Here is a 67710-nt window from a genome sequence, read left to right on the forward strand (position 1 = left end):
CCTCTGCAGGCTTTGCCCACCATCAGAACGGGTGCTCTACGAATCGAGAGAGACCTGTGGCATCAAAAGCGCCCCACCTCACAGGCTCACAGTCACACCCACCAGTTAGCTCCATGGCTCCGTGGCCGCCCAGTTTAACTCGAACATCTTACCATCCTATTGGCTTTCGTCCCATTCATCGGAGAGCCGAGCGGAAGAAGTGCGCATAAGACTATAAGAGTATACATAACCGTTGAGGTAACTCGTATCAAGATGTCTGTAACATGTTCGCAATATATATATATATATATATATATATATATATATATATATATATATATATATATATATATATATATATATAAGCAGCTTAAAACACGACCCGTACATCCGGTGGCGGAGCTAGGATTTTTGTACGGGGCATGTCAAATCAAAATGTTCATATGCAAACCGGTAAAATCTATTTAGCAATTCGGTAAAGTTTTATAAAATTACCCAACAATTTGGTACACAACTACTAAATGGCATAATAAGTCTTAAATTACAATCCAGATAGTCTAAAACACCACACTAATAGCTTGGAATATAAAGCACACAAGTTTAAATAGCAAATAGGATTACAACACTATTATTTAGGTCAACGCTTTCTAATGGCCATGAAAGTCTTAACTACATCATCTTTATTCACATCTTCCAAAATATCTCTATCAATAAAGGTGACAAGGTAAACATCCAGGAGACTATCACTCATCTTATTTCTCTGCTTGGTTTTGATAAAATCCATATTAGAAAATACCCTCTCAACACTTGGGATTTGGGGGAATATAAAAAAAATGCAGGGGAGAGCAGAGGGGATCGAGTTCTCACCGGCTGGGGGCTAGGGCACGGCCGCAAGGGCACCGGTGCAACCTGGCTAGGGACACTGGGCCGGCTGGAGGTAGATTCCTAGGGTGGGGCTGCCCATTTGGGGCCGGCTGCCGGGGGACGAGGCGCAGGGGTGGAGCCGGGGCACGCCGACTGCCGCCGAGGAAAAGGGAGGGAGCCGCGCGCCGCCGCCTGGAGATGGAGCGGAGGGCAAGCTGGCGGGGGAGTTGGCGCAGTATCGGGCAGACGAGCATCGACGCTCGCAAGTCGCACGTCGATCGCGCGAGGGCCGAGCAGCCACGGGATGGAAGGGAAATTGGGGTTTTTTTACAGACTATATGCTTATTGGACTGGACTTAGGGTATGCCGCACCATACCCGTGTAGCCCACTGGATCCACCAGTGTGTACATCTATTGTTTGTTATCATTATCATGCAAGACATTTTGTCTTGCTTCACGTGCTACCTATTCTATTCCTCAATAATACTGTCTCTTGCTCAATAAATAATAATGTTTAGAACAAGCTAAAAAATATTGTATATTTGAAAATAGAAAGAGCACCCTCTATTATTTCTTTGTAAAAACTCCTCAATGTACTTGTTTAGAAATTGTAGATGCAAGCTTGGTCGTGGCCAAAATTCTCAACATAGATATGTGCTCACAGGGAAAAACCATTTCATAAGTTCTCAAACGTGTAAGTTATTGAGAATTTCTAAATGGCCAGGTTAACACATGATGGATCCAGCAGAAGCAAAGCATCCGGCCTGCACACATCATCTTCCTCCTCTGATTCAATCCACCATGTTATGTCATCATTCTCCTTCTTGCATCGCCACCAAAGCCGCACGACACACGTCCTGCGACGCAGGCTTGATCCCAAACCTCTATGGCTCTATGTCCAACAAGGAACAAAGCAATTCACCACCAGAAAATCCTCAAACACCCCTAGCCTGAAACCCACTGCTGTCGTTGGCGCTTATGATAGAGGTGGTAATGGACCATGACCCTAATACTCTCTTCACAATCCAACTTGATCCGTAATATTTTTAGCTTAAAATTATATAAGATTAGAATTCGATCCTTTTAGAGTCCGGCCCTTAGATTATCTAGGCTTAAAATTAAGACCCTTTACCACCCCTACGCCTATCACGTGGAAGCTATTAGACATGCTTTACTATTAAGATGGTACCATTAGCCCAGTATGACAACCCATTTCATGGATATCATAATTTGACGAGAAATTGGCAACTATAACATTTCGGAAAGCGACGGTGCTACCGCTAAGGGGATCAAATACTTTACAAATGACATGTCAGCGATTTGGTCACAATAGGTGGCGTACAAGCTAGAAACTTTCTGATTAGGATCAGTCCACTCGGCAGAAATAATAGCCATTTTGAGCTACCAAATTCTACACCCCTCATCAATTTTCTCAAAGCCGCATCCATCTAAAAGTCCGTCGTCGTACGGGCGCTTATTCACTCCATGTCACGTGGGGCTTTCGATCAGCATCCGGACAGTTAGAGTTAGAGGAGAGTCCCGTTCTGAGGCACTGGTGGATCGTGCAGAGCTTCTTCGTAATCGGAGTAGCAGGACCATCAAAAATTAAATCATTGGCTTGCGCCGCATCGCATGGCGTGGCCACTTCCGCTACCACTTGCTGGAAAACTGATACCCGTATCTACGTGGCCTTCGCTGTCCAAGGCTTCATGAGTTCATGGCATTCGGTTTCTGGGCTCGCTGCTTGCATCAGTCTCTCCAGCACAACAGTACAATCTGGCACCAAGTAGAAGAAGAAATCGGGATCCAATCTGCAGCCCTTATCATCCGAAGTGGAATAAACAAATGAATGCTGAACCGTCGGACAGGAACGGCCGAGCAATCCCCGCCACCCAGCGCAACTACCCCCCGCGTTCCGTGAGCCCCGGCCGGGCCCTCCTCCGCTCTCGTTCACCACCAGCCTGAGTGCCTGGCCGCCTGAGAAAACACAGCAAGCCTCGGCCGTGCCGGGCCGAGCGGAAGAGCAGAGGCGAGCGAGCAGTCCACGGTTCAGCGGCTGACCACGCGGGCCGCGGCCGGCCGCAGCGCACACAAGCCTACCTACCCAAATCCTTCCCCCCGCGCGCGACAAGAGCTCAGCGAGAGCGAGTGCCCTCATCCATCGCCCTATTTATCCACCACGCCCCCCCACCCTGCGCTGCGCGCACCCACCCCACCTGCGAAAACGCTCGCGAACCACTCCACCAACGCCAAGGCAGGGTCCGAGGCGGATCGGCAGGCCCCGCGGATACGCGCGCGCGCGAGCATGGGCGTCCTGCGGAGCACGCAGGGCCTGCAGGCGGAGGTGGACGCGCTGCGCGCCGCGCTCCTGGCCGGCGGCGGGCACGGCGCCGCGGCCGGGTGGCGCCGCTCGGCGGGCGCCAAGCGCGCCCCGGGCGCCGCCGGCGGGGCGGAGGCGCGCGCCGTGTGCGTCACGGGCGGCATCTCCTTCGTCGGCTTCGCCGTGGTCGACCGCCTCCTCCGCCACGGCTACACCGTCCGCCTCGCGCTCGAGACGCAAGGTCAGCACTTCGCCTCCCTCGCCCCGCCACCTACCTACCCCCGGCCGCCGTTTTCCTTCCCCTTCGTCGCGCGCTCGGCCTGCCTTCGGCCGGGCCGCTGCCGCGCGGGTCCCGCCCCCGGCCACTGGTCGTGGGTTGCTCGCTCGCGCACCTCGGCGTTTGAAAAATCGGGGGGAATGCCCGTCGCTTTCGCCGCCCTGAAAGCGATCGCGCGCGAGAAAGAGCCTCGAGCGCCCGTCCATTGGTGGATGCGATGGATCCACGCGCGCGCGATTGACAGGATTAGCAGCAGTGTCATTTACCCCGCGGTCAATAGGTACGGTAAACGCGATGCGGGGATGTAGGATGTTCCTTCACTTCACGCGGCGGCGCCGGGATCCAAACATCACGTGCTTCGCCGTGCCAGGGGCAGGTGAATTATTCTCCGTTTCCTATTATCCCGCGTTTGATAAAGACCTCGCCGCCACGATTTGTGGCAGGCGGACAGGGACAGCGGCTTCTTGCGACGGCCTCTTCCGCCTCTTTTTTCCTTCTTCTTTCTGCACGATGCTTGGCCACCAACTGCCGCGAGCGGGTTGTTCACTTTGATGTGGCTCATGATACCCCCAGCACTAGCCTATATCGAAGCCTAAATGGAGTTACTGTTCACTGGCTCCCGCTACTCTTGCTCAGTATCTACTGTCTAGATAGAACAGACGTGCCTTTTCCTTCCTTCCTTATCTGTTTAGTAAAAACACTGATGGTTGTTATGATGGCCACTTCCAGGCATAGTACGGCTCTGTGGCGCATGGTCTTCGCAGTAGTTGTTCCCATTGGTCACCTCAACTGGACGATCTGATCAACTCGCCTACTGGAACGACCGAAAGAAACACGACGAATGACGATCGAGGAGCAGTTCAGCATCGATCTGACTTGCCCCCTAATTCAAAATGGACACGGCCTCCAGCCACGCTAGAATCTAGTATAGGATATTGCAACTTGAACCGTTGCACGGCAAGCACGGAGCCTTGGACTTTGACCCCTTAGAAACGGTCGGCGATACTACAGCATAATAGGCCCAATTTATGCAGAGTTCTTCGCAGGTTAGTTAATCTGCACGTTTTTGAGATCGTCTCGCCATCGTTGGAAGCCAGCATGTAGCTACCGTCCGCAGTGTCGTGTGTGGCTGATGCCGTTCCATAGACCGTTTATTTCCCCGCGCCTTGCCTTTCTGGCCAATCAGCTGCTTTGGAATCGATGGACGCGGGTCGTCTGAATCTCCTGTGATTCTTGCGGTTGGTGCCCGTGGCTGAGTAACTGCTCGCAGTCCACAAATCAAACACAAGCAGACCAACTAGACTGCTGTATTTTCCACGGCTGCCCATGTTTGTTTCCTCACGGAGACTTGACCGTAGAATCCTCTGGGGGTCAACCGCATCACGTTTAGTATTCCCCACCTCCTGATAGCCATGACGAATTGCTAGTTTTTTTTTACTGGTGCTCCTTTTGGCAAGACACCACCACCCAATTTAACAACTCGTTAGTGGAGAAATCGGTCCCCTCCACGTCTCCCCGCCGGAGCAAATCTCTCTCGTGCGTAGGCTGGGTGCGTCACGCCGGCTTGCAGTGCAACAGATTGCTGGCCAAGTAAAGCTGGAGCAGACTGAACCTTGGTGCGAGAAAAGCAGACAACCATTTGACAATGAAAAGGAGGGATCGAACTTAGAGAAGTGGTGCCATGGTGAACGGGTTTAGGTTACCGAAAGCCCCACCTCAACCTACAACTTTTCTTCGACGGGCCACCTGGAAAACTCAATCGATGTAGAGTCTTTCGATGTAGTAGTGTCTTTCTGACGCCTGATGCGTTCGTCGGCTAGCGGTTTGGTATCTCAGGTTCCCTTCTTCTTCTTTTTTTGAGCATCCAGGTTCCTCGTGGATACGACCCCAAAGATTAGGATAGGCGAGCCAAAAATAAAAAATAAATTATTCCTAACAGATCGTGGTTGATATTTATCTCTGCTTGCTACTACTTACTACAGTTATCACAGCCAAGCTGATTGAGATTTCCATTATTCGGTTTGTGACTGACATGGACCGGTGGTGCCGTGCTTGTGCTGTGTTGGCAGAGGACATGGACAAGCTGCGGGAGATGGAGATGTTCGGCGAGGACGGCAGGGACGGGGTGTGGACGGTGATGGCCAACGTCATGGACCCGGAGAGCCTCCGCTGCGCCTTCGACGGGTGCGCCGGCGTGTTCCACACCTCCGCCTTCGTGGACCCAGGGGGCATCTCCGGCTACACGGTCAGTAGCACGGCCAACCTCTACTAGCAGTCAAAATACGAATGGGGTAGCTCCTCACATCACTTTAGAAAAAAAAAAAAGAAGCACCATGTGTGACACTTCACGTAAGTTTTTGCATCTGCGCGTGACACGTAAGTCTCACAAACCAAGATGGTTACGTGTGTTCTTTTTTTTTTGCTTCATGAAAATGAAGAGCGCTAAGGGCCTTTTAGCAGTAGGATAGAATAGGAAGTTTCTGAACTCGGAAGTCGTTAGATAAAGTAAAGTAAAAAAATTGACAAAAAGCGGGACACTGGGCTAGGGCAAGAAAGTACGATGATGGAGGTAAGACCAAGTCGCGATTCGAGATTTGGAGGGTGGTGCCGTGATCGAGCTGGAAGAGAGGTTACGATTGGCCCCTCGGCAGAACAGAGCAAGCACAAGTCAAGTGCCACTGCCGGTAACAACTACCGTACTATTAAATAAACCGGTTAAACCAGACAGTGATTTTGACAGCAAACAACCTTTCTAGAACGAGAGAGATGATTGCGGGGCAACAGAGACAGGTTGCTCTCATCATTGAGGGGCCTTTTAGGGACGCTAGGACCACCCAAGTGTTGACGGAGGAGGAGTGAAGGACGAAGCTGAAACACGAGGGCACTGCATTGCGCCGCGCCCCCCATGTTCATTTGCTCAGTGAAAGTGAGGCAACTAGACGTGGGTGGAGGCACGCACGCCTCAGGAATCAGGATCGGCCTTGCTGCGTGGTCCGGCCCGGCCCGCTGGGTTCGTGACAACACGTGTGTCAGCGAGAAGGGAGCCTGCATCGCAGGGTAGCCTGACCCGGACACATGATGCTGCAAATCTGCTGCGCCACAAACATTTAAACTAAGGGTGTGTTCGTTTCACCACTTTAAAACCCGAAACATCTAAACTTTAAAGGTCCGGCACCGAACACCTCTCTAATTCGGCCTCTAATAAGACTGCGATTGTTTAGAGTAAGGGAACACTCTAAAATTTTTAGAGGGCTCTAATCGGAAACGAACACACCCTAAGGCCCTGTTCGTTTCCTCCTATCTAAACTTTAGACCCATCACATCAAAGAGAATCTTGCTATTTAGAAGTACTAAATAAAATCTGTTTATAAAACTTTTTGCACAGCTAGATGCTAATTCGCGAGACAAATTTAATGAGCCTAATTAATCCATAATTTACCACAGTGATGCTACAGTAATTGTTCGCTAATCATGGACTAATATACCTCATTAGATTCGTCTCGCGAATTAGCACTAGGGTTCTGCAATTAGTTTTGTAATTAGACTTTATTTAATACTTCTAAATGATAAGATTCTCTTTGATGTGACCCCTCTAAAATTTAGGTACCCGGAAACGAACACCCCCTAAGACCTGATGCCTCTTTTTACATATAGTTTAGCCTTTGAGTGTGAAGAGATGGATTCCCTGCACCCACCTAGCCTACCACTGTAATAGCATGTGCCGAGCTGGCTGACCAGAAAAAAAAAAAGAAAATCAGTACCTTCAGTAACCAACCCGTGACTTTGGAAGTACAGCTTCTGTTGAGGGTGCAAAAGCAAGGATTGGTAGAATAGGATTGTCGGAATAGGCTACACGAAAGAGTTCCTGATGATTCGGATCTTCTCTGGCTGTAGTGGTGCAGCGTCCTGAACCCTTTGACATTTTGGCGTTCGAACTGACCTGAAGGCAACACAGCCGACTAATGAGGGATCTCAAGTCCTACAGTGTAGCAGCTGGGATGTACTAAGCATCTAGAAGTGGTGTCTTATTCCTGTCTTAGATTCTTGAATCTTGAATTGCGCCTACCTAATCCAACAGACGAAGAACGTATAGCTTGTCCAACACTAACGACACTGGTGGCAGGTCCATGCCTTCCAACTCGTTCACCTAATCTAGCTAGCGCCTGAGATCTCCTGCCCTTTGACACCTCCCAGGGCACAAGGTTTATCTTCAGATCTTTGATTTCACATTGCAACAAAAAGAGTTTGACAATGCAACCACCATCAGACCACACCACTCAGCAGCTTCGTACGCTGGGACCGTCATGACGTCAATGTATCCTGCAACCACTCGCGGATGGGTTTATAGCACCGGAAAGTGATCAGAAAACTCAAAAGTCGTAGGAGCCTCCCTCGCTGAATGGGCTACTGCTGCGTGAAGTCGTTAGCCAGTTAGGAGTTTGGAGCAGCAGGTGCAGGTCCCTTATCAGTTATCACCCCAACTCCCCAACTATCCAGATTCCAGTCTGAAAGTGAGGACCCTATGTGGCTATGTTGATTGGAGGCAACAAATTCGGGATTTCGGGAGGCGATTCAGTGCTCACCTGCTCACCAGTACAGCAGCCTACAGTGAACAGACAGCCAAAGCATCGCCGTCATATGTTGGGGTAGCTAGCTAACGGACCTCTACCAAACGGACCTCTACCATTAGCACTCATCGGATCGTGGATTCGACTCCTTGTAGGAGCGAATTTCAAACTGAGGTCAAAAAATCCCCCTCGCTGGTGCGGTCATGGTTCAGAGGATTTTCTCAACCACGAAGCGGTTGCTTCCTTTTTAATGAAAAATGGTTGGGCCGTCATACTCCACCCGGTCGAGTTTTTCTTTTTTTACTAAAATTGACCTGGACAGCCTTTGACTTGCATGCTCGTAGTAAGTTCGGTAAAGATCTTGATTAGGTTGCTAAGCCACAGTCTTAGTCCTTTCTGTCAATTGCCTAACGCACCTAGACCTCATTTACGATTTATCTATTGCGGACAAAGGCACTTGTTTCTTGAATTTTAGCGGTGAAACTTTCTTCTTCTGTTAGCAAGATATATTGAATCAAATTTTAGTAGTTACTGGAACATTTAAATGACATACAGGCTGAAGTGATTTGTTGTTAACATGTGGAAATGCCTGATTTTGACAGAAACACATGGCAAGGTTAGAGGCCCAAGCAGCGGAGCGGGTGATCGAAGCGTGCGTGAGGACAGAGTCCGTCAGGAAATGCGTCTTCACCTCTTCACTGCTGGCATGCGTGTGGAGGCAGAACTACCCCCATGACCGGCGGTTCCCCACCATCATCGATGAGAACTGCTGGAGCGACGAGAGCTTCTGCCGCGACAACAAGGTGAGGCGTGAGGGGTTGCAAGAAATCTTTGTACTAGAAGTCTCAGCTGGTGCCAGTTCCTCCAGGGTTGGGTGCTACTGAACTGCTGAAAGGCCCTCGCAACCTTGGAAACCTTTACCACCGAGGCACCGACCAATAAATAGTACTCTTGTTTTTTCTGTTGAAAAAATGAACAAACTGACGATGTGATCCATCGTTTCAGCTGTGGTTCGCACTTGGCAAGACGGCAGCGGAGAAGGCGGCGTGGAGGGCAGCCCGGGGGCGAGACCTGAAGCTGGTCACCATCTGCCCCGGGCTCGTCACCGGCCCGGGGTTCCGCCGCCGCAACTCCACTGCGTCCATCGCCTACCTCAAAGGTCCGTATTGTGAAACGCACTAACTCGTAAGTATGATGCGTTGTTCACCAGTCATCATTCTGACCGACTCGCTTGACATCTGGGCCGCAGGCGCTCGTGCCATGCTCTCCGACGGCCTGCTCGCCACGGCGAACGTGGAGACGGTGGCGGAGGCGCACGTCCGCGCGTACGAGGCGATGGGCGACAACACCGCGGGCGGGCGGTACATCTGCTACGACCACGTGGTCCAGCGGCCCGAGGAGTTCGACGAGCTGGAGCGCCAGCTGGGGCTGCCGGGCGGCGCCGCGGCCGCGGCCGCGCGGGGCGCCGGCGACGACCGGCCGGCCAGGTTCGAGCTCTGCAAGCGGAAGCTGGCCAGGCTCATGTCCTCCAGGAGGAGGTGCACGTACGACACCTACTACTCCGTCGCGTTTGATTAGCCAAGGCTCTGTCTGCAAGCAGGGCTAGGCTGGCTGCTGATGCAAAGTATCAAGGCAGATTTCCTGGGTTTGCCCTGACTGACGGGCGATACCGCTGGTGCTACTGATGAGCAACGATCGCAGCAAGGGTTGGCTGCACCGACCTGCATTCGGTGGTCCGTTTTGCTTGACGAGGGGAGCAATAGCTAGATTGCTAGAGCTCGTTGCTCTCAACTTTTCCTTGTGGATAGGAAGGAGCAGAGAGCTCGGATGAGAGTGTGTGCAATGATGTACTACTAGTGAGGCCAGGTGCAATCTTGTACTGCGGCTATCTTTCACCCACACGACCGCACAGCAAACTTTGTACAGGTCACTCACTGCCAAAAAAAACAGATTGCACAACCATGTACAGAGTGCGATCTTGTGCAGAGTTCTGCTGCAGCAACGAAGGTGGGTCACCAGCGAGCCACACCAGGCAGCGCGCATCCCAGCACCGTGCCCAGCCCATGACCCGCACCATCACAAAATCCACACGCCGCGTCACGTCCTGCAATCAAAGCTTGTGCAGGCCATTGCCAAAAGAAAAACAGTTTGTACAGGAAGACATTAGACATGGCCAGCGCACGTGTCACTCAGGAGCAGCATCGCCGTCCTTCTCGGGATCGCCTCCTCCCCCGCCCACCACCGGCGCCGAGAAGGACAGCCGGCCGAACCCCCAGAGCCCGACCTGGTACATGTCCGCCCACACCTCGTCCGACGCGTCCATCCTGGAGCTCACCTTCGCCCTGGCCTCGGCGCCGCCAACCGCGTCCGCGCGGGCCAGCTCGCCCCACTCCTTGCTCCGCCGCGGGCCCTGCTGCTGCTTCTGCTGCTCGTCGTCGCCCAGGTCACGGACGCGCCACGCCCTCGCCTTCCGCAGGCGCCTGCGGGCGAGCCTGGCCGCGCACCGCCGGCCCGCCGCGTAGGGCGCCCTGACGAGCGCCAGCGTGAGGCAGCTGAGCACGGCGCACGGGCAGAGGCACAGCGCCACGCAGCTCGCCACCGCCGACGCGCTGCACGTCCCGCACGACTGCCTGCTGCACCGCGTCGCCACCCGGTCGTCCTCCTCCTGCTCGGCCGCCTCCGGCAGCGCGGGGAAGCGGTACGGGCGCGGCGGCGTCGCCATTGCCCGCCTCCCGATGAGCTACCGCGAGTAGGCTCGAAAGCTCGACCGCCGCTGGCTCCAAAGCTCTGGTGCCTGAGAATAATAATCATCATCAATAAGCCGGGTTGTGGGTGATCATCAGCGACCAAATGGTTTTGTGGATGATACCGGACAACTTCGGGTCTCTGTTGCGTAGTAGGCAGTATAGCCAAAGTTAAGGTGCGCACGTCAGGTCTTGTGGCACATTCCAAACGGTGATCAGACGGCTGCGAACCTCATCGTCACCCGAGGCCTACTTTGAACACTACTGCAAAACGGACGCTTGACCTTACCACTAGTTCCTTCTATAGGAAATTTATGGAAATGGAATTAGCTAGTGTTCAAAATAGCAGTCCACTGTCTAACTGTACATTTATGTACTACGGCAGCAGGATGGATTCCTTGCTAGGATGTAGTACTGGTACTGCTACAGAGCGGAGCAATGGAAACGGTCTTGGAACATCATTGCCCCAAACTTTGATCCCGTAAATAGAACGTCAGCCGCGGCATTGCATTTTGTTGTGCAGACCTGCTGGATCCGCTTACGAGTCTACGACGGCTGGCTCCAGCCTATAAACACCACAATGTCGATGTCGCCAAAAATAAAAAGAGAGGCAGGGAGACGACGCTAATCCCCTAAATCCGAAGTCAAACAGGCAAAAATGAGTACGCTGAAGACTTGGATTCACGATACATTTCCGAAGATCGAACATGGCGAGCATGCCGTGTTTTTTTGCTGTTTCTTCTCTTTTCTTTTAATGGTGAAATAATAATCTGTCTCCTGGGCCTGGGAAAGGACGGGGGGCAACGGATCGATTGAAACGACGGCACCGCGGCCATTTGGAAACGGCACGGGCGCTCTGAGAGCCTCTCTAGCGTTGCGGTTACCGAAGAAGAAACGCCATAGTTAGGGTAAGCACGCACGATCAGAGAAGCGCAGAAGAAGAAACGGACAGCGCGTACCCGGGGTTAAGGAAGGGGAAGCCGCTGATCGGAAACGCCCTCGCTTCGCCGGCCGCGGCTCTCGCGATCACGTCGGGCGTCGTAGAGGACGGCGCTGATCGAGAGATCCTGGAGGAACCACCGTGCCCGCCTGACGGCCACCAGCGGCCGGACGGTCCACACCGGAAGAGAGGGAGAGTGCAGTGTTGGTTGGATGATTGGCGCAAGGGGATGAGGATCGGATGGGGGCGCCGCGGACGAGTAGGCCGTGTGGAAACTGGGGAGATAAACAGGGGTTCTATGGATGATCCGGGGGCGCCACTACTTCTGTTCCTCTCGCTGCCACCGTCGCCATGTTTATAGGGAGGTTGGACTCTTTCGTGTCAACTGAACAACTGTTCCCTCTTTTTTCTTCCCCCTTCTGAGCGGAACTGAACAGCTGCTGCTACTCCGGGTGTCCGGTATAGCCTGGCCGGGCCGCTGTGCAAGTATTGATCGGTACCTCTCGTTCTTGCCCAGTCCGTCATCTTAAGTTGGGTCAGGCCCAAAAACGGGGAAGTGATGGGCTAAGGATTGGGCTTGAGTTCTTTTGCAAGGAGAGCACCAATCCTATCGGCCCAACGTCAATATGCATATTTCGCGCAGCATTCCACTAAACAATTAGTACTGGCATATTTCGACAGCATTCTTTTCTAAGACAGGTTGAACCTTTATGTGTTCTACCACAAAAAAAACTTCATGTGTTATAAGGTCATAACGGAAATTTTTAGATCGAAGCCACTCCCAGTCATGGACCGACAAACCACCAGGCAATATCACATAAGGGGATCCACACAACCTAAACACAACATTGATTTTTGTTCTTGCACTTTGTCATTGTCAATATATGTAGCAAACTCTAAGTATTATGAGCATCTTAAAAAGATTGGGAGAATATATTTTAAGATTGATAAGTTATAGACACCTTACTATTACGGGGCATATCATCTCTTCTAAACAATGTGTTGGTAATTTCTCAAATAGATTGGGAAAAATTCGAGCACTCATAATGAATCGAGATCTCAGACTCAACGAACTAGTTCCAAATAAATCTAACCAGCTTAAGGCTTATTTAGGAAGGCTTATTGCGGCTGTTGGGATGCGCTCTAGGCCATCACCTAAGTCTAGTGACCCCTTCGTGTAAAAAAGTCTAAGTTAGGTGTCTAAAGGCATTTTTGTAAGATCTAGGGACTTAGTTGCAGCATTCAAGGACCGGTTTGTAAGTGATAGGGACTTTTTTGTAAATCCTGAGGATCTACTTATAATATTTGACCCCACCAATGGAATAAATATAAACAACCGCCTCCTCCTCCCTGTACTGTAAATAGAGCCCTAGGGCTTGGAGGAGAGAACTTTTACCCATTTACTTACTTGCTCAGTTGGCTTGCTCTACCTCTCACTCTATCTCATCTCTCATTTGTTTGGGGTGCAACCCCAACAGAGGCGTCCACTATGGTCTCAGCTCGAGTAAATCGATGGCACCACAGAGAACAAGTTGGCACATTCTATTTTTTTAGAGAGGTGATATTGAGATAAAAAAAGGAACACTACTAAAAAAGAAAGGGTTTTTAGGGGCGGGTAAAAACGTATTTTTAAGAGCCGGTGCGATACTCGTCCCTGTTTCTCACAGCTAAAAATAGCTACTAAAAATAGCTATTTGTAGGGGCAGGTTAGGGCGTGACCCGCCCCTACAAATCAATGTCCAGAATATAAAAAATCAGAAAAAATTAAAAATAGCAAAAGAAAAAAGAAAAAATATCACCACCAACCAGCCACCACCCCTTATTATGGAGGTACAATTTTTTGACAAAATATGCACACTTGCATAAACTGGGGTTCGAACCGCTTACCTCAAGCCTCGCGCGTACCCTACTCTCCACCACACTGCACATTTACTTGTGATTCTATAGGGTATGCTATTCTTTTCTATTAACTCTGAAATCGATTTCTAGGGACGGGTCATACCATCACCCGCCTCTAAAAATATTTTTATATTTTATTCCTAAAATTCATTTAAATCTTTACATATAGCAAAATAAATAAAAAATTAAAACTTCTACACCATGGTTATTATGAACTATGGATATAAGAAAATATACCATGTATATTTCAGTGTATACAAAGATTAAGACTATAGAAATCTTAAAGTATGACTTGAGTTGTATGAGATACTATATAGTTATATACGAACTTATAATAATTTTTTGACTATTAAATGATCTAAATAAAAATGTTATCAACTACAAAGTTTTAGATCACGTTAACCTCTATAATTTTGATATAAAGTTCAATTTCATCCGAGATCATATGAAAAAATTATAATTTTTTTCTAAGTTCATCTGTAGAGGCGGGTCATACCATCACCTATCCCTAAAAATAATTTTAGGGACGGGTGACGCCATAACCCGTCCCTAGAATTGGCCACCATTTTAGGGGTGGGTGACACCATCACCCGTCCCTGAAAATGGTGACATTTTTAGGGGCGGGTAACGCCATCAGATTAGATGCTACAATAACCGCGCTCTATTTATAGGAGTGGGTTACGTTTTGACCCGTCTCTGGAAAAAAGAGCATTCCTACGCATCGTTTTTTATAGTGGAATGTATCACTTGCTGGAACTTGGATAGATAAGCAGAATGGAAAAAGGAAAAAGAAAGTTCGGTCGATGGTTACTAGCCAGTTGCAAAAGTTTAAACTCCACAGCAGGGCACCTTCGATAGGAAAAGTGCAATCGATGGTTAAATGCCGTAACCACACATGAGCAGCATACATGCAAAGCCTCCATGCAGCTTGTTGGCTTCGTACGTGACCTCCGCTGGCGCCGACGCAGCGGGCGCAGCTACAGTAGTACAGCAGCAGACTAGTAGCTTCGGCAGCTCACTCACGGAAGACATCAAGCAGGCGGGCTAATTGAAAGAACAGTAAAAACTCATGATGAAATATGCATATTGATGGTCCTCAAATAGTCCCGAAAGCTCAAAATATATAGCTGAGCACCTTCGATCAAAAAGAAAGAAGAAAAAGCACAGGCAAAAGAACACATGCAACTTCAACAGACAAGCGCATGGGTAACAAGCAAGAAAGACACATCTCTCCCCCTAGCCAGCAGTTCCGGTAACATGCATGCGAAGCATCCTAGAATTAAGACATCACCGTCCGTCACTCATCAAAAGAAGCTCTCGAAGCTGAAACAGCTGCCTCGTCACCTTGCCGGTGCCGCGAAGTCACCGTATCGCCGTGACGCACGCCAAATTTACACCTTTGTTCATACATTTTCAAGGGCGGGCGGCCAATAACCAATCAAATCATCCATGCGGAGCTCAGCTGCGAAGCTCACCTCGTTAGCAAAAGGACAGGCAATAACGCCAAGGCTGAAGGTGCCGGGCCTTTCAAAAAAAAAATAGAAAGAAGAAGATCGAAGGTGCTAGGAAAGTTGGTAACCATCATTGTAATCCCAGCGTCACCTCCGCTCAATAGCACATATTTCCTCTTAGTGATGCCTAGTAGAACATAGCACGGGAAGCTGCAGCTTAGTGCAGTCTAAACACCAATCGAAGGTAATGCTCCACATCTCCATACAAAATATTTAAATCTTGTCACCTCCGTTGTTCTTGCAAAGAATGCAAAGCACAAAAGTTTATAGAAGCAGTGGTCCAAGACATGAAGCTATTGTAATCACCTCCGAGTGCATGCATCCACCTCCGGACGACACCGAGGCTAGCTGTCAGGCGACGCAGCAACAAGAGGCAGCCTCGCTCGTCACCTTCGGCCGGGCGGCGAAGCCGCATGCAGCGAGGAGCCGCTCCGACGGTCCGGCATCAATGAACGCTCGGCATTGAAGCTGTTGGGCAATAATAGCTCACCGTGGTTTTCGCACAAAAGAAAAATCTCATGACACCACCAAAAAAAATGAGATCGAAGCTTACAGCACTAAGCATCCCAATACTTATAAGCAACCAGCACCTTCGTGTTGCCATGTTCCAACCAATCGATGCTGCGGAATGAGATTATTTACCTGGCCATCAGCCCATCACCATCAAACCAAAGCTTCCCGCATGTGTCATCCGACAGCAACAACCAGAGCCCAGCAGCTTCGGCCCAAGTGGTTCGCCGAGGAGGCAAGGTCGCGGGGAGGCACGACCATCTTTTTCATGAGTGACCGATGCTCATCTCAACATGCGCAGAGCAAGAACCATCGCTTGCCATTTTGCTCCTCTCACAAGAACCTTCGGTAAAAGAAAGTAGGTACAAGCAAAGCTGCTGCAACTTCGCATTGCCACCTTCGCATGTGGCACGCCAGCTGCTCGTCACCTTCGCTCGAAGCAGACCACAAGCTTTTCATTGCAATCTTCGATCATTCATTTCGAAGCGATGCAAGAAGCCACGGCCACAAAAGCTAAAGTAAAAGCAAAATCAAGGTAAGAGTACAAGCACCATCGAGGCTTATTTCACCACCCGGAGTCGAGCAATACTAGCTACAGAGGTCATTGCCTTTTTGGTATTATTGACCTCTGGAGAAGGTTATAATTTTCGGGGGCCATGACGAAGGTTATTGGCTTGCTGACTCTTTATCACTAATGATGATTTTAAAAAAGCCATGATTCATTGAGAAGGTCATGACAAGGTTTGGATTTAGTTTTCTACCTTGCTTACAAGACAATTATTCAAAGTAAATATTCATCTTATTTATTGAAATTTTCTCTCACTAACCTCTATTTTGCAGGGTGTATCTTTAAAGAACTTCGCTTATTATTTATCTGTATTTGCATATTAAAAGCTCTCTAAGCTTATAATTCTCCAACTAAGTTTGTTCTACATAGTGAAATATACTCACTAACCCCTCTCTTGAGGATAATTTGTCTTCCAAAAATACAGAATTATCATACTTGCTTTTGGGAGAAAGTTATCACCTTATGGGCTTTCTACCCTTATTGACTTCTAGAGAAGGTCAGAGCATTTGGAGAAGGTTAAAACGAGGGTTATCACCTTTTTAGTTTTCTACCTTCATTGATCCAGAGAAGGTCAGAGCTTTTGGAGAAAATTATAACGAAGAGAAGGTCGCGGCTTTTGTAGAAGGTTATAACGAAGACAAGGTTGGTACGAAGGTCCCTTACTTAATTGGCTTTTCTTAGTTATGGATGCGGGCTCTCTTCGAATAAAGAACCTTCAAAAGAAAAGAATATATTTCAAAAATTGAGGTTAGAATATATTTCGGAAATTGAGGTTAGAAGGTCCTTGAGGGACCAAGTCATTTAAAAGCATTGCTCACTAATCTTAGATCGTTGTTTCTTCAAATTAAGAACCTCTGCAAGCAAAGAATATGCTAGAGAACTCTAAGCAAAACATCCCGAAGGTACCACATCTAGAGATAGTTATCTACCTTGCGATGCTTAACTGCTTTTGTCTAAGTGTTTCAGCTTATCTCGGGTCGAAACAACAAAGAGTTGCAAACATCGACCATAGCATCTTGAATGCTCCAATTGTGTAAGTTAGCAAAGTTCGTATGCCTCGCAAACTTTGCATACTTATCTAAAGGTGCAAAAGCACTTGAATGGCGAGGGGCTTCCAGATCTAAGGGTCTTGAAGCCAAAATAACTTATGACCTCTAATCCAGACTTCACCCAAAACACCCAAAACACTCGGACAGAGAAGCTATTTTTGAAAGTTATACATTTCTTATATAATGAAATTTTCCTTCACTAACATGCAGGTTTTCTTCAAGGTAAGCACTCCTTCTCCACCTTAGGATAACCTCTTTATGCTAGACCTTCATATTTATTTCACAGGAATGTTGGTTTTCATCCAAAACCTAAGTGCTCGATACATTGGTTTCCACAGTATATGGGTTTTCATCGAGAGATATCTCTTATTGACCTCCGGCTCTTACTGGCTATTGGATTGGTTTCTTTTCGTGGTTATCTGTCATTGACTTCCATTATAATGATATTCATAAACAGTTAGATTCCACCTTAACAATGGCAATTCATCCGCTCTAGTATTCAAGAGCACTGTCTTAACCTTCGGTCCTTCGGTCCTTATCAGCTTCAAGAATCTGGAATTGGCAAACCTTACCATATCCTTGCAAATGCATCCATCTCCATTCATATGCATCAAAAGCATACGTCAAATCATCTCATCGCATGAACACATCATCATGCATGGCAAAAAGGAATAGCTCCGAGGAGCTAAGAAGCTTCCGACCTCAAAAGAAAGCCAAGGAGCTATCAATCCTAAGGGATGCGAAGCCAAAATACCTTCGGCTAAGAAAAAGAAAAGTGCAACAAGCACAAAAAAGTTAAGGCGCTATCGATCCTAAGGGATACGAAGCCGAAACACCTTCGGCTAAGAAAAAGAAAAGTGCAATAAGCACAAAGAAAAGGGCAAGGGGCTATCGATCCTAAGGGATATGAAGCCAAAACACTATCGACCAACAAAAAGAAAAGTGCAAAAAGCACTTGTGTTTATGGATAACTTCAAGAAATGGTCACCCGAACCATTCTACACCCGTTGCAAACATATCACCTTTTTCAGGTACAAATTGTCGAATCAACTTCACCTAAGTTGTAGATTTGACAAAGCCTGGCACTCAAAGTTTCATCCCCGCCACTACTTCGGTTCGAGGGGCTCACTGTCACCCTCAGCATCGTCAACGATTACGCCTCGACCGATACTCCGGCTCGAGGGGCTCGCCATCACCTTCGGCATCATCAACGACTCCGCCTCGGCCGATACTCCGGCTCGAGGGGCTCGCCGTCACCTTCGGCATCATCAACGACTCCGCCTCGGCCGATACTCCGGCTCGAGGGGCTCGCCGTCACCTTCAGCATCGTCAACGACTCCGCCTTGGCCGATACTCCAGCTTGAGGGGCTCGCCGTCACCTTCGTCATCATCAACGACTCTGCATCGGCCGATACTCTGGCTCGAGGAGCTCGCCGTCACCTTCGGCTTCAACTCTGACGTCGCCTCGCCGCTACTACGGCTTGTGGGTCTTGCCGGGACCTTCGGCTTCGCCTCCGACATCGCCCTCGCCACTACTTCGGCTTGAGAGGCTCACCGGGACCTTCGGCTTCAACTCCGACGTCTCTCTCACTCGCTGTTACTTTGGCTCAAAGGGCTCGCCAACTCATCATCACCTTCAACTGCTCGGGTGCATGACAACTGCAACACCTTCGACCACTACTACAACTACTTCAACTTTTATGTTATCTGCGTCGACTACTTCCATTACATGCAAAGCTCATCTCACAAACACTAGCCAAGAGGGGCTGGAGGTGCACCGGAGGACCAACCCTTCCTAGATGACGGAGTCTTGTCCGGTGCTTGTGAGAAAAGACTTGAAGACGTTGCGGCTACCTTCGGCCATGAGTTCTCCGACTACATCACTGGTTGCGGCTACCTTCGACCACGACTACTCCGACTACATCGGAAGACGAGCCACTCACTGATAGAAGCTCAAGGGCGAAGCTGCCTGCAAAATCGAAGTTCTTTAGGATCTAAAGTTGGCATTTGTGCGTGTAAATCAAAATATGTGCGTGCTCTTTTCTCCATGCCCTTTTTCGCACTGGGTTTTTAGGATGGAATTTTTAGTGTGGCGCACATATCTAGGTTGCACAGGACATTCCTTGCAACCGGGGTCCGGATTGTGGATATGCGTCTTTTAACAGGGTCAGCTACTCGGTCTCGTTGTACCAGCCAAGACCGAATAGCTGAGGGGCTACTGTTGGGGATGCGCCTTATGCCACCTTAGGTACCTAAGGCTACGGACCCTCTTCGTGTAAAAGAGGCTAAGTTAGGGGTCTAAGGGCAGGTTCGTAAGGTCCAGAGACTTAGTTGCAGCATCCAGGGGCCGGTTTGTAAGTTATAGGGACTCCTTGGTAAATTCTGGGGACTTATTTATAATATTTGACCCCACCAATAGAATAAATATAAACAACCGTCTGCTCCTCACTATAAATAAAGCCCTAGGGTTTGGAGAAGAGTACTTTTGCCCATTTGCTTATTTGCCCATTTGGCTTGCTCTTCCTCTCACTCTATCTCATCTCTTGTCTGTTCAGTCTGTTCAGGGTGCAACCCTGACAGCGGCTTCGGTTTCACTTATTTTGCGTAAATTGACATACCGTAGCGTGAAGCCGTTTCATAACGGGCTAAAATTGAACTAGGAGCTGAGTAAACCTAATTTTCTTTCCTTTACTTCACCGGCTTTAACTTCACTAGTAAAATCGTTAGAAAAAGTCCTTCCAAACGGCCTCTTAGTGAACCTCACTCTTCAAAAGAGAATGGATTGATTATAGTTTAATATTTTTGGACTACCCAGTGTTAGAATAGTATAAGGAAGAGATCAAGAGAGTTAGCCATCATGAACGTTGGATACAACCTAGGCAGCTGGCTCCAAACTCTCCAAACAACTCAACGAAATACTTTTCCTTTTCACACGATGGCACGAACTTTACGACTCTAGTCAGTGACTAGTAACCATATTCAGATTCGTATACGCCACTGAATCCCAACCTTCCACTTTCGACGTGCTTCCACCAATCAGACATTGGTGAGGCCCCTGCGAGCCATCAGCTCGTCCATCAGCCGCCCGACGTCATCGTACGAGGACCCGCCCTTCTCCACGGCGCGCCTGGCCTTCTCCCCGAGCACCCTGGCCCTCTCCCTTATCGCCTCCGCCTCCTCGCCGTCGCCCATCACCCTCCCGATGGCCTCGGCGACCACATCGCCGCCGATCACGCGCCGGGCCTCCAACTTCGATGCGTAGTCCGTGGACCCGACCCCGACCCCGACCTTGAGCAGCTCCACGACCAGCTTCTCGTTGTAGAACTGGTCGGCGTACCGCGGCCACGTCACCATCGGCACGCCGGCGCTCACGGCCTCCAGCGTCGAGTTCCACCCGCAGTGCGTCACGAAGCCGCCCACGGCGGCGTGGTTCAGGATCAGCATCTGCGGCGCCCAGCCCCGGATGACGAGCCCACGCTCGCCGCGCGCCAGCAGCTCCGCGAACCTGTCGGGCATCCATTCCGACTCCTCGGTGTCCGCGCCGCCGACGACCCAGACGAAGTTCTTGCCGGACAGGTCGAGGCCGCGCGCGAGCTCGCGCAGCTCGGGCGGCGAGAAACGGGACAGCGTGCCGAAAGACACGTACGCCACCGAGCCGGCCGGCTTCGTGTCGAGCCACCGCAGGCAGCCGTCCGCGTCGGGCGAGAGCGCGTCGTCGGTGCCCCTCGTCGCCACGTCCTTGCTGGCGAACGCGACCGGCCCGACGAGCCACGCGCGGCGGCCGAGCGTCGTGGTGTAGTGCTCCAGGTAGTCCGGCTCCAGCTCATGGAAGCTGTTGAACACCTCGCCGTAGCTCCTCTGGTCCGCGGCGTTCACGCGCTGGAGGAAGGCCCAGCGGTCCGGCATCTTCTTGGGCTCCATCATCTGGCTGCGCCTCATCTCGACGCGGTGCGGCAGCCCCGGGAGCAGCACGGGCGCTTCGGGGTCCTCGGGGGCGGCCTCCACGGGGTTGTGGCGCACCGTGCAGTCGCTGCAGGCCCGCGCGAACAAGCTGGTGCCGAGGAACCCCAGCCGCGGGACGCCGTGCTCCGCCGCGGCGTCCACGGACCAGTCGAAGAAGCTGTCGGACACGACGGCGTCGGTGCGGTTCTCCGCCAGGAACCGGTCGAAGGGCTCCCGAAGCAGCTGGATCGCCTGGAAGAACTTGTCGCGGTCGGCCTCGGAGTTGAGGGCCGGCCCGGACTCGACGCCGGGGGGCAGCCCGACGTCCGGGAAGGGCACGACGGCGATGTCGATGGCCAGGGCGCTCTCGGCGCCGCGGGAGGCGTCGTTGGCGCGGTCCACCGCCGAGCGGATGACCGCGGCGTTCCCGGGGGTGGTGAGGATGGTGCACCTGACGCCGCGGGCGGCGAAGAGCGCGGCCATGTCGGCGGCCGGGATGAGGTGCCCCGGCGCCAGGAACGGGAAGAAGAGGATGCGCAGCGGCCGCTCCTCATCTTCGATCGCCATGGCTGGCCGCGAGCCGGCGCCCCGGCGCTGTAGGGAACAGATCAGGTGGACCCACGCTGCGCACTCTTTTTGCATGGATGAATGGATTTATAGGCTCCAGATGATTTGGGTCTTAAGTGTTTCTCTACTTCGTGCCGGGAGCCGTCGAGGAAGAGCACTAGTAGCCATCTCTGACTTGGTGATGACCTCCAATAGTTAAATTTTTCCAGTCGCTTGGATTGCCCTCCAAGTGTGTAGCTTCACCAGCAAGAATTTGAACAGAAAATTGTGGCTCGTGTCTGACAGGTAACTGCCGCCACTAGCAGGTTTCCAAGCAAACTGTCTCTGGAAGTGGTAAAATTGTATAGTGCGACCTGCGACGCCATTCGTAGAGAGTTTGCCTCGTTTACTTTGCTTCAGCTGCGGCGACAAGATTCGCAGTAGAACCGACGTCTCGACGCTGGAAATCGGGGACGCGCGATCTCTCAAAACGTGCCCGTGTGGTTCGTCATCGCTTACGTAACGTATCGCGGATCTTGGATGTTCCCGCTGGGTCACCTGTCTGTACGTACGTGTCCCCTCGTGACTTGTAAAAACTGCACATCGGGCCATCGGGGGCGTTTCATATCAACCTAGAAAGTAGCCAGGCGGTACGAATTTGTAAACTTAGAAATTATATCTAGGGAATTTCAAAATTCTTGAAAAAAAAACTCTCCATAGATAAAGTTGAACATTATGGTTCCATATAAAACTTTAACTCCAAACTCAGTCTGATTCACTAGTAGATATAGAAATAACAAATTTGGACATCTCTAAGAAATTATGCATTTTGCACCTATTTTTCAACAAAAGTATCTGACATTTGTTATTTTTCGTAGCTGAGATATGAGCAAGTTTAGAGTCGAGTTCTTTTTATGGAAGCATAATTGAACCTCAAATATGTATTGTGATTTTTCATTTCGTGAAAATCTGTCACGTATGTCTTTTAGTTTTCAACACTTTTTTCACCTTAAATGCATGCTTTCATGCCTGCCGCATGAGCCATTCTGATTGGAGGAGCAAAACTGCCTAAAATTTTTGTAATCGTTGCATCCAGCGTCATATTTTATTAATTTGAGTACTAGTATTGACTACTTAGAGTGTTACATCCATATAAAATACTAGAAGCTAACGGTTGAAGTATGTCATTTTAATTAAAAATATATATTCAGGCGCACATAATCGCCACACATCGCACTCCCACGCACATCATTTCGAGCACATAATATCCCGCTCGATCAAATCAAGAAAAGAATGGTTTAATCCGACGCATACATTCCAGAAAAATGTCCGGAAAAGAAATGGAGAAGCCATTTTACACTTTGCGGTCTATGGCGTCCAATCTGCACCCAGCCCACCCAGGGACTTCCGTGGGCCTTGAAGAGAAAGATGCCGATCCGGCCAGTTCAGCTCCACAGGCCCACCCACCAGATACTGGGCTGGCAAATACTATGTGTTTCGGTACTCCCGCTCCAAGAAGGTGCGGTCGTTTCCAAAGTTAGAAGTTTGGCACGGCTCCGTGAAGAGTTTTATCACCGACTGCTTCAGAAGCTGTACCAAATGGCTGCGGCTCCGAACAGCTTCAAGAACCGTTTTCTAATAAAAATAGTGGAGCCGGAGCTATTTCGGAGGAACCATAATTTGTAGCTCCTCTAAAATTGTGGCTCCTCCAAATCGGCTCCAGCTCATCCAGAGAAGTTCTTCAGGCGAGCCGTGCCAAACACCCCTTAGTATCACAAAGAGTGATGATGATGCGAACACTCACCTCACTCGTTGCGAACTGGCAACCTAGAGTAGGGTGCGACTATATGTCACCGAAGGTGACGGAAGTGAGTTGCATCACCTGAAGAACCTTCCAAGATCCATGACGGAACGGCCCATAAACATTATCTTCCTCGCGACGGCGTCCTCCTCACCCCCGTGCCGCCGCCCTCCTCGTCTCCGGCGGCTTCCACCGCTGAATCCGCTGTCGTACCCCGCCCAAAGCAGTTCGAGTTCTCACCCCCATGCCGCTACCCTCCTCATCTTTTGTGGCTCCCGCCGCCGCCTCTGCCTTAGCCATTGAGCTCCACCACCGGCGCACTTGAGAAGCTCGTCATGTTCCCCCGCCGCTTCCACAGGCCTCCAGTTATCCTCCACAACCTACGGCCGGCGGCGTCCGCCGCCACACCGCCCCACCCACAACCAGCCACCACTGCCTACTACCTTGCCGCCGCCGATCTTCTCTATAGCCGTCCACACCAAAGACACCCCACCTGGCAATTTAGAATCTCGAACCCCCCAAACCCAATCCTAGGAAGAAGCAAGGAGCGGTGGCGAGCAGCGGCGGCAGCATAAGTGTGACGAGGAAGAAGAAGCTTACATAGATCGATTCCGTTTAATGGGCTGAAATAACCTTTAGGCGATAGCTCACGCTCTCGTAGCGCGAGCTACGCATAGTCGCGGCGCTGGAGTAGCCTGCTTTTCCTGCACGGGGTCGATCGATGACAGGCGCAGAAAAAAAGCATTTGCGGCATCCACCAGATACGAATGGATCAGCTAACTGGGCTGAAGAAGGGCGCGATCCTTTCCCAGGTTAAATTTAGGTTAAAATCACACGAATGTCACAAGGAAAGCCGATTACGCGAACACTCACATCACTTGTCCAGTTGTTCTGCTTTTCCTGGCGGTCGATCGATGACAGGCGCATGTGCGTGCACTTGTTCTCCAGAGCTAGCTCAGCTGCTTTTTGTTCATCGAAATGGACAGCTCGGTCGAGCACCTATCCACACGCACCTCCTCAACCACTCATCTGTACCCTCGTGCCGGGTTTTCCCGTTTCAAGCATCGCTCCCGAAATGTTGGACGCCCCCATCCTGCATCTAGCTATACGCGCGTTCCATCACCAAATCTGAAACTCGGGACGGAAAAGGGTACGTGACAAGTGACTCTGAGAAGGAAAGATCGATCAGATGAGCATGCAGCTCGCCTAACAATCGAAACAGCAGCAGCAGCTGTCGACTCTATCTCCAGCTGGCACAAGGTCTAATGGATTACTGACCCTAGTGCTATCTTTACGATTCAACTTAACCCTTATATATTTTAATTATATAAGATAAGAGTCTGGTTATTTTTAAACTTAGCTTTTAGATTATCTAGATTAAAATTTAACACTTTTGCCTTATTACATCTAGGCACGATACGAGACGCTCAGCACGATGATGCGGCGATGAGGTCGATCTCGTGGTCGCCGATTTCAGCGAGTGCAAGAAATTGACGAATAATCCGTCCACGTGCATTTGTTCACTCAGCAATTACGGCAACGAGAGCCATCGTTCAACGAGAGCAATCCTAAGGCACAGCATCACTCGTTTACCGACCGAGCTTGCTAATACTTCTTGCTAGCTACAGTACTAAACACTGAAGTAGTACCAGAAACAATTGCCCATTGCCATATGCACTCTTCAGAATGCACCTGCGACCGGTTTTGTCTCCCAGAAATTCTCCACAGCGTTCCAGAAGGTGTCACTGAACTGGGACGAGAAGAAGTGCGGCGGCGTCAGAGCGTCCACGCCGACGGCCGTTTCGCCGTGGCCGGCGACCAATCTCATCAGCTCCGAGTAGTCCGGGAAACTCGACTGCTGAATGCGCCAGTCTCCGGCGGTGGGGCTGTCCTGGCTCGTCAGCGCGGACGACGCGCCTTCGCCGCTGACGGCCGCCGCCGCCGGCGTCGTCGCAGCTGCCATGGCGGCTTTCTGGAAGTAGTACGGAGCTTGCTGGTAGGGGTCGGGCTTCGTGCTGCACCAGTAGTAGTCCCCGGCATCGGAGCTGGCGCCCTCGCTGACGGCCGGCTGCTGCTGCTGACGCGGGGTCGTCTTGGCCGCTGCCGGTTTCTTCTGGATCCTGGTCCTCCAGTAGTTCTTGATCTCGTTGTCGGTCCGGCCGGGGAGGTGCTTGGAGATCTTGGACCACTTGTTCCCCAGCGTCGCGTGGAGCTGCCGGATGGCCGCGTCCTCCGCCGGTGTGATGCCGCCGTGCCGCACGCCCGGCCGCAGGTAGTTGAGCCACCGCAGCCTGCAGCTCTTCCCGTTGCGGTTCAAACCTGATTCGTAGAGGGACACTCGAATCAACTGATCGATCGAGGAAGCACGCATTCAAGCAGTTGATCGATCGATGGAGGCTTACCAGCAGCGCGCGCGAGGTTGTCCCAGGAGCCCTCCCCGTGCTCGGAGATGTAGCCTACGAGGATGAGGTCCTCCTCCAGCGTCCACGGCCCCTTGCGCACCGCCGGCTGGTCGCCGGCGCGGCCGCGCGTCGACACGGCCACCCTGGTGGCCATCTCCCTACCTCTTCTGTGCGTGGCTCGTGTGATGTCAACTCGAACCGCCGCGCTTGGTCGTGCGCGCTGCTTGAGGATGCCGGCAGATCGATGCGGTGATCGGTTGGTGTGTGCTGCAGACCGTTCGGCGGCTGCCGTTATATAGGCGCGCTAGCCGGGCCGGTGGCGGGATCGTACGTACGTGTACGTCATCAAGAGCGCGCACGTTCTTGTTGGAAACCAACCACACATGCTCACTACCAAAAAGAAAAACCACGCATGCTCCTTTTCTGTGGCTGCCTTGAGGCCTGCGCCTTTGGCTCGATTTGGTAAAGAAGGAAGGCTGCTTTCGTTTGAGGCGCTTCCATTTTATACGGAGTACAATTCAAACCAATGCAACCCCAAACCACGGATAAGATTGGAAGAAGTATAAGCGCCCAACCCGTGGTACTTTCTATATCAACTGCAGTCTGCAGAAAAAACTTGAACTGAAATTGGCCACCAAAGCCGCAGGTTGTGCCAGCAATCCATCTGAATTCAGCCGCCAGTTCAAGTTCTTTTGGGAAGAATTATATTTGATCTTGTCATGTGATCAAATTAACATGTCGTATTCCGAAAATAAAAGGTTAAACTGTCGCATACTGTAGCAAGTCCCCATTATTTTTTTCTGTTTTGAATGCTTTCCTGACTTTTTTTTTTGGAGGAATGCTTTCTCAAGCAAAATCAACTGACTGAAACATATATCCATGTGCTGTGCAGGAGCACGATGGGAACCACTGCCTTCTGAGTAGGCAGGGAGAAAAAAAAATCTCTTCTTGCTGAACTGTAGGATCGCATCATCGCGTCTTGTCGCGGATTGCCAATGCCCGTGGAAGCAACGCAAGTACACACAACTGTAAGCCAGCAACCTTATCCGAGCACAGTACGTAGCACGCCCAGGCCCAGGCTCTCTCGCTTTCGGTGCGCGATGGACTGGCGGCGACGAGCCGATCAGTTGCCACCGTCGCCACGTGCTCAGCCCTCGCCCGTGGACACGCGTTAGCTCTCCCAGCCAGCCAGCCTCGCATCGCCCTCGACCACCCACATCTTTGGTTGCTGCCTGGAACGACGCCGGCCGCCGCGGCGCTCCGCATGTTACTAGCGGCGCGCCTCGTGAGTCGTGCCATTATCGCATGCCGGAAACGGAAGGGATGCCGCGCGCGCTCGCCTACTCTCGGAAATGGTTAGGCCGCCTGCCCGATTCCGGGGAGGATCGGAGTTCCGCACCGCAGTGCCGCCCAACGGGTCACACTGGATACTGATTTGATCGAGACATGCGGCGAGACAGGGACCGGACGTGTGTGCCGGTGCTGTGCTGTTGCGCTGGAGAGGGCACGTTCCGTTTGTTGGAGGAGAGAGCTTTGCATTGGTCGATCTTGGTGGCTTGCTGGAGGCTAGAGAGCCGATACACGGAGCTGTTCGATGTTCCTGGGCAAATCCGTGCAACTGTACAGAGGGGAAATGATCTGGGCTGCACAACCTTTCAGTTTCAGGTATACAACAGCTTTCGGTTGTGCTTGACTCACAGTCAAATGTTCCTGCGGACGTACGAGTAAGGTAGGCTGGACTGCAAGTTGTGCGTCTTTGCATCTCTATCTCTATTATTTCTAAATCAAGCAATAATTTTTAATCCGTTAATCGGATTCCGATTCCTAATCAGAATCCCGATAAATTAATTGGAATTCTAATTGGACAAATCAATCGGAATCCGGACAATCAATGTTTTGCGCGGTTATGGCACATCGTATAGATAAAATGAATTAAAAAAGTATAAAGTTGGTGATCTCATATAGATCTAGATAAAATTAATATTACCTATAGCAACGTACGGGCAAGGCACCGGCACCATACCATTACTGTATAAAAAACACAGTGTACGTTAGCGTCAACAACGTACGAGCCAGACGCAGATCACGCACTCACGGCAAAAAAAAAGCGGGTTCGTAGATCCTGTTTCAAAGAAAACGAAAAATGAAAAAGACTTTTGCTAAATATCTGTTAACATATTTTTTAAAAAGAATCTGTCGAATTCTGGTGCGTTTGATCTGTGCTTTGAGATATGTGCTTTTTCTGTCGTTTCTAAGTAGCCCGCGGTTTCGTTTTGTTAACGGGTGCCGCCGCCATTGTCCGAATCTACAAACCTGGTGAATATTTGAAAATCGTGCCCTTTCTATTCCCGCAGTCTCCTTGTTTTTCCCCAACGATATTTTATCTCTTTCTCCAATCCTCCGGAGCCATCCCCTTCCTCCTCCTACCTCAATCAACTGAAAGGAGCAGCTGCTTGTGTCGCCGGCAACGCGCAGCCATCTTTGGGAAGCGAAGGAACGGCGGCGCGCGTCTCTCCGGCTTCCCCTCCACCCCCGGTACCAGCCCCTCGCCCTCCCCTGCCCAATGCCCACTTTCGCGGCAGCGCGCGCCCTTTCCACTCCGCTTTCTTCCAGGAGCATCTGAGGATTTGTCTTCACTGATTCATGTCCCCTTTTCCGCTGCTTTGATTTGTGTGATCTGTTCTTTTTTTTTATATGAATACAGGCTGCTAATGGTCGCCGTTCGTCCTCCCCTCTCCGTCTGCCCTCTCTATCTTCAGGCTGCAGCTCGTGTTTGCTATCTACATGTGCATTCTCCGTGATTTTATTAGATTTGAAGTTCCATTTGATTTTTGGTGTGAGCCATAGAACTAGTTGGTACTTGATCCATTCAATTCTTGGTGCGATTTGGTGTTTCATTTTGTTTGTGTGTTGTTTGGCGCAGGTGTCAGATTGGAGATCGTGCTTGAGTAGAAGTAGCGGCTGGGACAGGGTCCTACAGTGCTCGTTGCAGGGCGTGCCCTCTGGTACTGCTTCTCCAAGTTTCTTCGACCCAATTACCGATGTAAGTACTGAATGTGCCCCTTAAATATTCAGATGTGATTATGCTCTCGGACTATGATGTGCATGCTCTGAATGTTTCTACAGGATCTCGTATCTTGATCCTATATCTATTTGTTTGATGGTTGCCACTAAATGTTCATTCATCTCAGCTTATTACCTATTCATAATTAAAATTTGTAACGAACTGTTCACTTTAGACATGGTAACATTGTACTTAAAAACTGGTTTTCTTTTTTCCGGTCTATATTCTGATGTTCTTCTTCCGTCTAAACTCTCATGTTTGAGCTACGAAAAACAAACATGTTTTTGCCACTGTACCTCTGAATCTCTTTTGTATGTGTGATAGCATGTCAATTCTTGTGGTGGCCCCCACCCCCCACCAAAGTGATTCTGCTTTGTAATATGAATATGTTTGCATCAAGTGATAGTTTATATTTTTAAATCATCAGGTTCTTTTTTGTGTTGTATGCAGGCTTCTCGTGGTCACCATTCACCCTATCCGCTCCAACTGCCCCTATCTGTAGCTCTTGTTTACTGTTCGTCTTCCCCCCGCGCCCCAGCTGCCCTTGCTATCTGCTGCACGCACATCGATAAATTTTTGAGTTCATCATTGTGAGCTGCCCTTCGATTTTTTGCTGATATTTTCTTGTTGTCATTCGGAGCTGCACTAGATCAGGGGAATATATGTGATTTGACTTGGTAGTTTATTTTATCATATATATTGAACTGTTTCCCAGATCAGATGCTCTAAAAAATCTTTGAAAGTATATAGCTTCTTACTTTATCTTAAGTAATATTATGTGCTTTCGTTGCTTTCTGCCGCAAGTTTTGAAAATATGTAGATTCTGACTTAGATCTCAAATAATTTTTACAATCCTTTTTGTTACTATGCCCATGCTTCTACTTTGAGCCTCTCTCTCCTCTACTCTCCTCTAACTGAGCTCAATCTGTCTCACAGCCCCGTCAAGGATCCCCTTGACCGCAACCAGACTTCAATTAACCAAGCGTGCCCCTGCAATTCCGCTCCCAAGTCAGGTTTCAACAGCTTGTTGGTTTTTATTCCAATCAGCTTGCTGTTTTGTTCCTTCCATTCAGCCTCGAGCATGTCACAACTCTGAGATCATATTTTTGTCCTGGCCAACTGCAGCAGCTGTGCGCAGCAGGCACAACAACTTCATTGTGTCTCTTAATTTGCCTTCTCTCACTAATTCAGAGTACATTGTGATTTTTTCTTCTCTCGGCAGCTAGTGTTCCTGTACTTTTGAATGACGATATGAATAATGCTGCAGCTCATCTCTCTAGCATGGATTGTTTCTATTGGCTATTTGTCTCATGCAGGAAAATTGAGATAATCATCTTACGTATTTTTTGACCCTTGATTAGTTAATTTCCTTTTATGTATGTGTGGCCGGTAGCAGCACTTTTGATATTGCTTTTGTTCTGTTCACTTGCTTTTTTGGGTCTGAACCTTGCTTTTGTTTTGGCGAATTTCAGTACAGTAACTACTATCCAATCCTTGCAAGAGTATGTACAATTTGTTTACTTGTTTAGCATAGTTTTAGCCTTTAGCGCTAATCATGTGCCTTGGTTACTGTTAGTTCAATTGGCTAATCATGTGCACCATACCAAATTTATTTTTGTTGCTGTCATTTTGCTATCAGCCGGGTGCACCAAAAATTTATCATTTGATTCCTATCTGTTGGTTGCTATCTGAATTTTTCTAACTTTATAGGTTCTGTATTTTCCTATCATATTTTTGTGAGGTATTTCATCATCACATTTGTGTTTTCTATTTTAAAAATAGTTACTTTTTATGTACTAATGAACACTTGAATAATTGGTTCAACTATAATATATTAGCTTGTAATAATCTGTTGTTTTTTTACAATATCTTTATATTTATAGACCTCTTTATTATCTATGCATTTGATTTGTTTTTATTGATTGTTCGTATAACTAATACTTTTTATTGCTTTAAATTGTTTTTAGATGGCTTCTCGAGGTTGTACATCGATAGGGAGTAAGAATAGCCATGATTATTGTGGTGATGACATGGCGGTAAGTTATTCATAATTGTGAGCTTGGTGAAGCTGTCTTTGAGTTCTATACGAAGAGGTATTTCATTTGTAATTTTTTTTGAGTTTGTTGTTTATGGTTTTTATAATAGTAACATGTATATGCCTATAGTTGAGTTATCTACATTGTGGGAGTCAATTTGTTTTGCTTTGTTATTCAAGAAAATTAAGCAACTAAAGAGCATGCTTACTCCAGCTGAGTTGAACGTTATTGTGAATGATATGGGTTGCCTTTGTTTTAGTAATTGTGTAATTTTTAATAATTTTTACGCAGAAGCTGTATTCTATAATTGGTTGTATGTAATATGTATTTGGTTGTATGTAATTGGTTCCTTTGAAGAGAATAAAAGATGTACATAATTTGTTTTTTAGTAATCCTTATCGGATCAGGTTGTATATGCCACCCGTTAATCGTTGTTTGTCCTATTAAGAAATTGACAGATGTGATATGCCTAAATCTGTCAGATTTCTTTTGGCTACGTGTCAGCATATGACTGGTGCAAAAATTAACAGATTTTGACCGGTAGAATATGTCGACAGACAACTAAACAGACCTAAAGAAAAAAAAACCGGGTTCGGCTGCGTGCTGCCGTCCCGATCGCAATCGCAATTCACAATTGAACGCTCATATGTGTAGCTACTCGACACTAGATCCGAAACATCGAATCCACCGTCGGTCCTCGAACTTGGCTTCGGGTGTGATCCCGATTCTCAAACTCTCAAAATGCACATCCACATCTTCAAACTTTCTAATCGTATCGTGTCAAGTTCAAATTATAGTTGTTTAAGCTAAATCAGAAATTATATAACTTGTTCAAATAAAAAATTATATGCAAAATATATATACATAAAAATAATCCATACCAATTTACATGTACAAATAAATTCAAATACAAAAGATCTGTCTAAATTTTTTTGTAAAATAAGGAACTCATATGACCAAATTTGTAAAAAAATAGAAAATAAAAAAGATAATTTTGGAGGAAATATTTGAAAAATAAATATTCGGTATAAAGTTTTGAAGCAAAATTTTGAGAAAAATTTAGAAAATATAAGAATTGAGCAAAATAAATTTAAAAATAAAATTTGGACCCACATTTGAGCTCCACGTAAGTTAACTTCCACTTTATAATTTAAAAATGATGATTTGAACTTTATGTGATATGATTTGTAAGTTTAAGGATTTGAGTGTGCATTTTGAAAGTTTAAGGACCGGAATGACGTCCTGAGCCAAATTCATGGAGCGATAGTGCATTTTACTGAAAGAAAAAGCTAGAAGTGCGTAGCTTCACTAAAGATAAAGCATGCACGATATTGAAACCACACGTTCACACACCTACATGCATATATAGCAGGATTCATGCTACGAAAATGTTACTCTTTTTCTGTCCTTTCTAACAGCTACCTATAGCCTCTACGCTGTATGATCAGATCACTTCAGATCAGAATGTAGCATCTGGAACCGGTAGAGTTCCCCAGAAGTCGTCGACGACGTTCCAAAAGCTTTCCGCGTCGACCATTTTGACGCCGTCGGCGGCGACCGAACTCAGCTCGGAGTAGTAGCGGTCACTGTAACTCGTCTTCATGTACCCGTCGCCGGCGGTGGCGGAGCTGTCCCGCCTCGTCAACGCCGACGACGCGCTCCCGCTGTCGACGCCCGCCGCCGCCGCAGCCACGCTCTTCTGGGAGCGGTCCGCTCCCTGCTCGGGGTGGTTTGGCTCCACGTACCACCAGTCGCCGGCGGCGGAGCTGCCGTGGCTTGCCGACGCGGACGACGACGACGACGCGCCCTCGCTGGCGGCTATGGCCGCCGCCGTCGCGGGCGCGCGGTACGCTTGCTGCTGCTGGGCGCTGGCTGCCGGTCTCCTCTGGATCCTGGTTCTCCAGTAGTTCTTGATCTCGTTGTCGGTGCGGCCGGGGAGGTGCTCGGCGATCTTGGACCACTTGTTCCCCAGGCTCGCGTGGAGCTCCCGGATGGCCGCGTCCTCCGCCGGCGTGATGCTGCCGCGCCGCACCCCCGGCCGCAGGTAGTTGAGCCACCGCAGCCTGCAGCTCTTCCCGTTCCGGTTCAGGCCTGATCGATCGGACCAAGACATCAGAAATGGTTCAGTCCACGCGAATCTTCAACGACATCATTGATCCAACATCAAGAAGTAGGCTTACCAGCGGCGCGCGCGAGGTTGTCCCAGGATCCCTCCCCGTGCTGGGAGATGTAGCCGACTAGGACGAGATCCTCCTCCAGCGTCCACGGCCCCTTGCGCACCGCAGGCTCGCCACCGGCGCGGCCGCACGTCCTGCCCATCCTCTCTGAGCCGTCTTCTTGCAAGCTCTTCGTGCGTGGACTGGTCGTTGCAGCTGATCTCGTTCGGTGGCCGAGCGGTTATTTATATAGGCGGCGCGCCGCCGACGGGATCGGTCCTTGCGTTTACGTCATCACGGCTTCACGCACAGTGACACATGTTTGTGTTGGAGCCAGCCACTCAGCCACACGCTCTTTTGTGGCTGTGGCTTGCAGCCTCCATCCTTTGCCTCGTTTGGGCAAAGAGTGCGGCTGCTTTCGACGGAGCCGCTTCCATTTCCGGAAGCACGCATATACAAGTCTTCCAGCTCGAAACTATTGGATCCTGTCCCGTGAATGCTTCCCTTCTCTCGCAGCTTGCCAGTAGAAGAACACTGAGCACAGCTGTGCAGCGCAGCGGTGAATAGTGATCGTCTCCGAGACCAGTGCAGGACGCGTAGGCTCTCTCGCTTTCGGCGCGCGACGGATCGACGGCGAGGAGTCGGTTTCCACCACGTGCGTAGCCCCATAAACGCATAGCTAATCCCAGCCGGGGTGTCACCCTCGCATCGCATCGCATCGCTTGACCACGTCTCGGCCTGCAGCTCGATCGGTCGCCACGTGTCATTGTCCACCACCGCTAGCTAGCGCCTCGTGCCATGGCCGCCTCGACCGACTCCTCGTGGAACTGGTTACTGGTTCGGTGCGTGGTTTGGCGACCCGCCCGGTCGATCCGGAGAGGGGTTCTCGAAGGATCCATCGATCGATCGGTCGGTCGCCGTGGATGCTGATCGCGACGCGCGACGACGAGGAACGTGGCCGGGCCCGTGCTGTAGCCAGCGGCGGCGTAGGCCACGTTTTCTTGATGGGGAAAGGGAGTCGAGCGCTAGTCACTTGCGAGGGCAACTGTGAGCTGTTCGGTCGAATTGAACATGGAGATGTTCTTCCTGTTCTAGACCATGTTTGGGTTTCCTTCCTTCAATTTTTAAGAAAGCATTGGCGATTTATTGGGCCCAGTCAAGGTATCTTACTGGGATGCAGAGGCCAGGAAAGAATTGGATTCGCCCCGAGGAAGACAAATGGCCGACTCGGACCGGCCCAACTCGCACGAGGACTGCAGACGGCGTTCTCACGGCGTCAGTCCTCGTGCGTCGTGCGGCCACTCCACGCCGTCTCTACCCCGGACTCCCAATCGCCAGGCGGCCAGGGTGAAGAGGGAAAAAAAAAAATCGAAGCGGAGGTGAGAGAAGGGACTAGGGAGAAGGCGCCCCTCCAATGGCCGCGGGCCTCCGCCTCCACCTCTTCCCGCGCCTCCGCGCCTTCGCGGCCTCCTCTCGCCCGCTCTTCGCCGCGCACTCCGGAGCCCTGACCCTGCCCCTGCCCCTGCCCATGCGCCGCGCCGGCCCGGCCATGCCCCTCGCCGCCCGCGCGCGCCGCGGCTTAGGCTCCTCCACCGCCGCTGCCCCTCCCGCCGAGGACGAGGACTTTGCCACAGGTTAACCGCCTCCTTGTCCTCCAAAAGCCCTCCGGCCGACTTCTCACTCGCTCGCTCTCGGCTTACTTGGTTGATGCTGTGTTTCACGGTCTGTAGCTGCCGACCTCCGGTTCGAGCCGCCGCTCGAGGTCGTCAAGTACCCCGACCCCATCCTGCGCGCGCGCAACAAGCGCATCAACACCTTCGACGCCAACCTCCGCGCCCTAGCCGACGAGATGTTCGACGTTATGTACAAGTGAGTCCTCTGGGCATTGCGTAATTTTTGTTTTCAGGGTTTTAAGCTGTGTGCACCGCGATTATTTGCTGAAACGCGGAAGAGAGGGTATCATGCTAATAGGCACTGAATCGACGTGCTGTTGTTTCAAAGAAATATCCGTGCCTTTGTTAGCTTGATTGGATGGCCGTGATAGTAGACTTTAGCTATGGCTACTTTTGTGAAATTCTTTCTATGACTGTTCAATTGAGGTGTCATTTGTTTGTGTGAAGAAATGGTGAATTTATTTGGGTAGTTCCTAGATTAGTACAAGCTTGATGCAATAAGGGCTAGTTACATTAGGCATATTTCAAATGTCAGCAAAATACCCAATCATAGGCCTGCCTGCTGTTTAGAGATAGAACTATGCCCAGGCTTATTAGGAACTGTACTGGTCCGGTTAAATAGTTGGTTTCTGTACAGGACTGATGGCATTGGCCTCTCAGCACCACAAGTTGGAGTGAATGTGCAGCTTATGGTGTTCAATCCAGCTGGGGTGAAGGGTGAAGGAGAGGAGATTGTCCTTGTCAACCCAGTGGTATACAAGTCTGGGAAACGATCGCTTGTGTTCGAAGAAGGGTGCTTATCATTTCCTGGAATATATGCCAATGTGGTGGTGAGAATAGTTTACCATACTGATTTTGTTACCTTGAAGAAGACTTTGGCTGTCCTTTATCTGACCTTAGTGTGATGCTTACCATTAGACATTTTCATAACATGTCATATTTATGATTGATATTGCTACATGTTACATGGCTTTGGCATACTAAATTAGTATGTAATTTTGGAAATTATCAGCCTCTGCCATTTCCTTTTTGAAACCAATCAGCCTCTGCTCAGCAACTGAAAAGGTGCACAATTAATAAATAAAGTTAACTTTGTGACCATTGTTTCCTTTCAGAGACCAGAAAGTGTGAAAATTGAAGCTCAAGATGTTACAGGGGCAAAGATCAAAGTAAAATTATCTGGTCTACCTGCAAGAGTTTTCCAGCATGAGTTTGATCATTTGCTGGTATGTATTTAACCACTATCTAAGTGAATTATCATGTCCATCTGCAAAATAGTAATTCTCATGATGTAGGGATACATTGGTTCTTCAATGAAAACTGAATGGACGTTTATTCGATGCCAAATGGAAGTACACTTAATACCATAATCAAGCTACTCTTTTAAGTTATGCAATATACATATATGCTATTTCTGTTTCATTTGCTATCACATATACTCCCTCTGGTTGCAAATTTGAGTCATCCTAGAGTTTGTGCCTGTCAGGTACTTTCAATTCCAGGTTTAACCATCATTACATAAAAGAAGTCTAGTTTGGACATGCAAAATTGATATTACTGTAATTAGGTATTTTTCTGTGTTTTCTTAATGTCTAATATCATACAAATTACTGGTTAAAGTTGTAATTTGCGTACGAAGTATGCTATCAACCCATGCATATGTGACCAGGGGCTCATCACCGCGCTGCTCATATTGTTTGGGGATTTGCAGGGGATTCTTTTCTTTGATAGAATGACAATGGATGTTCTTGAGACCGTACGTGAGGAACTGAAGGTTAGTACAATGTGATTTTGAGTACATCATAGGGGATTATATTGAAAATTCTTATTTGGTAATTGGTACTCGTTGCAATCACTGTGGCTGTAATTGCATGATTTTGAATCTTAAATTAGTCAGAGTATTCCTAAATCTGCATGTATACGTTTTCCATCCCAGAATGATGTCAGCTTAAGTTGCGTTTCATATATAACCAAAATTAATAACATGTGCATAAACATTTCTCCAAGGCTGTATGCCAGTGTACAATTTTTCATGTAGTAGTTAATATTTTACAATTTTGTGCATGAACTCATACTTCTTTCCTTGTTATTTCCTTTAAAAAAAAGAACCTAGAGAAGAAATACGAGGAAAGGACAGGACTAACGAGTCCTGAAACTGTTGATAACTATCAGGGTACAAAGGATGTCTTTAGTTTTTCGAGATGAAGGGTTGTAGCAGGTCTGTTTCATCTCAACACCTTTCTAATTTGGCTAACTTCTCATTCACTGTCTGGTGATTCTAAGAAAATTTTGTTTTCCATTTTATGGACAGACTCTGGAAATTTTGCAAATATATCATCAAGCTGAGCTTTAGCCTGAAGAGTTTTTGGGACAGCTCACACACTTGCACGCACACACACTACTTTAGTTGCAGTGTTGGCAATCTTGCTATGTCTAATTTTCTGCAATATCAATTGAACTAGAGACAGCAAGTTCACTAGTTACAAATGAGGTTTAATTTTTAATGGTTATGTCTGTATTACTGTTTTATCCGCGTATTTATGACTCTTGGATAATGAGATATTGTAGAGCTGGTTTTCCCTTACATTATTTATGTAATGAGTTTTTTATTTCTTCATTTTCTTTTTAATAAACATACCACAGAGACATACAATTTTTTTTAAGCAATGAGATAAGTTTGTAGCTGGCCCTTACTGCATGCAAATGCATCATTTTTGTCTCAACATTAGGACCTCATTATGTGTCAAAGATTTGGCGAAGCTAGTTACATGACCTGTTATTCCCATATTACATATTTATTATTTTTACAATGTTTTGTTATCTTGTTTAGCTAAGGTTCTAGAATCGCAGCAAAACAATATTTGTGCATAGGCATGTTGTATATATCAGACTTATAAATTGGCACTTTGTATGCCATGTTCTTTTGATTAGTTATTAATTTTAGATTAGATGATCTACCATCCTCTTTCTATGCATTATAATTATTAATTTTAGTTCATCTATCATCCTCTTTCTGTGCATTATTGTGCGACCACTTTGATATCTTGGAGCACTTTCTGCCCCCATTTTTCAAAATAATTGCAGCTGAACTCATTAGTATACCCTAAGTGGCTAAGTGTTATATCTATGGTCATATACTCATATTACGATTAACAGGTGGCATTTCTCATCTAGAAACTGACTATATTACATTTCCTCATTTTCTAACCATTTTCTAGTATCCTTCAACATTCATTTTCTTTTTATATTTGGTCCATGTAATTTTCCTCTTCAATTGATTGGTAAGCTATTAATTTTTATATATCCTTAGCAATTGATTTCTAGGTATTATTTTGATTCTCCGAGTTATGTATTTCACCAATTTCATTTGAACCCTTTGTTGTAGCTCTATTTACACTTAATTAAGGAAAGAATCTTGGTCATCGTGTATACTCATTTTTGGAAAACTCAAGTACATTCTCTTGCTGTATAACCATTCAAATGATTATATGTATGTTTACTTTAATGAAAAGATTAAAAGTTCTAATAACATGACCTCAAAATAACTGTATATATGCACATAACCAAGCAATGGTGCAAAGGGGTCGGATGTATCACAACGACCACTCATGGATAAGCACCAATCAATAGACGAAGGCACTTATAGTGTCTCAACATATATCGTTATATGTCTGTAAGTTGTTCCCAGCAGGTTTTCCAATCTGCAAGCAAGCTATGGGAGGTACAGTAGGAGTGTAGAGCTCCCCAAAAGCTTGCCAGCAGAATGGGTTGTTCAGGTGGTAGTGGGGTACTTGCACTGGTCTGAGTTGCACACCGGTAAGAGAGATCCCTGAACAAGGTAAGCTGTCACTGCATGCAAAGTGGACAGGTTTGATTGTAAATGTCCCTCTGATGTTCTCATACTGGACCCCTGATACTGCCACTGCTGATGTTTGATTTCTGCAAGTGCTTTTGTCACAATAAAACTGATCTATAATAATAGGCGTTTGAACTTCTGAGACTTGTATATTTGAGAACCTTATGTCTTGAACCAATCCTACACCACCCTGCAAGAAACGAAAGTTCAGTTTATTTAGCTGAGTATAAGTATTATTGTTTCGCTTGGCGTCATCATTTTTTTTCCTTCTTGGAACCTTCCAAGGTTGTTGCTTGTGTAGCTATCAAAAGATGACATTTCTTCTACTTTTCAGTTTTTCTTTTGCGAGGTTGTCATGTAAGTGTCTGCTGTTGAACTAAGATTTTATTTGTATGTATGCGCCCAAGCTTACCTGCCAGGTCTTGATCCTGACACCATTCATGGTTCTGAACATGTTGACATCTCTTACTGTAACATTTGATACACATGCTTTTGTGTTGTCCCGTCCCAGTCCACCTATGCTGATTCCATGGCCTGGTCCACAATTCACGTTGTGTATATTTATGTTGCTGCATCCTGTCTGGATGGAGATACAGTCGTCACCTGCATAAGACAAATTGGTCACGTTGATGTTATACTACTTTGGATTAACTGTGCAAGGTAGCTGGATGTTTCAAGTACCCTTTACAATAGTTTTTCGGTGTACCCTTAACTCTGAAACCTGTCCTTTGACATGCCGACTGTACATGAGCTACAGAACTGAGGTGCAAGCTTTCAGTTGACCCTAGGTAATTCTTTTTAAGTCACGAGTTTGTAGATAAGGCCTCATATATTTAGAACATATGAATTGCCTTGTGTTGTTGAAATTTTCTTTGTGCTAAAGCTTGGTAAAACAAAACTTTAAGCATAATGAATATAGCTTAGATGCCTCTTGAATTTGGATGCAACAAGGAATTACCGCAAGCCATATTCATATGATGAATGCTGACATCTTTGGAGTTCTGCAGGTGTATTCCGTCAGTGTTGAGACTGTTCTCAGGGGAGGATATAGTCACGTCGTGGACCATGACTCCTTGACAGTTGTCAAACTTAAGATGGCACTGTGAGCTGTTGACAATAGTGATGCCAGATACTAAGACGTTGAAACTACCATAAAACCTCAATGCCTGCATCAGGTTACGAAATCAGATTTTTCATTACTTTGTTTCTGTACGTGATCATAATGTGCAGAAAGATAAGTGATATTCTTACTGTAGGTTTAATCTGCGGCATTCTCTCGAGCTCCACATCGTACTGCAGGAAAGTATCCAAGGTAAACTAACACGACCAACTTTTCATTCGGGTAATTATTGACAATCATACACCTGGTGGCCAGTTCTTACCGTGTCATCATCATCCTCATCCTCTGGGTCTGAGTAGGTCCACCATTGTTGCCCTCTGCCATTTATGATGCCATTGCCTTGAATTACTATTCCATTTAGTTTGGTGAACTCAAGCCACTGGAGCAAGCCAGAACCCCAAGGTCTAGCACTGGTTGGAGCTAGGATTGTTCCTTCCAGCTGAACAAAATGAGTACAACATGAAACAAAATTACTCGTTGCACTTATTCTTCCATTGTTTTACCAAATTAGACGAAATACAGTCCTGCCCTACCTTTCTTTGATCAGTTTGGGCAATGAAAGTTATCAAGAAAGCGTTTTTTTGAGTATCTAATTTGGGGCTAAGCATAATTTACCTGGAAGACAATGTTTGGTTTGCAGTAAGGCCCAGAGAACGAGATTGGCCCAACAAGGAACTCTAGTTCTCGTGGTACGAGAACTGTAGATGCCCCCTGCTTGCAGGCAGCAGCCCAGGCTCCTTCAAAAGCCTGTATGCAAATGCATGCACAATTATTAGCTCTAGCTTCTTCTGAAAAGACAGTCCTCTGGAATCTAGCATCACAAAATCAAATGAGCAGGGGGTAAGACACACTCCGTAAAGCCCACTCAGCAGTTGCGCTGTGCATCTTACTTTTTTGGCCACCGTGCCGGAGCAAGAGGCAATTTATGACCACCAAAAATGAAATTGGAAAAACCAAGTTCTTTTTAATGAAAATACAAAAGAAGTCAATATAATTGATAGAGCTTTCAAACAATTCGACAATGCATCTCAAAATATTTTTAAATGAGGTTTATTTTGTTGCAAATTCGCTACAAATTTCCTATGAGTTTTATTTTTGCTTTTTAATAAGAACAGAAAAAATGTTACTATTGATTCATGTCGTTTGTTCTTGCAAAACAAAAAAAGGACCAGGTTAATGCCAAAAAGAGAGTTTGCTTATTATCTATCTGTAAAGCCTGAGGAATCTCAAGATTAGAATAATTTTTTGTTTGTTTCCTCGGCAAATAGAAAAGTCTTGCAAGAGCAGTGGAAAAGGTTCTCGTGTTGTGGATCCTGACTCTTTGGTGTAACCTTTGTTCTCTTCCATGACTATAAAAAAAAACTTGACCAGCTAGATGTGTAAATGCATCTGTTCTGTATTAGGTGCAACAATCATGTGAGAAGGAAAGAACAAGCCAAACTAGAAACAAATCAAATGCTGGCAACACATGCAGACACGCGAAAAAGACTCCAGAAAAAAATATGTCACTTGTGACAACTCTCTCGGGCTCTGCATTAGAAATGTGAGGTGGTGACAGTAAACTGGTACTATTTTCATAGGCAACATTGGAATGCCCACCACCATAGATTGCAGCTGTTCTTGCAAATAAATTGGGGCTAGCACAAGCATTCATAGTAAATTCACATTTCTAAAAATTCAGGAGACTGATCAACATGGAGTGCTCATGCAGGTCATGTGGAGGCGAGTCTGAAACAAAGCATTTGTAGGGGAAAATGGACAAAAGGAATTGGCATTGAGAATTTCCAACTCAGAGAATGCATGATGCTTGATAATTTTGTAAATTTAGTTTGAAACAGAGCATTTGAAGGCGAAACTGTCGACCTTAGTATCATCTGTGACTCCATCACCCTTGGCTCCAAAATCAACCACGTTGAAGACTGCACCCTGTGAGGCTGGTGGTGGCAGTGGTGGCCGCGATGGCTGTTGATGACCCTTTCCACAGCCTGGAGTCGGCGGCTTGGGACTCGGATGCCTACTGCTGTTGGCAGGGCTTGGACTTGGGCTGAAAGGGGCATCCGGAGTTGGACTTGGCTGCTGGTACGGATTCTGATTTCCTTTGCCAGCACCAGGGCTTGGTGTCGAGCTGACCGGTGGCTTCGGACTTGGCCGGTTGCTACCATATTGCCGGTGGGAGCTACTCTTCTTTCCTTTGCCTTTCTTCAGCTGCGTGGAGCCTGGTGAGCTCCTTGGCCTCCAATGCTTGCCTCTTCTCGCCTCGCTGACCTCAATGGTGGAGCAAAGAGCAAGCAAGACAAGGAGAAGCAGGAGGCCGAGGCCTTTTGCTCTCAGCTTCATCCTTCTGTCTGTATCTATTGGCTGTGTGGATTGTGAAGGTTGGAGTGTGTATGTGCTGGGTAAGTAGATAGAGAGCAGAGAGCACGGAGCGAGAGGCCTGTGCGGAGGGAAAGAGAGGTGGTTTAAATAGCAAACCCCAGAGCCGGCCATGTTCTCGTGTTGTCAGGATTTTAGATGAAAATGAAATGGAAAATGATTGGGAAATGGGACCCCAAGTCACATGCACGCAAGGGCGACATATGCTTCAGTCTTGTATCTGCACAGTGAAGTTGTAGCGCCGCCTTTTTACTTTTTCGTTGCAACTATTGTCATTTGTAGGATTTGATTTCCTTTGTTGCGCTATTATATGTGAATCTGTCGTTTGTGTTTATCTTTCGGCGACGGATCAACCTGGCATGGTTTTTAGTGAACTCCTGTTATTATGGCATTGATCTTGTCTTTGACTAGTATTTCTCTAGTAATATAGGGCATCAAAGATTAGGCGATATGGATTGATTTGTGAAAAAATGGAGAATCTTTCTGGTTTGATTAATTGCTAAAGAATAATTGTACATAGATAATGTACATGGCGTATAATTAGTGTGCCAGAGGGAGAGCATGCCTGCAGCTGAACTTGTCTAGAATGAGGTATCCATAGAAATTTTTTTGGAGAGCGAGGTGTTTAGGGGCAAAACTGACAGAACTTGTACCGAGATGGTGCCTAGATCATGACATGCCGAGTGTTGCCTCGACCTTGCATCCTCGGCATGTGCACGGCTCTCCGTACATTTGATCCTAAGATAGGTCATCGTGCCCTCCCTTTTCTCCAATTTAAGGAGCATTACTGCGCTTATGCCACCGTGCCATGGCTGCACTAGCTACTGTACAGCCATGTGTATGCCGCCAGGGCCAGGTCACAATCTGGCTGCACTAGCTACGTGACCGATCCGCATTCACTGCCCGCGACTCACCACGGCTCAACTCAGTTTCCTCCGAGCTTGTAGGCGCTGCCACTGAAACTGCCCATTTGTGGCTCGGAATGACCTCGGTAACCCATGCGGCGGCTTCTGACGAGTTGCGTGGCTAGAAATGACGGTGGTGCGGTGGAACACCGGCGGCGAGCCGGCCGGCCATACGTGGCCAGGAATGGCCGCACGCTGCACGGGGGCCGCGCGCAGCGTGTCACATGCCCGCGTTTCCGTCAGCCGTCTGGCGCTGGCAGGCGGAGGCGGGTGATTTTGCCAAAGCCAGCAAGCGTCCACGCGCGGGTGCCGGCCGGCCGTCCGTGGCCCATGGCAGGAGCGCATCACGCATGTACATGTGTGTGCTCTGTGCTCTCCCCCGGGTCACATGGCAACGGTCACGGGCGGAAGCCTCGCGCTTGTCCGCACCTCGGCCGGCGGACCCCAACTGCCGCAACCGGCCGGGCCGTGTTCGGGTCCCCCACGCAGCCACCCGAAAGGCTAGGCAACCGAGCGCAGCAGGCACAGCCACCACCCCTTCTCCGCCTCTCGAGCGTCCTCCACTCCTCATCCAATCATCCATCCATGCGCCTGCAACCGGCCATCGACCTCTCCGTGGCTCCGCGCCGTCGTCACCGCCCTTCCGGATCGGGGCGGCTCTGGCTAGCTCCATAGGTCACGGCTCGCACGACGCGGCTGCCGCGCCGGGGATCGAGGGCGGATTCAGATCTTAGCGAGCTTTTCAGGCTCCCTCCTAGGATCTACATCTACTTGCTGCTGCGCTGTGAAATGCACACGGCCAATTCGTGTGTTCGAGTGAAGTTTCTTTTTTTTTTGACATCGATGTGGTTTGTTGGACGGTAGCTGGAGCAGAACCGAGGCAGTACGGAGGTGATGTCTTGTGACGGTAGGAGACAGGGACCAAATCAAGAGGCCCTGAACCCAACTCGCTGCTGCGGGCCTGTTCCACATGTCGAGGTCAGGGCCCGAACGAACACCGGCGGCACAGACAGCACCCAGCGCTAGCTGCAGCGCAGACGTGCAGTACGTGCTACGTACGCTCTCCCGGTCGTGGAGGCCGACACGCACGTACAAGTTTGGGACAGCACATCGCTAGCTCCTGTTTCCTTCGGTACATCACATGCATGCATTCTCCGCGCAGCTAGCTACGAACGCATTGGTCGCCGGTACGGAGAGTCAGAGCCAGAGATTGATAGGGTTCTGAATTTGCATCGGAGTTTATTCATCACCGCAAGAACCTACAGTAGTTTAGGTCTGTCTGACAAATACTCAGTTAATCATGTGCATGCCACCGAGTCAACCGCGTGCGTGTTCACTGTTCAGTGCTATTCACTCACGAGATGGAACCGGCCGAGATCGATCCCTGCAAGAAAAGGTTTTGACGATACATGGGCATGATGCATCGTGCCCCATCTGAAAGACAACCACAAGTACACCGACAAGTCGTTGGAAGATTAATTACTTCAAGGTGGCAGATGGATACAGACATTTTTGCTTCGAGGTAGCTGTAAACTTACAAGACGAGGCCGGAATTGAACGTACGCATAATGATGATGCCACGACCCGGCCAGCAGCGCGCGGCCTGCAAGCTAGGGTCGCTCGTACTCGTACGTACCCACGCAGCTACTACATACACCTCGTTGTTCCTGTATCTGTCAGCAGGGCTCACGAGCTAGCTCATGCCGGCCTCCAACCGGATCAACCTGACAGCGGTCGTGAGATACAATACAAGCATACAACCAGGCAAAGCATGCATGCCCGCAGATGCGGCTCGTCTGATCCGTCGCTGTGTCCATCGTCCGTCATCAGTTCTACTCCGTCATCAGTTCTACTCCGTTCTAAAATAAGTATAATTCTAAAATAAGTGTAATTTAAAAATTTAAAATTTATTCTAAAATAAATGTAGTTCTCAATTTTTATTGCAACTCTATCTCTATCTCTGTCCTCCTCTACCCCCTTCTCATTTCATGTGCACTCTCTACTTTTTTATCTATTCTTAATTTTCATGCTCAATTTCTAAAATTATACTTATTTGTACTTATTTGGGATGGAGGGCCGGGAATAGATCCTGGACCGCTTGGGGTGTGTATAATAAACCAGCTTTAGCTTATTAGCATGTGACTCCTAGTTATACGTGCGATCGCGTTAATGCCGGGCCGGGATCACAAGGCGACGGCCTCGCCGCTTTGTCAGCTTGCACGCGCGCGCGCCGTCGCGTTCCGCTGCTGGCTCTTTGACAGCGCTGCAGCATGCAATTCTAGCTGGGCGCTAGACAGGTGTGAGGTGTGTATCTTTTTTTCCCCCTCTTCATCAAACAACCTTGTTGTCAGTCAGGGCGAAATAGAATGTCTACGTGTTCTTGATGATGGTGTTAGCTAAAGAGATCGAGATGATATATGTAGCTATGCTATAAAGCCACATTTGTTTTTTACGAATTTTTTTTTTGGGTTTGAAGAAGCCCTCTGTCTACGGTTGTAGAGACTACGTAGAGACAGAAGTATTGTCCCATCTTCTGTTCTAAATTGAATACAAGCCATTTAAGACGTTGACACTGCCTGCTACGCACATCTCATATTTTGGAACCATACCAGGCATACCGTATCTGTCCATGGTGTACTGTAGCTACCGTGCCACAAGGAGAGCAGGTGTGCAGCATGCTTATCTCTTACGTTTGGATCACATCCTCCTCGCACTACAGGACAGTGAGTACACCATCCTCATACACCACGGGGGCGATGCAAATAATCCTCCTCCCAACCCCCCCAGATAAACCCTGCACGCAGGCAGCTTGCATCCCGTGGCTGGGTAGCTGCATGCTGCCGTTGGCGCACGCTTTGCAGCTAGCTGCGGGAAATTAAAACGCATGCATGCGTATGGCTGATCGATCGATCGATAGGGACATACGGTTCGCTACTGCTCAGCGGGTGTTTGGTTTTTAGGCTTATTTTAAGCTCTGTTATATTAAATATTTTAATACTAATTATAAAATTGACTGCATAAGTCTAGAGTTTATTCACGAGATGATTCTATTAAATCTAATTAATCTATAATTAATATATATTTGCTGTAGCATCATATGGGCTAATCAATTTAATAGATTCGTCTCGTCAATAAGTATAGAGATTATAAAATTTATTTTATTATTAATCTATATTTAATACTTCTAATTAGTATATGAACCCGTCATACATAAAACTTAAAATAATCGACGGGAACCAAACATCTCCTTAATTTGCTTTGGGAGATGCATCGATCTAGCGGCCGGCAAGGCAAATAAAGCCTCCCACCTAGCTAAGTAGCGCTAGCTGTCCGCTTGCGCGCGCTCGTGAACCTCGAGAGGGACGCTCGTGACCTGAGCTCTCGATCCCTGTCCATCCCCCACGCCACCACGTCCCGTCCGCCGCCGCGCGGCCCGCAGCTCCCTGCCGTGCTCGATCCGTGCGGCTCGCATCCGCTTCGCATGCACGACCTGTCCTGGCTCTCGGCACATTGGTTTCGGCCGGCGGTATTGCATAATTGCCGCACCCGCACGCCTGTGTGTTGTCGAGTGCAAACCCGTTTTGTGCGAATGATGCTCGTATTTTCAACTCTATAGAAGTGCAAACCCGTTTGTGGTGACTGCAAAGATTAAGAATGAGGCTTCGGTATGGATTCTGGCTGGGGCGAAACAATTGGTGTGCCAAGCTAATTGGTAGAGCTTGAGGTTTTCTTTTTCTTGGCGTGCTGGCTCTCTCATAAAATTTTTTCAGTTCTGTAGCCGCTAGGCTCTATTCTCTTCTTATTAATACAACCGGCAGCCCTCCTGCCAGTTCCGTTTTTTAAAAGAAATGATAGGGATGCGTGACCTCGATTAGCTTAATTAACTCGAGACATTTCTTGTTTTTAAATGGATGTGGAGCACTGGTCGATGGGGATTCTCAGTTTCTCATCAGGAGGTACGTACTCGCTGCGATCTTGGAGATGTGGCCGTGTGGTGCTTTATTAGGGAATGAGATTGCTGGCTTTCGATCTATGATCTGTGAACCCGGAACGACACAGCACTTTCATGGGTCCTAGGTATAATTAATAGACATCCGAGTTCTCCAACTCCTGCTGATTTGCTTTGTCTTTTGCATCGGTTACTTTGGTAGAGACGTCGTAGAGCTAAGCTGCCCGATCACGGCCCCACGAAACGGGAGAGATGTCTGCTGGCCTGGCCTTAAAAGCCGGGATGGGCTAGTTGGCCCAACCCAGCAATAGAGAACCTACTCGCTTGTCTCCGCCTGCCGCAGAGCTTCACTTGCTTGCGCGCCATCGGAGCTAGAGCTACTCCAATGGCAGTAGCTGTTTGACTTTGTGTGTGTTAGGCTATATTTGGATCCACCCCCAAATGGTAAAAGGCCAAATGGTAAAATTTTTGCTCCTGTCACATCAGATATTTGGACGCTAATTAGAAGTATTAAATATAGTTTAATTAAAAAACTAATTACATAGATGAGGACTAAATGACGAGACGAATCTATTAAGCCTAATTAATCTATAATTAGCAAAATTACGGTAGCATTTGCCCTTTTGCACTTTGGGGTGTTTGGATCCAAAAATGCAAAAAAAATACAAAAGACTATGCACTTTCTCTTTCTCTTTCCCATTCATCCAAACACGGGCTTAGCCTCCGATGTTCCATCTGCAATGTGCTTCCCATCGCTGCGGCGACATGCTGGTAAACGTGAAGCTAGCGGCGCCGTCCCATCCCAACTCCCAACCACTCGCAGGCAGAGCCCCCAGTGACCCCAAGCTGCCATGGCGGACAGCTTCGCACGCCGGGTCGTAGGGGTAGGGACGTGACGCGCGGGGGCGCCGCTGTCTGCTGGGCTGTGCGCTTGGGGTTGGGGATCGAAAAAACTTGCCTCGCGCTGCGGTGGAAGTCGCCGTCATCCTGAGATTCGAGAAGGCAGCGACCGGTTCATCGTCTCCGCGGTTGGAAAAAAACGCGCGTCCAGCAGTGCACGCAAAGGCTACCGATCGATCGTCCGAGCATCCCATTCCACGGTTGTTTCGAGTAGGCGGGAGCTGCTCATCTAACCCCACACACACCGATTAAATTAGCACTGCTACCGCCACGACTCGATCACTCAAAGGCTCATGCACACTGACCTGATGGCGATGGCTACGCGCACCTGTCCCGATTGACCTGCCAGATAGTAGCAGCTCTAACACTAAACAATTCCTCGGCAGTCTGGTTCACACTCCATGTCCAATGGCGCTCCGATCTCGTTACGCTCCGCGGATTACAAAAATCGAGTGGGAATTTGAGGCCGGGCAACTTGCCTGTCCCTTTTTGCAGGCAGCAGACCCCACGGACGGAATTGGCATGTACAGTAGTGCGCTCGGGTGGAACGGGATCATGCGTGAGCATGTGGTTGGTTTACCGATCCATCTGTTAAAATCTTTACGACGCTGAGATCATGAACCTTGCCGTGATCCCAAAGGTGATCCCTTCTTTTTTTCGTTTTCCATAAGGATGCACAGTGACATATGCATACAAGTTGCGCCTTTTCTTTTACTCCGTAAAGGATTACTACATGTTGGAACAGCGATCGGCCTGGATTCATGACAAAGATTGAAGCCCGACCTCCTACGTGTTATCCTATGTGATCTTTCTAAAAAAATAAAAAGATCTAGACATTCGATCGTATACATATACTCGCGCAGTCACGCTCACCACAATTTGGTGTAATTCTTCTTTGTGTATTACCATAGTACACTCAACTTTTCCTTTCATCTTTATGCATGTTTATGCATAACCATGCATGTTTCATTTTATTTTTGTGCTTAATATAAAACTTCATTTCATCTTCGAGGTGGAACGAAGGCTACACCAAATTGCCGAGATACCGTCGATCACACAACGAGCTCCCACCACAAAGACCACATTACATCCCAATGCTACCTCATTTATGCAGGTTGTCTTCAGTGCAGCGAGCGTATTGGCTGCGATTTTGGTCCCTACTATATCGTGAGGCTATAAGTAAGGCTGTTTGTTTGGTAAGCAAGACATTGAAGGTTGTCGCCTTGGATATCTTTGCTAAAAATGGATGGAGAAGAAATAATAGACTTTGTTTTTTGATTCCTTCAAGTTGTTTGCGTACTCTTTTCTCTATTTTTCTCTTTTTCTCAGTTTGTGTGCTGAGAATTTTGTAAAACATGCCAGTGCTACCGATCTCGTTCCAGTAGTGACATACATTCATGCATCATCGATCGTACAATTGTTTGGCCCCTATCTCTAACGAAATTTTTGTGCCCCGCGGCACTTATTAAAGCGTTCAAAGTCAGACTAGAAGCTTGCAGTACCTGTGCTAGGCTGCTAGCACTAGGCATTGTCGTCACTTCCCGCGCGCAAAAAATGTTTATCTTCCCGCGCGCTGAAACGGAACGGTAGAAGAGCTGTGCTGAACAACTCGCAACTACCACCCGGAACAATTCAATCGCTACTCCCCTGCTCTGTCCATCCTACGCAAGCAGCATTCCGTTGTCTGCCGCGTGCCCCGTGCCGCTCTTATAGTCTTATATAAGGTCAGGCCCGGCTCTCTCACCACAACCCAGCATTTCGCCAGAATAATCCAAGGTGGTTTTCCTGGTGCCGCGCTCACAGAGACGGTGTCCCTCCCGGTGCAAGCGCGCGCAAGGATGGTGAACCTGGTGGAGGCGCAGAAGCCGCTGCTGCACTTCCTGGTCCGGAGGGCCGGGCTGCGGCAGCACACCGTCGACGTCGACGGCGCCGGCACGGTCATCACCTTCTGGGTGCCCAAGGACATGGTGCCCAGGGACAAGCCCACCGTGCGGGACGTCACGCCCGGGGCAGCTGCCAAGACCACCAGCAGCAACAAGCTGCCGCCGCCGGCCAAGAAGGACAGGCCCGCCGTCGTGCTCGTGCATGGCTTCGCCGCCGAGGGCATCGTGACCTGGCAGTTCCAGGTTCGCCGGCCGCGCCTCGTTTCAGGAGTCATGCATGCATGCCCCTGGTCATATGGTGGCTTTCTTGTCCGATCTATTCATGTAGTGACATACACATCCGTACGCGCAGGTGGGCGTGCTGGCGAAGCACTACGACGTGTACGTGCCGGACCTGCTCTACTTCGGCGGCTCGACGTCGCCGTCGGCGGACCGGTCCCCGGGGTTCCAGGCGGAGTGCCTGGCGACGGCGCTCCGGAAGCTGGGCGTGGGCCCGTGCGCGGTGGTCGGGTTCAGCTACGGTGGGATGGTGTCGTTCAAGATGGCGGAGGCGCACCCGGACCTGGTGCGATCGCTCGTGGTGTCGGGCTCCGTCGTGGCCATGACCGACTCCATCAGCGAGACGACGCTGGAGCGGATCGGCGTCAAGTCCTCGGCGGAGCTGCTGCTGCCGGAGTCCGTCAGGGGGCTCAAGGCGCTGCTCTCCATCGCCACCCACCGGAAGCTCTGGTTCCCCGACCGCCTCCACAGGGACTACCTCGAGGTGAGTGAGTACATATCGTCGTGGGCGTACACATCCTCCCAGCTGCTTGCCAGAGAGTAGTCTAACAGACAGATGGATCAACGGCGTGGTGGTTTGCGCACGCATCGCAGGTGATGTTCACCAACCGCAGGGAGAGAGCGGAGCTGCTGGAAGGTTTGGTGGTCAGCAACAAAGACGCCACCGTGCCCGTCTTGCCGCAGGTACGGTTCGGCCACCGCTCCCGTTGACGCCGCGCTGCTAGCGGCCGATCGCCGGCGTGCCATCGTAGGTAGGAGTAGTTCCAGCTCGGTGTCGATAGCCATTTCGCCGGGGCTGGTCGATGCATTTTCCACGAAACATGGCGGCCCTACCCGTAGGCTTCCATTTTCAGTTAGCCAGAACAGTAGAAAAATTAATTCCCTAGTACTAGGCAGGGCCATTTATTTCCTAGCAAGCATTGATGGTCTGCACCTGCACGCGCGAACTGAGGAGAGCTTTCCTCAGCAAGTGCATGGTGCAGCCTGCAGCGTCAATGCCTCCGCGTGCCTTCCTGAGCGAGCTGCGTGAAGCGACTTCGCCGGCCCTGGCTGGCTGCACCTGTAACTGAGCCACTTGCCTGATGAACTGGCCAATCACAGGATTGGAAATGGAAACCAGCCGCCCCTGCTTGACATATAGGCATACCCCATCAGAGAGCTAGGCTGGGAATGGCTCACCAGTCACCAATCCGGCCCTAGCATGGCATGAAGTAGAAGTTAATGATCCAACTACTACTATAGTACTATTGCGCCACAGTACACTTGTTGAATTCTACTAGCATGTTTCAGTTGGTTACGCTTCAGCCTGACGAGCTGAGACGCTTAAATACTTTGCAGAAAATACTTCTGCTGTGGGGGGAGAACGACAACATCTTCAACATCGAGCTCGCCAAGACAATGAAAGAGTAAGCTTGGAAGAACCTGAATTTTACTACAATTCCTCCAGGAATCAGCATATAGTATGCTTAACTGAGACGAGTTTTGATTTGCACCTGCAGGCAGCTGGGTGAGAAGACGATGCTGCAGAGCATAAGCAAGGCAGGGCACCTCGTGCACCTGGAGAGGCCCTGCGTCTACAACCGACGACTCAAGGAGTTCCTGGCGTCGGTCACGGCCACAGAAAACCCCAAGCAGTGACGACTGGGGAGTCTACAGCTCTGTCTGAAAGGAAAAAGAGAAGAGGCTGCCAGCACCCAATATCTATTGTATTGTTGTTTTGGGACGACTTGTGTGAGCACGAGCCTAAGTGCAAGAATAGACGCTACCTCCCTTGTACTAGTTGGTTTTATTGATTTGATTGTTGTTCAAGATGAGCATACTCTACAAACAGAATTGCAGCGGAAGGATCAGTGTGCTGGTAGCCTGGTACCATGTTGACACTGGTGCGGGTCGCTCAACTAGAAACGAATTGGGCCGGCACAGAAGCCCAGCCCTAAATGGTGGGTGGTAGGTGCGCGCAATAGATGGGCTGGCGGCCCGCCTGACGCGTTCCACCGCTACGGGATCGTGTGCGCCCCAATTTCCTCGACCCGTGGTTTGTTTTTCCGCGATTAAAAAATATTGGAAAAAAAATCCGGTTTACACCTATCGTAAAATTTTAATTTTTAACTTTTAGCTATAAAATCAAATAATTAGAACCATCCAATTGTCAAAACCGGACGAGTTTGGCATTTGGGTAGTTTCGAAGATGGTTTTGGATTTTTTTCAAAAATAAAAAAATTCTAATTAGATCTAAAAATTCAAAACTAATTCATTTTAAATAAAAAAATATAAAACTAGTACAATTTTTTTCTAAAAATGTAATATATATATTATTACTCTATTTGAATATTATTTATTTTAAAATAATAGGCATAACTACAAGCAGCCAAATACTATGAATATGAAAAAATTGGATCCGAATAACTGATAAGTAGAGTGCCAATAAATAGGTTATATTTTTAGAAAATTTTTGATACCCATTTCGTTTGCTTAGCATATGTGGAGTAGAATGGAAGATTGGACACAACAATTAGTTGGAATGCCATAACCAGGATTGCAGATGTGGACTGGTGGGAGAGGTGAGCTTGCAAAGCTACCGAAGAAAACACTGAAGCTGAAAGCTTCGATGATGATATATTCAGCTTGGAATATCTTTAAGGAAAGAAACCGTCGGGTGTTCAACCAGCAGGCGGGATCACCAATTGAGGTCGTGCGAAAGATCAAGGGGGAGACTAATGATCGGAAGCTGGCTTGTGGTGGCGTGGAGTAATCTTTTGTTTCTAATGCTTAGCGCTTGTTCTCGTTTTCTAGAGTTCGAGTACCTTCTTATTTATGTAATATCGCTATTGTAAGAACTCTGAATTGCTTCTCAGTGAAAATGCCCTCACAAAAGAAACAACTTTACCTTATTCTTTCTGTCTTCCGGATTAAATATGTTCTCTCCTATCTCAGGTGCAATTGTGGACCTACAGTAAATTAAGGGGGATAAAAATATTTGCACCTTTATTCAGTTTAACTCACTGCATCAAGGTTTATCAGAATGGACAAAAAAAAAAATAGTTTAAAAGCTAAACATGTTACAGTGCTTAGTGGAGACAAATGAAGCTTGCAAGTGAAAGAGTGCAGCATTTGTACAGTTCTGGAATTGAAAAGATATTGTTTTTCTGCAGATATATAGAGTGGAGATCTTGTAACTTCAGTAATAGAACCTGATTTCAATAATGCAGCTTGTGCTACCTACATTAGATACTGGTTATAGAGGGAAGGCACATCGATGCGATCTTTGTTTGCTGCTTTATTGATAGCAAAGGTATGAAAACTGAACTGTGGCTTGGTTGTGATATTCTGAGTTTTCTGTACATGCCATTTTTTTGAATTATCTTGCTGCTCGCATGAAAAAAACGAAGGAGCATATTTGCTAATAATTGCAGATTTCTTTTCTATAACTGAACCTGTAGAGAATGAGACAGTGGTCTTCTGACGAATCAAGACACCATCAGCGGATTGTTTTCATGTTGAGTCAGCACCTAAAGTTAATGTTTGTAGGCACTACATATCTATAAAATCTCTGAAAGTATAGCACCTACAGTTAATCTTTTTGCAGGTGTGTTTGTAGTACTTTTTCCAGAAGAGTTGCGTACCCTTCATGTGGGTGTACTTTTTTTACACTAAAGTTTGTATGTGAAGCTATTCCAGTTGCTCTAGCATTTCGGCAGTGATGTTGTAACTGAAATTTGTTATTCTTTCAAGACCTATAAGTAAATATACACAAGCAACTAATTATCAATTTCATAACTTGTTCATGATCAAGACGCGTTTAAGTTTATCCATGTATTGTATTCAATTTGTTATTTAGGATGGTTGTATATTTAGCTTTCCATGTCACCTGTACATATTTGCTATAAATATAAAATTATTTTTATTAGCTTTTCTATAAATATATAATTCGTATACATTTTTGCTAAAAAATAAAACTACTATTTATTTATGAAATTTTGTGTGTAAGATTTTTATTTCAAAACACGTGCAAGCATGCACGTACACTTTACTAATATCTTTAAGAAAAAGAACCGTCGGGTGTTCAACCAGCAAGCAGGATCACCAATTGAGGTCATGCCGGAGATCAAGAGGGAGATCAATGATAGAAAGCTGGCTTGTGGTGACCCAGAGTTATCTTTTGTTTCTAATGCTTAGCTCTTGTTATCGTTTTCTAGAGTTCGAGTACCTTCTTATTTATGTAATATCACTGTTGTAAGAACTTCATATTGCTTCTCCTTTCCTAAATGACATAGCAGTGCTCCTGCAAGTTTTTGAAAAAAAATACCATTTCGTATTTTTTTATTTAAAATGAATTTGATGATTTTTTAGTTTAAATTTAAATATTTTAATTTTTATAAAATAAAAAACTAACTTTGAAACCACCCAAAGCGCCAAATTTATCCAGTTTCGACAGTTTGATGATCTCTGTTATCCTATTTTGTAGTTGAAGGTTGAAAATAGTTTGAGAGTTAAACCGGACTTTCTTAAAATAAATCCTAAACACTAACAGATTTGGAAACTGCCGTACCAAGTTCTGTCCATGAGGAATCTACTCAGGATACGAGGTTAGTTATACTACCAGCGAGTTGGAGTATTACTTTTATTTGGATATACAACGCTGAACCCTGCATCTTAGAGATGCCCTGCACCAATAATATTCCCCCGTTTTTGTTTGCCACTAACCTAACCTCCTTCTTTTCTCTCGGCATCATCGGCGACATGCCTTTCGAACGCTACCCTCCAAATCGCGTCACTGATATCACCGGCCCAGAGCACGCCCGATTCATTAACTAATCCGCTCTCGGCGGAATGGCAAGTTCGCTTCACGCTGCTCGAAGGCAACAAGCCTCTCTGCGACCACCAACGGCGACTTGTGTGCTGCGAAACCTGAGCTCCCGAGTCCCGATCACGCGAGCCTGGCTGGAACTACCACCAGGGCATCTCGCGGATATTCGCCTCAATGTCCACCGGGAGCTCCGTTCGACACGAGGAGAGGAGACGAGACCACTGCGTTTTGCCTCGTCCCGCGCAGGTCAATTTCTTGCCCTCGCTTTCGCTCTCCTCCACGTCAGTAAAAGAGCAACTAGATCTTTTTTCCAAAAAAAAGGAAAAGTAAAAGAGCAACTAGTAGTCTCAAGTCTGTGGTATCTTGGGTATCTTGGGCCCGACGGATTTTACCGCTGCGAGGTTACCACGTCACCTTTCGCCGTGCTGAACTGGCAGGAGTGACGTTCTATACGCCTAGATGTAATTCCAAGGCAGTTCTCCTACACCACCAAAATGCAGTCTCGTATATTTTTCTCCTTTTTTATTTATATAAAAAAGCAACTAGTACAAGTTCATAATTTTTGGTTGGGCACGAATGCCGGTGGTTCCGATGCGGCGGCCTGCCTCCTCGATCATGTTGGGGGATGCGTCCACGGAATTAGACGTACATGATGATTGCTAGCAAATGCAAGCACACCAGTCCGGTACCGGAATTAGACGTACATGAACATGACACGTAGGATGAGCTCTATAAATACAGGACCAGTACAGCGGCGGCGTCTCCACACATCGCACATGCTCCCGAACAGCAAGCGCGCGGCGGCAGAGGGCGTGGCACGCCAGCCATGTCCACCGAGAACTACGACCCCTACTACCCCGACCAGCCGGTGGTCGACCAGTACCTCCCTGTGTGGGCCAGGCAGCCGGCGTTCGGCCCCAAGCCCGCCTTCATATGGGCGGAGGACGGTGACGACCCGCGTGGCGGCGGCACGCCGTCGTACGCCGCGCTGACGTACTCCGAGCTGAACGCCGCCGCGCAGCGCATGGCTCTCGGCCTGCTAGAGACCGTGCGCAGGGGTGACACCGTCCTCCTGCTCGCGGCGCCGGGCCTCCGCCTCGTCAAGCTCATCTTCGCGTGCCAGCGCGCGGGGCTCGTGGCGGTGCCCATCTCGCCGCCCGACCCATCCAAGCTCGGCACGCCCACGGCCCACCTCCACCTCCTGCGCGCCGTGGCGCAGACGAGGCCGGCCGCCGCGGTCGCCGACGCGGGGTACATTGGCGCGGTCATGGAGTCGCCGGCCGCCGCGCTGAAGCGTCTGCGGTGGGTTTCGGTGGGCCACTTGGAGAGCAGGTGCTCGGGTGATGCGGCAGCCGGTGGCAAGACGGGCCGGAGCCGGACGGGCTACGGGGGCTGCGCGCCGGGCGAGACGTACCTGATCCAGTACACGTCGGGGGCCACCGGCGCCCCGCGGCCCGTCGTGGTCACCGCGGGCGCCGCGGCGCACAACGTGCGCGCGGCGAGGAAGGCCTACGACCTCCACCCGGGCAGCGTCGTCGCGTCGTGGCTGCCGCAGTACCACGACTGCGGCCTCATGTTCCTCCTCCTCACCGTCGTCGCCGGCGCCACGTGCGTGCTCGCCTCGCCCGCGGCCTTCCTCCGGCGCCCGCGCCTCTGGCTCGAGCTCGTCGCCGAGTTCAGGGCCACGTGCACGCCGGTCCCGTCGTTCGCGCTGCCGCTGGTGCTCAGGCGAGGCCGCCCGGGGCACGGGACGCGGCCGCTCGACCTCGGGAGCCTACGGAACCTTATCCTGGTAAACGAGCCCATCTACGAGTCGTCGGTTGACGAGTTCCTGGAAGAGTTCGGCCGTGCCGGCCTAGACGCGGCGTCCATCTCGCCGTCCTACGGGCTAGCGGAGAACTGCACGTTCGTGTCCACCGCGTGGCGCGGAACGGAAGCGAAGCTTTGGAGCGGCCGCCGGCTGAGGCTCCCGTCGTACAAGAAGCTCTTGCCGTCCGCCAGGCTACCGCCCCTGGCGTCTTCCCGCGAGGAGCCGGAAATTGACATCTTTATTGTTGACGGACAGACTGGAGAGCCCGTGGAGGACGGCGTCGAGGGGGAGATATGGGTGTCCTCGCCGAGCAACGCGTCGGGGTACCTCGGGCTCCCGTCGGCGAGCCGCGAGGTGTTTTGTGCGAGGCTGCCAGGGAGACCCGGCGCGAGCTTCGTGCGCACGGGCGACTGCGGCGTCGTGCGCGGAACGGAGCGCTACCTCTACGTGCTCGGCCGGAGCGCGGACGCCATCGCCACCGGCGACGGGCGACGGCGCGTGCACGCGCACTACGTTGAGACGGCGGCTTTCGGCAGCTCGCCGGGTTCACTGAGGGGAGGCTGCGTCGCCGCCTTTGCCACGCCGTCGCCGTCGTCGTTCGTGGTCGTGGCGGAGCTGCAAAAGGGAAGAGGCAATGCGCATCCGAGCAGCATCTGCGACGGAATAAGACGAGCCGTGTGGAAACAAGAAGGTGTGAAGGTCGGGCATGTCGTGCTGGCCGAAAGCGGCGCCCTGCCGAAAACCACGTCGGGGAAGCTGCGGCGAGGCTCGGCGAGGGAGATGCTCGCCGGCGAACTGATCCCCAAGGTTTTCGAGGCGATCTATGACGAAGACGACAGGGGCGGCGCGTGGGCACGGGGCGGCGGCAATGAGATGGAGGTGTGCGGGACGAGTTGGGTGGTGGGAGAGGCCGGATCAGGGGAGGTCACTGGCATGGTCGTCATGGCCAGTGGGAGTGCTAGTCACCGCCTGCGTTTGCAGTCATCTCTCTGAAGCTTTGCTTGTACAACTGAACGTGAGTGTAGTTGAGTGTGCATTGTGAGGCCATTTTGATTCATAATTTTGCTATCATATATACGTAGTAGAACAATCGTTCTACAACTAAAAATATTGTTGACGCAGAAAATCGGCGATCGGTTTCCTGCGTGGCCACACACGAGGATCCGGAACATTTGCTTTATTCCAGTGTAGACTCTAATTAGCTTTAGGTAGGTGCTAGGCATGCCAGTCAATCTGACTTAATTGACAAGGAATAAGGTAATAGTCAAATAATGGAACGTATCGGCTGGATTTTTGAACCGTTCCAAAGGAGTATCGGCCAGAAGCTCGATACCCAGAAGCTCGATACAGATATAATAAGAAATCAGCTAAGAAGCAGCCGATTCTACTGTAAGACAATACCGATTACTCAATACTATTTCACGAACAACACTTAGATTCAGATCTAATTGACTATATTCTGTGCAGTGGCTTAAAACAATGAAAGGTAACTACAACCAACAGAAAACCTAAGATCTAAGCTGGAGAACTTGTGATAAAAACTAAACTACACAAGATTAAACGAATCAACCTTGCAAAGTGTAGCAAATATCGATAACTGGTGAGTAAATAGATCGAGAAGAAAGCGATGCGCCGTCAATCAAAGATCTAATTTGCTCAATAAACATGAAACTCTGTAAGGAACATGGTCCATTAGGCCATGATCGTGATTTTGTTGATTCCGTGACAACATAGTCAATGGGACTAATGAGTTTACGAGCTCAAGTTTGTAGGATTTCTATATCCCACGGATGAAGTCCAATCCATATACAATATTTGGGATGTCCAAATGATCGCAGCGATGATTTGCACAAGTGGTAGAAACATTTAAAGGACCGGTTGAACCGATAGTCCCAGAAGATAATGGGTCGGTGCATTGGTAGTTGACATAACGATTAACTTCAGAAGAATCCTGTTGCACCAGTTGAACCCACACTGTAAGAATGGAGGCGTAGGTGCAATGAGGAGATGACAGGATGATCAAGTGGAGAAATGATAGAGGCACCAGTTAAACCGACGGTGCAAAAGAAGGTGTTGGTGCAAGCGTGTTGTGGTTACTCAGTATGTATGTTTTGGTGCCAGAAGTGTTTCCAAGCAAAGTCTTTAGCACCAGTCAAACCAACGGTCATCGGTGCATTGCATCGGTGTAATGACGTCAGCAGAGGATGGCAGTTGGAGTTCAACAGCTAGTAGGCAGACTGAGTGGGACCGGTTAAATCGACAGTGGTGACCGGTTTAACCGACGCTTTATGCTTTTCAGGAAAAAAATATGTAACGGCTATAAATGGATCTCTAGCCTATATAAGGCCTCACCCTGGGTCATTTGAGGTTGTTGGAGTTCATGAGAAGCTACCCACACTCTAAAGAAGTTCTCCAAGCCACCTAAGAGCTCTGTCGGGGGCAAATATCACGGACCTCCCGAAAGTATTTTCCTTAGGAAGCTAATTACGGGTTAGCTCTCCCGCAATATGCGGCTCAGAGTAATCAAGGTTGTCGCATGGCCACGGATGGCCCACCGGGAGAAAGGGCACCGACGGCCCAATACCAAGCCTAGAAGAAGGTTACGATCCACCTCGCCCGACTACCAGAGATCAAGCTCCGCCTCGCCTGGCCCCAAGGATGTGAGCGCGGCCTCGCTCGACCGCTGTGAGAGAGGCCCCGCCTTGCCCGACCCCGAGGGCACGGGTCCGGCCTTGCCCGACACTAAGGGGGAACTCCGCTTCATCCGAACCCGAGGGAATGGCTTCGGCCGTACCCGCCGCAGGGATATGGGGCCCACGTCGGATTCCTTAACCGGATTCCTTAAGGAATTCCTTAAATCATCTCAAAATCGTTCAAAGCATCGCCGGATGACCCTTAACCGGGAAGATCGCGTCGGGCTCGTTCAGCGCCTCCAGATGCGTTGCCAGATCTCTGAATCTCAGAGCAAACCCTAGGCAAGCGCCGTGCCCGCAAGTTGCACGCTCGGCGCCATCCCATACAGTGGAAGTGCGTGTGCCATTAGCGGTGCCACCTGCCTCGAGTTGTAGGCTCCAATGACGTCGGTGTCATAGAGGCCGTGGCCCTTCAGGTATGCTATGGCGCCTAGGAGTCGGGGCGAGCCTTTTCTTCTCCTTGTCCCTAGGTCCCATGACCACACCGGCGGAGCTGCCATGATCGTACGACAGGTGAAGAGCGAAAGATGGGCAGTGTCGTAGTTCCTAATTTAGAACCACCGCGAATGCCACCCTTTGTTGGACTTCATGGTGGTGATGGCCATGTACTCGTGGGCTCGAGGTCCGCGGAGATGGATTCCAGCGTAGCCTATCGGGGCCATCGACCCGTCCCTCTTCTTGACCAAGGAGAAGGCGCAGAAGTACCTGCAGAGCTTGAAGTGAGGTTCAATCCCCAAGCCTCGCACAACGCGATGAAGGCCGCGATTTGCTAGATCCTGTTTGGGTTGAGGTGCTGCAGCTCAATCTGGTAGTGATGGAGGAGCCCTCGGAAGAAGCGATGAGGGGGCATCCCAACCCGCGCTCGTGGAAGTGCGCGAAGAAGATGATGTTGCCATCATGCGGCGCTGATACCTCTTCACGGCCAGGTAAGAGCCACTTCCCTGCAACGGATTGCGGGCAAAGAAGCCCGCACTTGATGAGAGCCCCCAAACGCACCTGGGTCACGTTCGAGCACTTCCACGATGCTATTGCTGGGCGGCGAAAGGGGATCAGGAGCTCTCGCGAGGGCAGGGGCGCAAATGGGGAACGGCTTAGGATTCAGCAGCGAGTAGACGAGGAGGGCTGGAAGATGGAAAGGCGTGGTGATGGCAGAGGGGCCAAGAACCCTAATTATAGGCGAGGGGAACGGAAGACAAACCGACGCCTCAACCCCCACGATCGCCATGATGACCGCGTTCATCACGTCACGTCGCCCAATCCCATATGGATGTGCGCTCGCCCCGCACCGGGCTCGACCCCTCGTGGAACACGCCTAGCAATGAAGGGGCCAAAGGTCCCCGCGGGTAGAAATGGATACAGGCTAAAAATGCCCCGACGACCCATTAAAGCCCAAGGGTTCGTAGGTTGGCCCGCCGATGGGTTCACAACCGCCCCAGGGCACCACCAGAGTGAGGGGTGGAAATGGATGGGCCAGCTAGTGGCCAGCACCTGGGCGCGCAAGCACCACGGGCATCCGACCCATGTTCGAGTCTTGACTGGAGCATGATCTTTGGTTTTTCTCTGAAGAAAGGCAATGAGCCATTGGGACTGGTCGAACGGACTTGATAACTAAATGGATCGGCCATCGAGAATCTGGAGTCAGTCACCAGCTGACCTACGCCGGATCCCTGGGGACGGGAGCTGGGGTCCCACTCAGACCAACCCATTAACAGCTCACCGAGCACCGCGTTTCGACCAATGAGGAAAAATGTGACACGGCTCAGCCTTTCCGCCTTACCGAAAGGCTCCGACAGAGCTCCGCCTATAGTCGCCCCCGACAGAGCTCTTAGGTGGCTTGGAGAACTTTAGAGTGTGGGTAGCTTCTCATGAACTCCAGCAACCTCAAATGACCTGGGGTGAGGCCTTATATAGGCTAGAGATCCACTTATAGCCGTTACATATTTTTTTCCTGAAAAGCATAAAGCGTCGGTTAAACCGGTCACCACCGTCGGTTTAACCAGTCCCACTCAGTGAAGCGTCCCCCCATCAGGGAAGACTTAAAAGTGTTAATTTATCAGTCCCAGGAGGCTGATAACACTTTTATTACAACAGATGGTACATCACCGTACAACTCTTCGTGGTAATGGGCAGTGAAGCGCCACTATCGCGAGGATTACAACTAAAACCCACACCACTACACTAGTTACGAAAAGAGGATCATCAGAGTCTTGCGCCATGCGGAATCCAACGGTGGCCTCAACCACAGGCAAGACTGGGTGCAGGACGAAACCCTACTCGTTGTCTTCTGGGACGTAGTCTGGGTCTTCCACTGTAAAAGTAAGAAAGGGGTGAGTACAAACGTACTCAGCAAGTCCAATCGCACCCACGGAGGGGGGGTATAACAGTAATCATATGCACAGGACGATACAAGGGTGGGTTATGGTTCGTTTGCGAAAAACCCAATTGTATGCAAGGGTTCATTTAAAATCCATTTCCAAAACGAGTTTTCTGGCACCAAGAATACACGATGTTGATCCACACAGGATCCAAGTTTTAAACTGCTACCGGACTCCCCGTCCGCCGTAGCACACGGCACAACTGCCGGACACCTTCCAAACAACTCACACCATCCCAACCATTCCCAAAGAGAAACACTAGTTATGTGACCACACCATAACTTGCCCAATACCGTGGGCACGGCTATTCGAATAGATTTTCAACTCTGCAGAGGTGTGCAACTTTACCCACAGGCGGGGTACCACAACACGAACACCTTAGTGCCGGTGCAGATCCCATCGAAGCCCTTACCCACCTTAGCTAGACCTGACTAGCCACCACGGGATTTATCAAGGGGTCATTCGACCTACCACCGAGGTTTAACCGGGGCATAAGTCACACAGAGCTTATCCCGTCTCCTTGATCACCCGTTGCTCCCAGCCCTCCTGATGGCTATCAGACTAACTAGTGGGGTTAGGCCAAACCGTTGCCCATACAACGGTCAAGTGGTTTGCACGACAGGAAGCTAGGTGAGACGACACATCAACTCGGTCCTTAGGGGTGACAAGATGGATATCTCCCCTCCACGCTCAACCATACAGGTACGAGCACACCAACGGCAATTCACACAGAAATGCCATCCATCCCGTCCGACTCGTTTCTCAAATCCACATTTTACCCTTTCCCACACACACGCATTTTCTTTATAAAATCAGGTGGTCAAGGTATGGTTGTCACAACAAGGGTGGCTATCCTACCATGGTTACGGCACGCAAAACCATGCAATTTTATAAAACAGGCCATCGGGTTGTGTTTATAAAAACTAGGATAAAAACATGCATCAAAGGGCGGAATTGAACTTGCCATCGTCAAACTCTTGCGGGAGGTCCTGATCGTAGCACTGTCCCTCGGGCTCGGAGTCGCGGAACTGGTTCTCGTTCGCTTGATCACAGTCGAGGCCTTCCTCGTTCACTCCGTGTCCTACGACGTAAACAAACGGACACACAATCAAGCACAAGAACTGAAAGCTTTTATCGTTGAGCTCGAATCGGAAATAATTTAGTTACGGAGGTAGGGTTAATATTTTCGGGTGGTTTCTGTATAGCGTGCTTAGAACTATGCTAGAAAGGGCGTGGTAAAATTTCAGGTCGATCGGAGGTCGTTTCGCACATAAAATGACGAGTCAAAGACGGTTTCAGGGATTAAACGGGGATCTAGGGGCTTGTTCGTAAACTTTCTAAACAGAAGGGCCTATTTGTAAATCTTAGAAACATAAGAGGTACAACAAAAAGTGCGAGGGATCTACTTGAAATTGACTTATATCATGGGGGGGTCTAGTTTGGAAATGGCAAGGAGAGGGGGCTCATTTTGCAAGATTGTAAAGGGGTGGAGGGGTCCCTAAACAAATAGAAGGGGAGAGAGGGGCCTAAGGGCAAAACGCCCCTTCTTCCTCCTCCCCCTCGTACAGAACAGGGGAGGGGTGGGGGAGGAGTGCCGGCGGCGGCCAATCCGGCCGGCCGGGGGCCTGGGGCAGCTCGGGACCGAGGGGAGGAGGGAGAGGGGAAGGAGGGGATCCCATCCCCGTCCCTACCTTGGGCCGAGGTGGAGCGAGGGAGCGCCCCCACGGTGGGCGGCGGGCGGCGGCCTTGCGAGGCGCGGCGGCGGCGTTGGAGGCGAAGGAGGTGGCCGGCGGGAGCAGAGGAGGGCGTGGGGGAAAGAGGGGCGGGGTGAGGGCCTATTTATAGGCCCTCAAGGGCGGCGGGTGGCGGTGGCCGGTGGGGAGGCCGGCGGGCGGCGCGGAGCGCCTTAATGGCGGCCGTGTCGCGGTGTCCGTGTCGCCGAGTGGCGGCGCAGGCGGCGAGGCCGGGGCGACGTGACGCGTGCGGGCGCGTGGGGGCGACGCTGTGCAGCGCGCGCGGCACAGCAGCGGCGGGCGGCGCGTCGTCCGTGCGCGCGTGCGCGCGTGGCGCGGCACGGTGCGGGCCAGGGCGAGGGCGCGGCGACGGACGGCGCGGCGCGGCGGTCAGCGCGGTACGCGGGCACGCGGAGCACGCGGGGTGGGCGTGCGGCAGCACGGCCGGGGCAGCGCGGCGCTCGGCCTGGGCGGCGTGCGGGCGCGCGGCAGGGGAGACCGGGAAGGGGAGAGGGAGAGGGAAGGAGAGGGAAAAGAGAGAAGGGAGGAAAGAGAGAAAAAGAAAGAGAAAAGAAAAAGGGAGAAAGGGAAAGAGAAAAGAGAGAAAAGGGAGAAAAGAAATGGAAGAGGGGAAAAGAGAAAGGAGAGAGAGGGGGGGGGGGGACGCGTCGGCGCCGGTCGCGGCGGCGACCGCGGCCGGTCGGCCACGCGCGCGGGATTGGCGCGCGGCACGAGGAGCGCCGGCGTTAATCGCGGCGGGCGGTCGCGCGTGAGCGACAAGCCCTCGAGCGATGCGGAATGACGATCCGGTTAGGGTTAGGGTTTTGATCTCGAACCGTTTTTACGAATTATTCTAGCGCGTGAGTGGTGCAGGATGAGACGGCGATAGGGTTCGCGTCGGCCGTCAATGTGATGGTGAAACGGAGAGAGTCAGGGTTTTACGACGAATAAATTTTTGGTCCGGTCACCTGACGCGTAGTTTAATTTCGAAATTTTCAGGGCGTTACAAACCTACCCCACTTAAATGAATCTCGTCCTCGAGATTCGGCTGATTCTTGAATAGATGGGGAAACTCCTTCTTTAGCGCCTCCTCGCGTTCCCAGGTTGCTTCTTCTATTCCGTGTCTGCTCCATTGAACCCTGCATATCCGCACCTCAGAGTTTCTTGTCCTTCTAGTGACAGTGTCCAGGATTTTGACCGGTACTTCCTGGTATCGCAGATCCGGCTGTAGGTCTATTGTTTCCGCTGGCACATATTCCCCCTCGGGTACTCTTAAACATCTCCTTAACTGCGAGACATGAAATACTGGGTGTATGTCTGACATTTCTTCCGGTAGCTCCAGTCGGTATGCCACTGCTCCGACCCTCTTCAGAACTCGGTACGGTCCAATGTATCGAGGGGCCAATTTTCCTTGCACTTGAAACCTTCGCGTTCCTCGAATGGGTGAGACCTTGAGATAAACAAAATCTCCCGGATTGAAACTTGTTTCCCGCCTTTTCTTGTCTGCGTAGCTCTTCTGTCGGGATTGAGCCGCTTTCAGCTTTTCGCGGATCTCTGCTACTTTTTCTTCTGCTTCCTTTATAAGTGCGGGTCCAACTAGGGCACGTTCTCCAACTTCTGACCACATCAGGGGAGTTTTGCACTTTCTTCCATAGAGGGCTTCGAATGGCGACATGCCCAAGCTGGCTTGGTAACTATTATTGTACGAGAATTCTGCATAGGGCAGACTCTGCTCCCAGTCCTTTCCGTAGGTTAGGACACATGCTCTTTCCATAATCTGATTTACCCTTTCGGTTTGACCGTCCGTCTGTGGGTGATACGCAGAACTGAAATCTAGCTTGGTGCCCATGGCTTTATGCAGGCTTTTCCAAAACCTAGATGTAAATTGGGTCGCTCTATCCGAGACAATTCTACTAGGCACTCCATGTAACTTCACTATGTTTTCCACGTAAAGTTTTGCCAGCTTTTCTCCACCATAAGTGGTTCTTACGGGTATGAAATGTGCCGATTTAGTGAGTCGATCCACAATTACCCATATGGAATCGTGTCCCTTCTGTGTTCTGGGTAGACCCACTACAAAGTCCATTCCTATTTCATCCCATTTCCAGACCGGGATAGGCAAGGGTTGCAATAATCCTGCCGGCTTTTGATGTTCGGCCTTGATCCTTTGGCAGGCATCACAATGAGCCACAAATCGTGCAATGTCCGCCTTCATCCCATTCCACCAATATTTTTGCTTTATATCCATATACATTTTGGTGGATCCTGGGTGGATGGAGTAGGCCGAGTTATGGGCTTCGTCCATGATCGACTGCCGGAAATCTCCATTCTGGGGTACACAAATCCTATTCTCGTACCATAATGTTCCCTTATCGTCCACTCTGAAACCCGGTGCTTTGTTTTCTCCAGTTTGTTTGCAAATCCTTACTAACTCTTGATCCGATCCTAGAGCCTCTCTGATCCTATCCTCTAGTGTTGATCGGACGTTCAGCACCTGGCTGGAACCTCGAGGAACAACGTGCACGTTTAATCGCGCCATTTCCTCGCGTAGGTGGTCATCCTTGGGTCCATAAGTTTTTCGGCTTAAGGCATCGGCTACCACGTTCGCCTTTCCGGGGTGATACTGAATTTCCAAATTATAGTCCTTGACCAACTCCAACCATCTTCTCTGCCTTAAATTTAAATCCGGCTGGGTAAAGATATACTTCAGACTCTTGTGGTCGGTGTAAACCTCACACTTATTTCCAATTAGGTAGTGTCTCCAAATCTTAAGGGCATGCACTACGGCTGCTAATTCCAAATCATGGGTCGGATAATTCCGCTCGTGAGTCCTGAGTTGGCGGGAAGCATATGCGACGACTTTCCCGTCTTGCATCAGTACACACCCTAATCCTTGTCGGGATGCGTCACAATAAATGACAAAGTCCCGATGAATGTCCGGTAGAGTCAACACTGGGGCGGTTGTCAACCTTCTTTTCAACTCTTGAAAGCTTCTTTCACAACTTTCCGTCCAGGCGAACTTCTTCTCCTTCTTAAGAAGTTCCGTCATGGGTCGGGCTATCTTGGAGAATCCCTCGATAAATCTCCGATAGTACCCGGCTAACCCAAGGAAGCTCCTGATTTCACTGACGTTAGTTGGTCGCTGCCAGTTGGAAACTGCTTCGACCTTCTCTGGGTCCACAGCTACGCCTTCCGCGGTCAGGATGTGACCAAGGAAAGCTACTCTTTCCAGCCAGAATTCGCACTTGCTGAACTTAGCATAGAGCCTATGTGTCCTCCGCTTTTCTAATACTACCCGCAGATGTTGCTCATGTTCCTGAATACTCTTGGAGTAGATAAGTATGTCGTCGATAAAGACTACGACAAACTTATCCAGCTCGTCCATAAATACCTTGTTCATGAGATTCATAAAATAGGCAGGGGCATTGGTTAGTCCGAAGGACATTACGGTGAACTCAAACTGCCCGTAGCGGGTGACGAACGCTGTCTTAGGGATGTCACTTTCCTTAATCCTGAGCTGAAAATATCCTGACCTTAGGTCGATCTTGGAAAAGTACTTGGCTCCTTTTAGCTGATCGAAAAGGTCATCAATCCTGGGGAGGGGGTACTTGTTCTTAATGGTAACCTCGTTCAGTGCCCGGTAATCTACGCACAACCTCATACTCCCATCCTTCTTTTTGACAAACAGAACTGGGGCTCCCCATGGCGACGAGCTTGGCCTAATAAAGCCAATTCGTTGCAGTTCTTCTAGTTGTTTCTTCAACTCTGTTAACTCAGAGGCCGCCATCCTATAGGGTCTCTTGGCTATAGGGGATGTTCCGGGGATAAGGTCTATGACAAACTCTATATCCCTATCTGGCGGCATACCGGGAAGCTCTTCGGGGAACACATCTGGGTATTCGTTTACTACCGGGACTCCTTCTAAGGGCTTGGCTTCCATGCTAAACATCATTGGGTCAAACTTACTATCCCGGGTATGGCAGATCACTTGTATTCCTTCGGGGTTTGTTAGGTGCACCACTTTGTCAGTGCAGCCTATGAGACCATTGTGTCGGCTTAACCAATCCATCCCAAGGATCACGTCTATTCCCCCAGACTTAAGTACTACCAAGTCTGCTAGAAATTCTACCCCACTTAAAGTGATCCTTACCCGTGGACAACCTATTTGACAATTGATG

General features: G+C 49.3%; 10 protein-coding genes across 12 annotated transcripts; 5 read left to right on the forward strand and 5 right to left on the reverse strand.

The window, feature by feature from the left end:
• The first annotated feature begins 2832 nt into the window (after positions 1 to 2832).
• On the forward strand, positions 2833 to 9967 carry LOC112894435 (cinnamoyl-CoA reductase-like SNL6). The gene is made up of 5 exons (XM_025962150.1): positions 2833 to 3404; positions 5510 to 5685; positions 8611 to 8811; positions 9014 to 9167; positions 9258 to 9967. The coding sequence occupies exons 1-5, from the start codon at positions 3149 to 3151 to the stop codon at positions 9584 to 9586; spliced, it is 1116 nt and encodes a 371-aa protein (XP_025817935.1). The 5' UTR covers positions 2833 to 3148; the 3' UTR covers positions 9587 to 9967.
• On the reverse strand, positions 9883 to 12120 carry LOC112894436. 3 transcript variants are annotated; one of them, XM_025962154.1, is made up of 3 exons: positions 11712 to 12120; positions 10878 to 11053; positions 9883 to 10802 (listed from the first exon to the last, which is right to left on the reverse strand). In XM_025962154.1, exon 3 carries the CDS (start codon positions 10728 to 10730, stop codon positions 10194 to 10196), a length of 537 nt encoding a protein of 178 aa, XP_025817939.1. In that variant the 5' UTR covers positions 10731 to 10802; positions 10878 to 11053; positions 11712 to 12120; the 3' UTR covers positions 9883 to 10193. The 3 variants fall into 3 exon arrangements, with proteins under 3 accessions (XP_025817939.1, XP_025817937.1, XP_025817938.1); XM_025962152.1 differs by lacking the exon at positions 10878 to 11053; XM_025962153.1 differs by lacking the exon at positions 11712 to 12120 and having other exon boundaries at positions 10878 to 11182.
• Positions 12121 to 20077: 7957 nt separating this feature from the next.
• On the reverse strand, positions 20078 to 21836 carry LOC112895942 (scopoletin glucosyltransferase-like). The gene has a single exon (XM_025963953.1). The coding sequence runs from the start codon at positions 21811 to 21813 to the stop codon at positions 20266 to 20268; it is 1548 nt and encodes a 515-aa protein (XP_025819738.1). The 5' UTR covers positions 21814 to 21836; the 3' UTR covers positions 20078 to 20265.
• Positions 21837 to 25199: 3363 nt separating this feature from the next.
• On the reverse strand, positions 25200 to 26074 carry LOC112892453 (transcription factor MYB57-like). The gene is made up of 2 exons (XM_025959612.1): positions 25921 to 26074; positions 25200 to 25837 (listed from the first exon to the last, which is right to left on the reverse strand). The coding sequence occupies exons 1-2, from the start codon at positions 26072 to 26074 to the stop codon at positions 25200 to 25202; spliced, it is 792 nt and encodes a 263-aa protein (XP_025815397.1).
• Positions 26075 to 27243: 1169 nt separating this feature from the next.
• Positions 27244 to 31278, forward strand: LOC112892454. The gene is made up of 6 exons (XM_025959613.1): positions 27244 to 27275; positions 28275 to 28455; positions 28625 to 28756; positions 28844 to 28963; positions 29435 to 29574; positions 29921 to 31278. The coding sequence occupies exons 1-6, from the start codon at positions 27244 to 27246 to the stop codon at positions 30078 to 30080; spliced, it is 765 nt and encodes a 254-aa protein (XP_025815398.1). The 3' UTR covers positions 30081 to 31278.
• Positions 31279 to 32479: 1201 nt separating this feature from the next.
• On the reverse strand, positions 32480 to 33368 carry LOC112892455 (myb-related protein 340-like). Its single transcript, XM_025959614.1, has 2 exons — positions 33201 to 33368; positions 32480 to 33111 (listed from the first exon to the last, which is right to left on the reverse strand). Exons 1-2 carry the CDS (start codon positions 33337 to 33339, stop codon positions 32480 to 32482), a joined length of 771 nt encoding a protein of 256 aa, XP_025815399.1. The 5' UTR covers positions 33340 to 33368.
• A 1222-nt stretch (positions 33369 to 34590) lies between these two features.
• On the forward strand, positions 34591 to 37512 carry LOC112892951 (peptide deformylase 1B, chloroplastic). The gene is made up of 7 exons (XM_025960064.1): positions 34591 to 34810; positions 34907 to 35045; positions 35487 to 35679; positions 35965 to 36075; positions 36561 to 36623; positions 36956 to 37067; positions 37161 to 37512. Exons 1-6 carry the CDS (start codon positions 34591 to 34593, stop codon positions 37052 to 37054), a joined length of 825 nt encoding a protein of 274 aa, XP_025815849.1. The 3' UTR covers positions 37055 to 37067; positions 37161 to 37512.
• An 894-nt stretch (positions 37513 to 38406) lies between these two features.
• LOC112892949 (polygalacturonase At1g48100-like) lies at positions 38407 to 42162 on the reverse strand. The gene is made up of 7 exons (XM_025960062.1): positions 41689 to 42162; positions 40441 to 40572; positions 40088 to 40264; positions 39957 to 39998; positions 39664 to 39871; positions 39118 to 39308; positions 38407 to 38895 (listed from the first exon to the last, which is right to left on the reverse strand). The coding sequence occupies exons 1-7, from the start codon at positions 42160 to 42162 to the stop codon at positions 38500 to 38502; spliced, it is 1620 nt and encodes a 539-aa protein (XP_025815847.1). The 3' UTR covers positions 38407 to 38499.
• Positions 42163 to 49704: 7542 nt separating this feature from the next.
• Positions 49705 to 51958, forward strand: LOC112892950 (epoxide hydrolase 3-like). The gene is made up of 5 exons (XM_025960063.1): positions 49705 to 50078; positions 50188 to 50598; positions 50709 to 50798; positions 51453 to 51520; positions 51614 to 51958. The coding sequence occupies exons 1-5, from the start codon at positions 49791 to 49793 to the stop codon at positions 51750 to 51752; spliced, it is 996 nt and encodes a 331-aa protein (XP_025815848.1). The 5' UTR covers positions 49705 to 49790; the 3' UTR covers positions 51753 to 51958.
• Positions 51959 to 55747: 3789 nt separating this feature from the next.
• Positions 55748 to 57767, forward strand: LOC112891600 (long-chain-fatty-acid--AMP ligase FadD26-like). The gene has a single exon (XM_025958500.1). The coding sequence runs from the start codon at positions 55748 to 55750 to the stop codon at positions 57722 to 57724; it is 1977 nt and encodes a 658-aa protein (XP_025814285.1). The 3' UTR covers positions 57725 to 57767.
• The last annotated feature ends 9943 nt before the right edge of the window (positions 57768 to 67710 follow it).

The sequence above is a fragment of the Panicum hallii genome, chromosome 5 (assembly GCF_002211085.1).
Source record: "Panicum hallii strain FIL2 chromosome 5, PHallii_v3.1, whole genome shotgun sequence".
In the NCBI taxonomy this organism is placed as follows: domain Eukaryota; kingdom Viridiplantae; phylum Streptophyta; class Magnoliopsida; order Poales; family Poaceae; genus Panicum; species Panicum hallii.

Bases quoted from the DNA above. Each gene is read 5' to 3' on its own strand.
- LOC112894435 (XM_025962150.1), top strand. From the start codon at position 3,149: ATGGGCGTCCTGCGGAGCACGCAGGGCCTGCAGGCGGAGGTGGACGCG. The intron at 5,686-8,610 runs GTCAGTAGCACG...TGATTTTGACAG, and splicing joins GGGGCATCTCCGGCTACACG to AAACACATGGCAAGGTTAGA. The intron at 9,168-9,257 runs GTCCGTATTGTG...TCTGGGCCGCAG, and splicing joins GTCCATCGCCTACCTCAAAG to GCGCTCGTGCCATGCTCTCC.
- LOC112894436 (XM_025962152.1), bottom strand. From the start codon at position 10,730: ATGGCGACGCCGCCGCGCCCGTACCGCTTCCCCGCGCTGCCGGAGGCG.
- LOC112895942 (XM_025963953.1), bottom strand. From the start codon at position 21,813: ATGCAAAAAGAGTGCGCAGCGTGGGTCCACCTGATCTGTTCCCTACAG.
- LOC112892453 (XM_025959612.1), bottom strand. From the start codon at position 26,074: ATGGCCACCAGGGTGGCCGTGTCGACGCGCGGCCGCGCCGGCGACCAG. The intron at 25,838-25,920 runs GTAAGCCTCCAT...TCTACGAATCAG, and splicing joins CAACCTCGCGCGCGCTGCTG to GTTTGAACCGCAACGGGAAG.
- LOC112892454 (XM_025959613.1), top strand. From the start codon at position 27,244: ATGCCGCGCGCGCTCGCCTACTCTCGGAAATG. The intron at 27,276-28,274 runs GTTAGGCCGCCT...CTATTCCCGCAG, and splicing joins CTCGCCTACTCTCGGAAATG to TCTCCTTGTTTTTCCCCAAC. The intron at 28,964-29,434 runs GTAAGTACTGAA...TGTTGTATGCAG, and splicing joins TCTTCGACCCAATTACCGAT to GCTTCTCGTGGTCACCATTC.
- LOC112892455 (XM_025959614.1), bottom strand. From the start codon at position 33,339: ATGGGCAGGACGTGCGGCCGCGCCGGTGGCGAGCCTGCGGTGCGCAAG. The intron at 33,112-33,200 runs GTAAGCCTACTT...CCGATCGATCAG, and splicing joins CAACCTCGCGCGCGCCGCTG to GCCTGAACCGGAACGGGAAG.
- LOC112892951 (XM_025960064.1), top strand. From the start codon at position 34,591: ATGGCCGCGGGCCTCCGCCTCCACCTCTTCCCGCGCCTCCGCGCCTTC. The intron at 36,076-36,560 runs GTATGTATTTAA...GGGGATTTGCAG, and splicing joins ATGAGTTTGATCATTTGCTG to GGGATTCTTTTCTTTGATAG. The intron at 36,624-36,955 runs GTTAGTACAATG...TTTAAAAAAAAG, and splicing joins CCGTACGTGAGGAACTGAAG to AACCTAGAGAAGAAATACGA.
- LOC112892949 (XM_025960062.1), bottom strand. From the start codon at position 42,162: ATGAAGCTGAGAGCAAAAGGCCTCGGCCTCCTGCTTCTCCTTGTCTTG. The intron at 40,573-41,688 runs GTCGACAGTTTC...ATTTGCATACAG, and splicing joins GAGTCACAGATGATACTAAG to GCTTTTGAAGGAGCCTGGGC. The intron at 40,265-40,440 runs GTAAATTATGCT...CATTTTGTTCAG, and splicing joins AACCAAACATTGTCTTCCAG to CTGGAAGGAACAATCCTAGC.
- LOC112892950 (XM_025960063.1), top strand. From the start codon at position 49,791: ATGGTGAACCTGGTGGAGGCGCAGAAGCCGCTGCTGCACTTCCTGGTC. The intron at 50,799-51,452 runs GTACGGTTCGGC...AATACTTTGCAG, and splicing joins CCGTGCCCGTCTTGCCGCAG to AAAATACTTCTGCTGTGGGG. The intron at 51,521-51,613 runs GTAAGCTTGGAA...TTGCACCTGCAG, and splicing joins CTCGCCAAGACAATGAAAGA to GCAGCTGGGTGAGAAGACGA.
- LOC112891600 (XM_025958500.1), top strand. From the start codon at position 55,748: ATGTCCACCGAGAACTACGACCCCTACTACCCCGACCAGCCGGTGGTC.